This window comes from Emydura macquarii, unplaced genomic scaffold (assembly GCF_026122565.2).
Source record: "Emydura macquarii macquarii isolate MOO-44397 ecotype Brisbane River unplaced genomic scaffold, CSIRO-AGI_Emac_v2 contig_1043, whole genome shotgun sequence".
NCBI lineage: Eukaryota > Metazoa > Chordata > Testudines > Chelidae > Emydura > Emydura macquarii.
Genome location: NW_027131180.1, coordinates 17,464,854 through 17,536,942, shown reverse-complemented (window position 1 = coordinate 17,536,942; position 72,089 = coordinate 17,464,854). Strand labels below are relative to the sequence as shown.

Genomic DNA, 72,089 nt, shown 5'->3' with positions numbered 1-72,089 from the left:
AAGATCCTGGTTTGTGGCATAGCTGGACCCCCACACACACAGCGCACATTCCTCCTCCTCTTCCTCCTCACTGTTCACTGCAGGGGTCTTTCTCAGGCTCCACTGAGTTATCCATTGGGTGTGGGTAGGGTCTCTAGCAAGCATGGCATGCAGTTCGTTGTAAAAGCAGCACTGCCGCTCATCACCGTCAGTCCCTTTTCCAATCTTTTCGTAGATGTCCACATTTCTACAAGTGGTCTATAGCGCTGCATGCACGGCTTCTTCTCCCCACAGGTCCAGGAGATCCAACACCTCAAGTCTCCTCCAGGCAGGAGCACATCCAGAGTGCACAACCAGCATGGTCAGATGGGCAGTTGCACACAACAAAGGAGGGCTGTTAGTTGTGCTCTCCAAGGTGGGCAATTAGGAAAAGGCATTTCAAAAATACATAGGGGCTTTAAAGGGGTGGTGGCTCCTGGTTTCCATGACCCCAAGCAGTGGAGTTCACAGTTGTGACTACAGCAGTCACTATTGGGCATTGTGGGACAGCTGCTAGAGGAATGTTAGGTCACACAATGTCTACAATCACACTGCATTGACCCCGGCTCATTCCTATTCAGATAGGTGGTGTTGCTTATGTTGGCGAGAGATCAGCTTGAGTGTAGACATATGCACAAATAGGACGATGTAAGGTGATTTATATCAACCGAACTGTAGTGTAGGCCTGAGATTAACAAGAGTTCACACCTCTGAGGCACTGGTTGAAGCTGCCGACAAGACTCAGGCAGACATCATTGCATCCGCTTACATTCAGTTCACAGTTGGAAGGGGTTTTTTGCAACGAGGGATAGAACCTTTTTTAAAAGTTTAGAAACTGGATAATCTGATTATATCCTGCAGGTCTCATGAATACATGAAGCAGGCTGAATCTGGCTCATGGGCTGTCTGACATCTCTTCAAAACAGAGAGTCATCCCACATTTCATGGAGACATTATCGTCCTCTCCATTAAACCTATTGTCTTATTTGTAGTTCATCTGCCAGAATATACTTGGATAATTCAAAATATTGGTTAAATATGGGCCTGAGTCATAAAGGCAACATCAAGAATTGCATCCAACTCCAAATTTCCTCAAATATAGTTGGATATAGTTTGGTATGGATTCTGATTCAGCCCCCTTATAATAAGGGATTCCACTGCAAAATTCAGGTTTGGATCTGCTATTTTCCAGTGTTTAGGAGCAATTCGGAGCTAATGCTCCACTTTGGATTATTTTTAATATGATGCTAGAGTTCAGATAAGAAATGTTACATTATAATGCAATTTATTTCTGCATAGTGTTTCTCATATGAAGTATTACAGAATGAACCACAGCCATTAAACAGTCTATTAGCAAAGCAACTCACCTTGCAAAAAAGCTGTCAGGAAAAGAAAGGCACCAAGGAAACAGAATGAGAAAGGAAAGGGAGAAGAGGTGAAGGCCTATATATAACAATAATACCTATCATCCTTGAACTAATTACTCAAGATGGTCAAACAATAAAAACCTATTTTCACATTAAAAAAAAGAGAGAGAGAGAGAAACTCTGAAATTGTTTAATTTCAAAGTGCCTGAAACTGACCCTCTTTTTGTTTTAAATTTTTCCACGTTTTAAAAAATGGTTTTGTTGGTTGTTTTTAAGAGACTTTTTTAAAAATCAAGATGGTTAAAGACATTGTTCATTTGCCAAAAGTCAGGTTTTGGGTTAACAAAAGATGTTGATAACATTTTCAATAAAGTTTTGGGGAAAAAATGAATTTTTTAAAAAAGTCTCAATTTGTCCGGAGCAGAGAAATGTTAACAATTTTCATGAAAGTTTGCTTTAAAAAGAACCTTTATTGACAAGTTTTTTCATTTGAAAAATGTCGACCAACTATTAATTACTAAGAAATAAAACAATCCACAACATCTCTATAAAATAGATTACTATTATTACCATCATCCCAATTTTACACTTAGGAAACTGAGGCAGGGTTTTCTACAAGGCTGCAAAATCTAGGCTCTTGATGGAAAAGACCCGTCCTCTCTCGTAACAAGATTCTTCTTCATGATGGTCACCAGTCCCACTCCCATGGGATATAAAGCATAAGGCTTTTCCTTATGTAGGCTAACCCTATATTATTTACACCTTTAAATGCTAATGATAAATACTTCAGTTATACAAAAGAGAAGGATTTCAGCCAGTCACAAAGAGACATATCAAACATGATCTTCTTACAAATGGCACAGAAATCTTTATTGACACTATCACTGACCAGTTGGATAACAACTCCTTTTCTGAACAGGCCGTGCCCTCACACAATTGTTTTTTAAACCTGCCTTTATACAACTATTTACCTTGGTGCCACCCCCGCAATGACATAAAAAGAAAGTCAAAGAAAGCAACAGCACAGCACTTTCCAACTGGTGAGGCAAAACAAATGGGACGGGGAGAAGAGAGGGGTTTTTTTATACGCTGTGGTATGGTGAGTTTTATCTTATTCAAGTAGAATATTCACTATAAATGGATCCGAGGGCTGGCAAGTATCCTCACTACTTTAAAACTATGTTGCTCACAGAAGCCATTTACTGCTACATATATTTATCTGCCATGAATGTTATCACTCTTTGAACAGCACTTGTCTGTGACTTCATTGCCTCACTGCTTCTCAGAGGAAGCACTCGCCTACATATAAAATACTTGGAATTTTTCAGTGGAAAGAGTAATAAAAGTGTCCAAGATAGATAGAGTTTGATCTGATTATCAGACACACTAAGTTATATAAGTTCAGAAGAAAAGGACCCATTCATGCAAGCACAAACTCTTTGTCAGGACAGGAATGTTTTGAGAAGTACAGAGTTCAGTGTGTGGGTGGCTAGGTAATATTCTATATCTCCTTTGATGTAAATAGGTATCTATGACAGCTCAGCAAAAGTTGGCATTTGTCCTGTGGGAAATTCTGATATTTTGACATTTTTTTTCATCCCAATTCTACCCTTGCTCCTATCTATATGGGTTGGTTCCTTGAGTCTCTTTCCATGCCAGTCTGTCTCAAAGCAATGACTCGGCAACTCCACAGTTAATCAAATCCCTTCGTATAACATCCATCCATCTAGTTTTGGCTCTTCCAACCCTTCTTGTACCCTCCACTTCTAAGTTTAACAACTTGTTTCCTATATATTCTTCTGATCGTTTCATAGGCCCTAACCATCTCAGCCTGGATTCCCTTAGCTTTTTTATAATAGGCATCACCTTCACAGTTCGTCTAATTTGTTTGTTCTGAATATGGTCCATCCTTTTAACTGTGAGCATCCATCTTAATATTTTTCATTTCCACTGTATTCAAGATCTGCTCCTGTCTCTTCCTGAGTGCCCGTCTTTTGGTGCCACACAAAAGGCCAGGCCTAATTATCATCTTGTAGATCTTGCTTTTCAATTTGATAGGCATTCTCTTGTCACAGATCACTCCGCTCCCTTCTCTCCATCTGTTTTCATCCCAAATGTAGAACAAAAAGTTCCAAAATGTTGACACATCTGAATCAACATTTCAGTTCAGTTGTCGGTTTGACATTAAACTACAATTGCCTAAGGTGCCATGGTGCCTCATGGGAGTTTTAATTCATGTACCTCATGCCCTCTTCTTTCCATATGAGCCAGACTCCCTGGCCAGATAGCATCTCCCAGGGTGTACTATAGTTACGTGATTCCTCCACTGCACTCTTCAGTTAGAGGGGCACCACGGTGTATCCTGGGAGATACAGTCCAGTCAAGGTGTCCATCCCATAGGAAAGAATGGGAGCATAAAGCACCTAAACTACAACTCCCATGAGGCACTGCAAGCAGAGGCAGTTTAATGATGAACTGACCCAAATGAAATATTTTGTTTCAGTTTTCCCCACTGAAAATGTCAATTTTGCAGAAACATTTTTCCATCCAGAAAGAAAGACAGAAAATTCCCAATCACCTCTAGTATTTGTATCTGTTTATAGGAAAGGCAGGCATTTTTGAACAATTCAGTACACACACAAGTATTAATTCCTGCATGTATTTTTGCACGGTCAAACAATGACAAATTTACACGATAAGTGTTTTTTTTTCTTAGAGACTTTAAGTGTCCCGTTGAAATACAGCCACATTACCATAAGCAATACTTTTCAGAAACTGATCCAGTACAAGGGAGCCTTCTTCTTACCAAATTAATGAGAGTGAACAGGTCTGCATAGTCCTTATGCAAATTAGTAGCTCACAGATTAATTGGCAAGCTATCAAGACCAAGTTTTACTATAAAACCTAGGGCTGAGATTTTTCAAAGCTGAATAGGGGATTTAGCCACACAACATCCATTGAACTGTAATGGGAGTTGTGTGTCTAGACAAATTAGTAAATTTTGAAAAATCTCAGAGTTCCTCCATGTAATAGTTGGTGCCTAAATTATGGCACTCAGTACTTAAAAAGGGTTTTTTGGGCATCTACGTGCTAACTTGAGTGCCCACACTGAAACTGGGTAACCTCATTTAGGTGCCTATGTTTGAAACTTGAATCCCTGGTATTACTTGCTAAGCCTATAAACTGAACTCTCTTTATTTTTGTAAACCGATCTTAGTCACAAATCAAATATATATATTTAAAGGTGCCAAATGCCTTAGTTTGTTCATGATCTATCTTCATACTAACAAATTTATCAAATAGATCACTTTTTAGACCTAACAGTGTATAGGGTTTATCCTAGTAGCAATGCTAAATGCTCTGAACAGCTGCAATGGTTTTGGGAACAAAATAAAAACCTTGAATCCTCCCATTTTACAGAACAATAAGAATCCTTCCTTTTGCTTGACGCAGATGCTATACATCATTTTCAATGGCTGGATCTGTTATTGTCACTTATTACTTCACAGTGAAGCAAATATTTGGCTTGGCATAAATCCAGTTTTACACTCTATTACGAAATGCTAATCTATAAGTCATACTGCTGGGAAGTTACACAGAGACATTTTCCTTTTATGCATTTAGAAAGACATGTTAGAGACAGTTCTGCCTTAAATCATGGGAACAGCTGGTCAGCGAGTATAAATCAGCACAGATCCATATGGAGCTGGTTTAAAATCAACTGAGAATCTGGCCTTGTATGCTCTGAAGCAAGATTTTAAAAAGAAAAAAAAATACTCAGTGGATTTTTAGGAGCAAATCTGAACTGTGTTATGTTGTGATTTTTTTCTGCAATAAATAGTTTGTGGGCTGATGAGATATTTTCATCCCAAAGGTGAGACCTCTTAATATTGTTACAGGGTCTAAGAGATTTACTCTGGATTTGTCATCTGAGGAGTGTGCAAAGGAGAGTTGGGGAAGTTTGACAGCTAGGGAAATCAGATGTGTGGGCATGTTCACAAGGTACAAGTGAGTGTGTGTCAGGGTGTGAGTCTAGGTGTAGGAGGGTCTGGCATGTGGCGTGGCAGCTTGGAGGCACTTTTCATGGGACAATCTCCCACTTACTTTACAATTCATCCTTGGCCTTCTAGTAAACCAGACAAAACGCAATGAAGAGTGGCAGTCTAGCAGCAGCAAAGGTAGTATTAAACACAGCATGGAACAGTAGCAAATATGCTTGTTCAGGACTTGTTCTGTCAAAATGTAACCAAGACAAATGCAAACTAATTAAAATCCCAGACAACTCCCATTTAAATGATAATGATGTGTAATATGTATAGACCAAATCTCAGTCATTACTCAGTTATATTCAGACAAAATCCCCTATGAGTAAGGCTTGAGTAAGTATTTCAGGATCTGATCCATTTATATGAATTTACACTTCCATAGAGTTTTGCGTATGATGATCTCTAAGTACTTTATAAACATTTGTGAGTGTGCGTAAGGCTCAAGGTTCTGACATGATGCAGTGCCTATATATGTATTTTCTTTTTCAACAGACCACACGCCATCACAGTCCACACTCATTGTCCTCCTGCAAAACTCAACAATGGCTAGGCAGCGGGTATGCTGAGACCACTACCCATCTCCCATTGTCATCTCATTGTATTCCTGATCTGTCTGTAGCCCTCATCTTGATAGACTGTAAGCTCTTTGGGGCAGGAGCCATCTTTTTATTATGTGTTTGTACAGCACCTAACACAATGGGGCCCTGAGCCATAATTGGGGCCCCTGGTTGCTACCACATCACAAATGATGACCCCCCCACCACTATATTTATGGTCTACAGTGCATCTTTAGTTCCTTCGCCTTTCAAGCTTTTTTTTTTGGCAAAGTAAGGCCCCAGTCCAGCAAGTTCATCTACCTGCACCTATGCAGATCTCCAATGGGCTGTGTGCAGTCCAACCCCTGCATATGCCAGGAGCCTCGGTGACTTCCGTGGTGCTCTCGGTGGGTGTGAAGGCCAGCCTGCTTGCTCCTGAAAGCTGATCCATGTTGACAGATCTTAAGGTTTCAGTACGTAATGGGTAAACTACTGGTGCTGTTGATGGAAGGGTCTTCCATCTGCATGCTAGCTGGTAGACCGTCCTAGCTAACTATAGTCCCTCAGTGTCCACTGCCATGGGTGGAACTATATTATCAGGATAATACCAAGCTAATACAAAAGCAGCATATGATAGAAGGTTGCATACTTTATTGCTTCTGTAGGCCAAGCATATTGGCCACTACAGGAGTTCCTTTCATCCCTCATTGCCCTCCTCCAGACTTTCTGTATGCCACACTCCTGTCTCCTCCTTGATGACCCGTCCATGGCAACCGGACACCGTCAGGGTCTCTTTTTGACCAGACTTTCTGGCTGAAGAATGGACACCTAGTAACCCTATTTGTGACCCTCATTTTCAGTCTCTGTCACACACTGTATCACAGGTAGAGTAAATGTAACTGTAAATCAGGAGCAATTGAAATAAATGGAGTTACAGTATAAGAGGGGCAATCTAGAGTTGTCAGGTGTCTGGTTTTTGACCAGGAAGTCTGGTCGGACAGAGACCTGTGCAGTGTCTAGTCAGTACTGCTTCCCAGCATCAGAAGTCCAGTTGCCGCAGTAACCGTAATCAGCCTCTGCTGCTGGGAGGGCAGGAAGAGCAGCTGCTGCTGGAGGAGCTCAGCTGATGAAGAGAAGCTTATTCTGAGGTACTGGCTCCTGGCTCCAGCAGAAAGGAAGGTATCAGCGTTTCCCAAGGAAGGGATCCTGACAACGCATGGTGTTTGAGGAGTAGGGCCAGCGGCCGGGCTCGCTGTCTGTGACAGTCCATCCCGCCTTTTCAGCCTCACGGGGCCCCAAATTTCTCCGGACCCTCGCTCCGGGGCCTGACCCTCCTCCTGCCCCCTCCACCCCAATTTCCCCTAGCCCCTCACTCCAGGAATCCCTCCGCCCTTCTGTGCCCTGATTGGGCAGGCAGGCAGGCAGGCTCCACATCAACTTCTCCCAGCCCGGCTCTGCAGGCAGCAGCTGATTCCTGAGGGAGAGGGAAGCGAGGGATGAGGCTGGAAGGGTGGAGCGAGCGAGCGATGGAGGGGGTCTGTAGTAGTTGGTTTTGGAAAACTGGCAATCCTAGGCAAATCACACCCATAAAGCAAACTATTTCATCTGGGCTAGTGGAACAGCAGTACCACAACCTAGGTATGGAGCCACATTTGAGATGAGGTTTGGTCCCTTTGATTTTTTTCTTTTAGGGAAAAGAGAAACTAATTAGAAGAGTATATTAATACTAGGAAGAAGCCCTACATGCCCTACAAGCCCTAGGAAGAAGCATACATGGCAAACAGGGCTTTGTCTAGAGTAGGACTGAAAAGATGTGCGTGATCACGTTACCTAGCTCAGTCTAACTAACACCTTCTAAAAACGCTAGCCAGGACAAGGCAAGTTGTACATTAGCATGAGCTGAGCTTCATTAGGCTTTAAGGTAACCAGTATTTCTCATGTTAAGATACAACTTGCCTTGTCCTGCCTAGAGTTTCGGAAGGTATTAGGTAGGGCTTCTCTACATGAAAAAGCTATACTGGAATAAGTGACTACTTGTGAAGCATGTACTACAAGTCCTACTCTTTACAAAGCCCTATTCCAGAATGGCTGTTGCAGTCCACAATAACTTTTCCAGTCATTTCCCCATGGAGACAAGCCCTTTAGATCAAACTAGCTTTAAATCACACCTTTAAATCCTAGTCTAGACAAAAAGCTAGTTGTCTGGAATCTGACGTCCACTCCAGTTGTATATATGGGTTAGTAAGGTAGAGAAAATACTTTAGGGGAGATTTTCAAGAAAACAAATGGCACAGAGGCATCCAACTCTCACTGACTTTTAATGATTGTTGAGTGCCCAACTATCACTGAAAATCTCTCCCTTAAGCATTATATTGGTTTTACTTTTACATTGCCCTGGTTTGCCAGGAGTCTGCCTTGTCATGTTATGCAACCTTGACACATTCCTTCAGTGTTTTTGGAAGGAAAGAGTTTCCATTGCCATTTACATGGCTATTGGGAATGGGCAGGCTTTCTCCTGGAAGAGCTTCCTGTTAGAGACAACCTATTATTAACCAGTATATATGGAAAAGGTGTGGTGTCTCCTCACTCCACCCATCTCTGTGTCTGATATCTGCCTCAGGAATGAATCATGGTGATATCAGCACTTATACTAAGTGTTACAAATCAAAGCTTACACCCTTGCTATTTCATTAACAATTCACTATGTCACTCACTGCAGCCTAGCTGATCAAGAGGCTACAGGATGATGAGATGTCCTGTTTATGACTGTCGCTTGAGCTGTCTGTGAAGCTTTCAGTGTTATGGTAAAAAAATATAAATATGTTCCCGGATTAAAAATAGCAAAACTGTGATTTAATTAGCTACAGTTTAGCCTTGTGACGGGATACCAGTTAGACCTGGTTGAACCTGCAATTTCCATTTGGCAGAAAATTCTGACAATTCAAATTTTATTTTTTTTCCGAGTCAGAACAAGAAGCCAAAATTCCCCATGAAACAAAAATTACCCCAGATTATTGATTTGCAAATACTGAATTGTTTTGACACTAATACAAAGGAGTTAATTTAAATAGTTGAATTATAACACCTTTTTAAAAATGCTTACATATTATAAACATCAAATCAAAATGATAAAGTCAAAAGAAAGTACTCTGACATTAAGAGAAAGCTGAAGTGATTGGTTTTGACTTTCACGTCAAAATTAACCTGTTCCTGCAAAATGTTTCAATGTCAATGAAATTGCAGGATGGACAGAAAGCTGTTCTGCTGAAAATGTTTTAACCAGCTCTGTTGGGTAGATTCTAATCCCAGAATCTGGTTTTCAGAGATGCTGAACAACTACAGCTCCCATTGACTTCAGATGGCTCCAATTAGCCAGTGTGCGCTTGGCCAGACCCCCCATCTTAAGGGTTTTCCTGACCACTGGAGGAAAAAATTGATTGGCATGACAACCCTGTACCAGATCATAATGCCACTCACTCAAATGTGGCCTGGCTGCCCTTCAATCATGATGGGGGACAGCTGGAGCAAATCTGAGAAAGCAGTTGCCCCCCCCACACACACACACTTCTACCATAACCCTCAAACCACCAGAAGGCTGACCATGCCCCTTCAAAAAGTCCAACATGCCCCCCCAGAGGGACACACACACCTAGTTGAGCTCCTCTGTTTTGCCTAGGTCAGCAAGTGTCTTGTATATCACATGCTCTGTCTAGTTTAAGGAAGGTGCCCCCATACGCACAATTCCCATAGCGCAAAGGGCCCCAAATTTTTTTAATCTGGGCCTGTTTGTAGGCACTCTGCACTTCTAAAGATTAGGCCCATAATAGGAACTTAGTGATGAGATGTGCAGCTGCAGTTATACTAGCTAAGAGAAAGTTATATGGACTGTCCGTCTTCATGATCAGAAGCCACCAGCTGAGGTATAGTAACACACGATTTATAACAAATCCATGTCTCCATATGTACAGACATCATTCGTGCCAGCTATACCATTTCCATGTAGTAACGGGGACAGAATCAGAACCATCTAACGCTTGCTTCTGTAGTTGTCAGTATTTTAAGATGGGTCATATTATTGTTATGTATTATTTGTATTGCAGTAGCACCTGGGAGTCCTGCTCATGGATCAGGACCCCCCTGTGCTAAGAGTTCTAGAAACAAATATAGTCCCCACCCCAAAGAGCTTACAATCCAAGTCCTGCAGAATTCAGTTAATAAAGCACTTGTGAAAAGGGTCCATTTGTAAGGTTTTTGAAACAAAACTCTCCAGGTGCCACACTTCTCTCCTCAGATTGGCCCTGGCCCCACAGCCCCACACCTGGACTGAGGTACACACACAAAACCTTCAAGCCATTCAGAGGTTGGGTAGGCACTGTGCAAACTATTTGGATGGCTGTAGTAGGCGGGAGAAGGACTTTTATCCTCTGTCACCCAGTCATGAGAAGGCAGCGACATAATCACTATTTAGTCCACTTCAAGATGGAAAGGTGTATTATAGAGAAGGGAAATGTGCCTCTAACTGAAGTTCAAACAGGAAAAATGAACCCCTGATATTTCTAAGATAAGACAAACAGAACATAATTTAAACATTGTTGAAGTGGAGAAAAAATTGACTTAAGGGGAAAAAAATCAGGCCTTCTGTATACATGACAAGGAATGAAAAAGGGCACAAACCCAGCTTTTCCTGTTTACAGGTCACCTTTAACTATATAAACCCAATTTGTCCTCATCTTTAGCAACTGATTAGCCAGGAATTAGTATTCAAAGTGTGTTTTGAACAGTGCCAGTACTATTGACCTATTGACACGGTAATCTTATTTCACAGTGTTCAAATAGAGATGATAAATAAGTGATGTAAGTCCTGAGAGAATTGTACAGGAAATGTGTCAGTTATGCTAATTCATTATTTTCAGCTCATGAGACATTACAGAGTGAAAGCTCATCAGGAGCTTCCCATTAGAAGTGGCACCAGTGAGAATTTTCCCTCAACACTCCCTCACCTTCCTTTCCACTCATATTTCTTTCTGCTATCTCTTACACTTTTCATGCCTCCCAGTCCGCTCACATCTCTGATCCTTACTCCTTTCTCCTGTTTTCAGCTTTTCACTTCCTTTTTATCCTGCCCTGTGCACATGGAACAGTGAGTGTTCTGTTTCTTTTCCATCCCTCCACCCCGCTGCACCCCTCTTTCAAATCTGTTCTTAAAACTAGTGCTATTCAAAAGGTGAGGAAGAACGTTTGAAATAATTTCCATGTCTTTAATATTTTCAATAGACCAATTTTTAATTTTTTTGTTAGTTTTTTCTTCAAAATGGTATTGCTATTCTTACTGAGTTTTCGTAAGAAGTTCGCTCATATTTCATTTTTAAACAGGAAAGTTTCTGGAAGTGATTCGTTTAAGCTGTGAATTTTTAAAAAAATCCCACTAATCTGACCCCTCAAAAGTAACAACCTAGCAAAAGGGGGAAAAATCGTTTTGCTTTCTCCTTTTTTCATTTTGCTTCTGTGTAACCTTTGAACAGTCAGCTTACTTAGACTGATTTTAAAAAAAACCAAACAAACAAGAAAGAGTTCATATTTGAAAGTTTACTCTTTAAGATTGTAGAAGAGTGGACATGCCACTGGCACACCCCCTCATGGCTGGGCATGGCATAGCAGCTTTTTCCTTTCTAGCACCATCTACCAACAGTTGCTCAGTCTTATGGTGGGCCTTCTCTTCTCACAAGTCAGCACCCAGACAGGTTGTGTTTTAGTTCCACCCCTCACAGGGTAAAAAATCCAGTGTCCTCACATTTGGTCTTCAGCCCCAACTTTTGGCCTCATGCTCCTTACAGCCTTCTCTCTGAGGCTTTGAATAATTATTATCCCTTTATTTCAGGGGGCTTCACACTACATTCCCAGTGGCTCGGAGGGGAACCTAGGCCTACCTTCCACACGGAGTTCCAGCCCAGGGAATCTAGGACAAGCAGCCAAAAAATCTGCTTCATCATACATCTTGCCACTGCCTCTCACTGGACTTCTTCCTACCACTAGCCTTTCTTCAGACCTTTTCCCCAGCGCATTCCTAGGTTATTTGTAACAAGAAGCACCGAGTCCCAGCAGAGCTTCTTCCCCTAGTGTCAGGGTCAGCCAGAGAAGCTTGCTCCAATCCATGTCTTCCCCCAGGTTTCCACTTCCCCCTACAGGAGCCTTTCCATTCCCCTCACGTCTCGCCACATTCTATTACCAAAATAAATAAATAATCGCAGAGTTCTTCCCTCTCACCCTACGATAGCTCCTTTCTGCACCAGACTTCCTCTCTCTATAGCACCACCCAGCTCCTCCCCCACTTGGGCTTAATTTTTAATTAGACCTCGCCCATCCTCCAGGTGCAGCCAGGTGGGTTAACTAGCCTCTTCGGCCCAAAATAACCCTTTCCCCACTTGTCTGTTTGTAAACACCATGTCATCAAGATGAATAACAAACAAAACCTCAAAAACATTGCTACAAAATATTGATAACATATTGATGACAGATATTTTAAAAAGCTAACGATTGTATTTTCTTTGAAAATTCATGTAACTATTTTGAGAACATTTTTGCATAATGGAAATTGTCAAGAAATATTTCTAGATAGAAAAAAGTGCATTTTTTACTGAAGATTTTCACTGACAATTTTTGATCAGCTCAACTTAAAAACACTTATTCCATAAGCTTTCCGACATCGCTCCCCTCACTGATGGTCTCACTCCACTTTACCTTAACTGTTGCCCCATCTTCTGAATTGTTTGTGTTACACTATAAGCTATAGAATGCAGGGACTGCCAATATTCCTATATTTTTGTATTGCATCTACTGCAATATACAAATGCTTCATAATGATAAGACTAAATAATAACAGTGGTTAGTGTGGGATACCATGATAGTTCAGGGATAATGATGCATGGAGAATTGAAATAGCTCAGGAGATGCCCCATCCATTACACTAGAACGACAAGATGGGTGAGGTATAGTAATGTAGTTTATTGGACCAACTTCTGTTGGTGAGAGAGCTTTTGAGTTTACACAGCTCTTCTTCAGGTCAGACAGAGTGCTGGTGTAAGTTCAAAAGTTGTCTCTCTCAACAGAACTCGGTCTAATAAATGATATTACCTCACCTGTCCTGCCTCTCTAATATCCTGGGACCAACACAGCTACAACAACACTGCATATTACACTAGAAACCTCGGTTTTTATTTAACACAAGGAAACTGGCAGGTTTTAGTCCTGCCGTAAGGGGAGTCACACCTGCATTTCTATGTTCCTTTGTGGAAAGCAGCAGCAGTGGTCACAGTGGGTATGTCTACACAGCAACTAGACACCCGTGGCTGGCCCATGCCAGCTGACTCAGACTCGTAGGGCTCAGGCTGCGAGGCTGTGTCATTGCTGTGAAGATGTCTGGGCTCAGGCTGGAGCCCGGGCTCTAGGACCCTGTGAGGTGGGAGGGTCCCAGAGCTCAGGCTCCAGGTCAAGTCCAGAAGTCTATACAGCAATGAAACAGCCCCACAAGCCTTAGCTCCATGAGCCTGAGTCAGCTGGCAGAGGCCAGCCACGGGTTTTTCTTTGCTGTGTAGACATAGCCAGTGAATCGAAATAGAAGGAGAAGCTCACCAGATGTGGTGGTTCCATGTTATCCTGGGTGTTAATGTCATGCTCTCAAGTGACACTACATCATCTTGTGGGAGGGGACATGGCATGGGAAAGACAATAAATATAAGGGAATAAACTTACCTGAAAGGTGTCCCAGGTCCTTAAGCAGGCTAACAGCCAGTCAAACAACGTGTGTGCACAGAGCGTGTAACAAGAAAAAGCTTTGGCTCCCTAACACACTCCCCCCTATGGAGAGTTAACAGGGCAAGGGAAGTGACAGGGCCATTGTGTTTCCCTTGGATTCAGTCTAGGTGTGAAGAAGCCTATATATATCAGGATCTTCCGTTTCATCTGAAGGGGAGAGTTAGCAGTATCTCTGGCTCTTTCTTTCTCTGTCCCCCTAGAGAAAAGAGACTCAACAGGGGCACAAGTCTTTCAGTAGAAAAAGGGAGGAAGGCAGTGCTTAATTTGACATGAAATCGGTGCTAGAACTCAAGCAATTTTTTTGCATTCATAACTGATGCAGCATGCCCAGGGGTGCCGGCATCATGAACTGTTAAGCCTAGAAGTGCTGGGACTCAGCCCTGGCAAGCCCAGACACAAATTAAGCGCTGGAGGAAGGTGCAAACAATGTGAGCACCAGCTTGGACAGTTCTCCTCCCGTCAGGTGCTGGTGCTGCCACCTGGGACCTCAAACTCCCCAGCCAGGTACAGCTCCTCCTGCCGCACATACACCTGCCTGATGCTTCCTCATTTCACCAGCTAGTAGAAGCAGGAAGAGGGCTCATGCTGAGTACCCTAAAGCACAGGAGAGGGAGAACCCATGCTCCCTGTTTAATGCTCCTCGATTCCTCCTCGACATGTCTATTTAATTCCCGATCAACCTGTCTATTTTGGTGGCTGACATTGAGCCCCAGGCCCCTGCTATATGGGTCACTGGTGTGGTGATGAAAGAGCGGCTGCTCTTGGTTAGGACATCTAGTGAGCTGGGCTGCTATGAAGGCAAAGGCCCCTACAAGGTCACCGGGGGGGGGGGGCGGGGGCGGCAATCATACCTCTTTTCAACCAGCTGAAAGCTATCATGAGGTCATTGGATTAATAACTCTAGAATGCGAGGATGATTTTAAGACAGGTTTCTCTGAGGCCCTACCACCTCTTTATTGGTCAGATGATACCAGGGCTCAGGTGCCTGACAGATCATTAACACAGCAGCACGTTGCACTAAAGCCAAACCAAGGCACAAAGCTTTTGTGAGGTCATTAACTTACTAGCCATGACTTGATGGGCTGATGTTAATGCTCAGACTTCTATGAGGCCCGTTGCTTGAGTGTCCTGAACACTAGGCCCAGGCACAGGACTTTCTGAGGTTACTGGCTCCGCACCTCTAAACTGTTGCATTTATCCCAAGGCATGTGCTTCATTGATGTTACTGGCTCAGTACTTCCAGCTGACTGGGCTGATATTTAGACACAGGGGTTTTTTTGAGGTTACCTACTTGCCATTTCTAGCATGCTGGGCTGTTGTCAAGGCATATGTTTCTGTGAAGTCACTGTATCAGTGCCTCTAATCTGACGCGTCACTTACATTATGTGACCGCCAGACATCTGTGTGAGGCCTCCTGCTCAGCAGCTTTAACTTGATGGGTTCACACCATGGCTCACAGCTGGGTGAAGTGACAGGTTTGCCTCTTACACATGTGAGTAGTCCTATTAACTACAGTGAGAGTTGGATGTGAGCAAGGTTTAGCCCTGATTGTGGGACAGGTGTAATATTAGTATCCTGGTACCTTCTGACAAATCACCTGTAAATACCTCAGTATAGCACTTGTATAATCAGAATGCAAACATTTCTGTGGTTGTTCTCTCCAAGAAGAATGAATGGGATTTACATTTGTTGATGCTTCTGAAATACCTTTCTAGTTATGTTTCTTTATGCGTTAGTTTGCTATAGAAAGATGGTATTAAAATATCTCAATGTCATGTTTCCTGTAAGGAAATGTTCAATGCACATCAGCAGGGATGTGAAAAGACTTACCATCAGGACGACAACAACTGGAGCGAGCAATAGTACGATTCAGTTGGTGGCATCCTTGCAGTTGGGCCAGATGCCCATGAGTTCAAATTGTAGAAGGTTGAGAGTTCAAATTCTGTTCCAACATTTGGAATTGCACTCCATATTGACTGTGAAGTTCAAGGATGACGGCTGCACTGTTAGCTATCCTGTTTAACTCTCCCTATTTAAATAACTTCAGAAGGGAAGTTAAATAGAGGAAATTTTTGCTCTTCACTGGTGACTGTAATCAACTTTGCTTCCTTCTAATTTAGGACAGAGTGGCCTCAGTGACTAGGAGACAATCTCTCACTTACATTTATATAGATCATTTAAATTAAAGTATATCTAGCATTAACTAACGGTTAACAGCCTTAATATGAGCAGTCTGGGGCCACTTACTGTGTCTTTGAACTATGGAACACCACATCATAGATTCAAGATTGTTACAGGAAAATTGGGATTTGTTTTCAGCCTAGGTGGCTGTCCTAGAGACATGGCCTAAAATTTTCTGAAACTGTAGGGAATAAATCTGATGTTCTTGTTACCTTTCCACCTATCACTGAAATAAATTCTAATGTCCAATGTTGTGTGTAAGATGTTGCTGAGAATATAATGCTTTGCCACATCAATATCAAATGCAGTAACAATAAAACTGCAACTAATTTTGTCAATACACACGAGAGTGTCTGCACAAATCTGGGAAATAGGGTAATTAGAGAATCATAGAAAGGTAGGGTTGGAAGAGATCTCGAGAGATCATCTGGTCCAGCCCTCTGCACAGAGGCAGGACCAAGTAGACCTAGACCATCCCTGACAGGTGTTTGTCTAACCTGCTCTTAAAAACCTCCAGGGAGAGGGATTCCACCACTTCTGGAAGACTATTTAACAATCCCTTAGAGTTAAAAAGTTTTTCCTAACATCCAACTTAAATCTCCTTTGCCGCAAATTAAGTCCATTACTTCTTGTCCTACCTTCAGTGGACATGGAGACCAATTGATCAACATTCTCTTCATACCAGCCCTCAATATATTTGAAGATTATCATCCTTCTTTCCTCAGGACTAAACATGTCCAATTTCTTTAACCTTTCCTCAGAGGCCAAGTATTCTAAATGTTTTATCATTTTTGTTGCTCTCCTCTGGACTCAGTCCAGTTTGTCCATGTGTTTCCTAGAGTATGCCACACAGAAGTGGGCATAGGACACCAGCTGAGGTCTCAACAGTGCTGAGTAGAGCAGGACAAAAAATTCCACATTTTCTAAATCGAGAAAGCCTTAGGAATTATATCTTGTATAATACAATTTTATATTCTGGAGAACACAGCAAGATCTGTGAGATGACACAAAATCCTTAGAAGCGACTTGATTTTCCACACCTGCAGATTTCTCTTGTCCCAGCACATTTCTTTATAAAGCTTTTTCGAAGTACCCAGAGAATCAAAAATGCTATATGAAAGCAAATTCAGGCCCCCCCCCATACTGCAGTTAAAACCATGTCTGTGAACCTGAGTACAACAGTTGCCTTCCAATCTGGTTACAAATAAAGTTCCAATCTGTAGTACAGGCTGGATCCTAAATGTGTTTCTTAACAAGGCTAAACTTCTTAGTCTACCCAGGATGGTTCTCCTTTGTAGTGTAGACAAACCTTAACTGAGACTTCACAGCAAGCCAAACTCTTGGCCTACAACTTTAGCACAATTCAGGGACATGATTACGATCTCCTCTACTTTGCAAAATAGAAAAGTATTCCATGTCACGTGACCTCCCGTTTTTAACGACATCCTCCTGACTTGATTATACTTGTAAATGGGCCATAAGACAACCATAATGTAACAGTGTTCTGTTAGATCATGTCAGAGGTTCCTTTTACTGTTACAAAAGCAAATATGTAACACATCAAGCATTTCCTGTTCAGCAAGTCATTTTTCCATGACCTCTGGGGTCCCTGTCTTTTACTGAACTATCAATAAAGCCATGCCATTCAGCCCTGACTTTCAGCCTATATCTGCCTACATATTTTTTCTTAACAAAACAAACTAAATTAAATGCCTTTGTATCACAAGAGACATTCCTATCTTTCAGGTGCTTACTGATTTAAAAAAGAAATTTACACTATTTTGAGAAATCAAGAGACCAGTCAACATATGCACAAGCCTAGCTTAATATTATGAGCAGCTAGAATCAAAAAGTGAATTAAAAAGGTTCTGCCATTGTAATATTTATGTGGCCAACAAAAAGAACTTGTTCTCCCTCCAATGCACATTTCTAACACATATTAACATTCATCAGCATTACATCTGCACATCAAGGGGAGAGGGCTTCTCAAATGAGGAAGCAGTATCAGCCAAGTAAAGAAGTTCAAGGGGGGAAATGTTAATTTATAAGCCCCAAATGGAATTTTTGCATACAGGCACTAATTCAGCATGGTAGTTAAGCACATACCAAAGTTTAAACATGAGTAGTCTCATTGGTTTCTATGGGACTACTCACATTATCACGTTTGAATACTTTGCTGAATTGGAGCCTTGATTTATTGTTAGATAGATCTGGATGTATTTTGTAAAATCAGAGAAGTCAGAAATGGGAAAAAATCCTTTAGGTCGCCTAGTCCAGCCCCCAGCCAACATGTCTGTTCCCTACAGAACAGTTTTGAGACTATGGACCATTCTATTTTTATATGTTCCAAAAGAATAGACGAACTTTCAATGCCAGAGACGGTCCCTTGAATTATGAGTTGAGGCACAGTGGTGAGTAGATTGCACCACCGCTGCCCATGCTATGCTATGTACAGAGGGCTTTAGATCCAGCTTCTTAAAGTTATTTAGGCTCCTACCATCCATTGAAATTAATGAGAGATAGATGCCTAAATACCTTTGCAATCTGGGCTTTAGTGTCCAGAGCAGTCAGTCTAATGCTTCCACAAACACTAAATTCACACACACACGCACGCATTTTGAAAAATTATCTCAGATAACGCATCTTTCTTCATAAAACACACGCAGTACAGCAACTACTAGCGAAAGGAGACAGTCAGTGAAGAAACGCAGCAATGAAAACAACGTTTTTGCCAAGAACGTCAGGAACACAAGTGGAGAGTTGATTTTAGGCCGCTGAGTTGCCAGGTTGCGGTCATCGGTGATGGAGTCATGCTGAATTTACACAGACAAGAACTGTGTTAGAAGAACATTAAAGCTGTGATAGATAAACTTGTAATGCCAGAGCGAGAGACTAAACCAATAAAAATAAAAGAAGGGCAGCACGAGAGGAGTAGATGAGAAACCAATTATAAAAATTGATTAGACAAAGATGAGAACAGCCGTAGGTTGAAGCAAAGCTGGAAGGCACAAAGTAAAGTGCTGCTTTACCTATTGCAGTTGCTGAGCAGAGAGGATGAAGGAGTAGTGGGTGGAAGCTAACAAGTAGTTCGTCAAAAACTTCAGTCTGGTTGTTGTATGAGCCCATGAATAATGCATTTAGGTGACTGCACAAACAGCAGAATACTTTGTTGCCATAGTGCCACAATAGTTCTTTTCCAGTCTGTTCTCCTGTCATTCTGACTTCCCTCCTGTTTGCTTCTTACATATACCCCCAAAGGATATAAGTTCCCCTTAAATGGACTAAGCCCCCAAATTAATTGTCTGTACTCAGAGACAGGCTACCCGCCCGTGGCTTGTTTTTCCTGGGTGCTGCTTCCCTGCCTGGAGGAAAACCTGTTTTTCACTTTTGCTATTTTTCACCTTTCAGACTTTGCTACAGACTTTAAACCATATTTTCAATGTTTATAGACATAACTCCTTACAAAGAATCTGTACATACAGTTCACAATGATATTAAGGACCAGAGTGACCCTGACTTTCATTTGAGACCTCATATGACATTCTTTGGTGAACCAGGATGTACATCCCAGAATCAAGATATTCCTGTAACCCCCTTGCCAGATGGCATTCAAAGGGTCTTGGGTCACACCATTATGATTGTCTAGTCTGACCTCTACATAACACAGACCATAGAACCTTCCCCAGGAATTCCTACATCAAGCCCACAACTTCTGTTTGAGCTCTGGCATATCTTGTTCTCACCATTAAAAGTGTGCACCTTGTTTCTAGTCTGAATTTGTCTAGCTTCAGCCAGATGCATGTAATCATCCTTTACTAAAGCCTGTGTCATCTCAGCTGCTGGCCTTTCCCAGGAAGGGTTTGAAGGAATGACTCAGTCAGTACAGGCTGTGGGAACTGGAAATAATTTATTTTTGTTTCTTGCATCACACCTCAGAGTTTGACTGCAACGTGGTCACCACCAAGACATCCCTGCTCACCAGATTCATAGATTCTAAGGCCAGAAGGCACCATTGTGATCATCTAGTCTGTCCTCCTGCATAACACAGGTCACAGGACTTCCCTGAATTAATTCCTGTTTGAACTAGAGCGTGTCTTTTAAAAAACATCCAGTCTTGATTAGAACATTCCTAGTGAGGGGGTACGATTGCTGCTTGGCCTGCTTTTTTAATAGCCTGGATGAAGGGCAAGGGGTTACAAGAAGCTGAAGGTACACCATAGCTGAGGGATTTTTTTTTTAATTCTTTAATAATTACGTATTTAAAAAGTGAAAATTATATTGTCCCTGATGGTTTTTTTAACCTGATGGTTCCAAAACTCAGCTACGTTACTATAGCCAAAATCCCCAAGAAATAAAGGGGAGTTTGTACAGGCAACTGACTTAGAACCCAATCCTGCTCAAATTCCCACTGACTTCAGTAAGAGAAGGACAGAGCCCATCATCTCATAAGGCAGGCTTAAAAAGTGGTGCTAAACATTCAAAGAACCACCACAGGACTCTGACATGTTAATCAGGTCATCCCCACCCCTATCACCCGTTCCCCTTCCCCACTCCTTCCCACCCTGCTCTAACGCACAGGGTCCCCTCCCACATACAGCCCATCTGAAAACAGGCATCTCTGGAAAATACAAATGGCAAGCACCTGTTATTATTTAGTTTGTGGCAGAACCTACATTGTGCTTGGGACTTTTTGAACACAGCCAAAGACAGTTCCTGCTCCAAGGAGCACAGGAACAAGAAAGACCAAGGCGTATGAGTGGGTGAGGGAAAGGACCAGGGTTTGGTTTTGTGCAATACATAAACTGCATGCATAGTTGACGTGCACGAGCTTGTTTCCTTAAGTGTGATGAATAACCTGACCGCAGGATGCTGTCACACATCAAAGAACACAGCAGGCTACCGGAGAATCAGAAAATCAAACCCTTCATGGAAACGCTGGCTATTTTTTAAGTGTGTGGCTTTCCCCGGTGTTGTTTCCATCACTTTCTGTTGACTGAGCAGCTTCAGTTTCAGCTTGAGGACACGAACTGAAGCGGCACAGGAGACCTTCTAGGGAGCTATCTTCCTTGGCACGTGCACCCACACACATCCACTCCTTTGCTGCCTGGGAGTGGATGGGGCTTGCCACTACCACTCCCCATGTTGAGGCTTGCCTGGAACACTCCCCACGTGGGACAAACATGCAGCTACACTCAAGACTGCAGACAACAGGCTTACAGTCGTTTATGGTTGCTCAGATGCCACGGATAGGATTGAGTGGGGCATGCATTATACATGTACTAGGTATACATAAGGATTCAAATCAAGAGCCTCAGCTAGTGTAAATTGGCATAGCTCCATTGAGAGCAGTGGTCCAGCTGGCAAAGGGGATTTCCTCTTCCATCATGGTCTCTGATTAATTTTGTTACCATGAAATGTTGTATTTAGCAGAGGGTCCAAATGTGCCTCTTTAGCAGAAAGTCAGGGAATCAAACAGAACTTTTAAAACAGCAGCAGGCAGGCAAAGATCTGATTTGTGACTATTTATAAAGTGAGCGCAGAACATTTAAGGTAAATGGTACATAGAATTTAACCAATGTTCTTACAGAACTTTAGAAAATAAACATCAGAATTCTAACTTGTTTTTCTCATGTCAGATAGTAGCATCCTCCTTCTGCCTACTGCGCCTGTAGTACTGTGTACATTCCAAAACACCTGTCTTTTCAGCATATACTCTCTCTTCAAAGCCTCTTCTGTATACATATCTTTTCCATGAGTCAAATTCTGTTCTTAGATACATACCTGAGGCTCCCTCTAACCCTCCAAGTCAGACGTTGACCTTTCACTAAGAAGTAAACTTGAAAGAAAAGATTGGAACAATCAGAAACAAATCAACCTTCAAAACAACAAAAATAAATTAATAACATTTTTTAAAAATCTGAAGCACAAATTCTACCGTGCCAAGAGCTTTTACCCTCAAAAGGGAGATGTGCCAGAGACTGCTCTAGGAACTTCATTTATTGCTCTTGATTTTACAGAGAAACACTCAAGCCCAGATCCTCAAAGGTATTTTGATGCAGAGTATAGTATGTAAATTCCTTTGAGTATCTGGGCCTCATGTAGTATAATGTTGGGCAACAGTCTAAAACCCTAAGGTAAGATAAAAGGGGACATGATAGAGGTTATATACTTTCTCTATACCAGCCACTATTTTACATCTTAATTATCCTCTCTCATAATAATAAAACAAATAAAAATAAAAGGACAAAAGGAAATATTTTTAATACAATGGATAATTAAATGGTGGAACTCACAGCTACAAGCTGTTATTGGTGCCAATAGCATAGTAGGATTCTTAAAAGGATCCAGCATTTATAGAGACAATGAAAACATCCACAGTGACTGAATGGGATGAGGAAGAGAGACAAGGCGAGGGAGGTAATATCTTTTATTGGACCAACTTCTATTGGTGAGAGAGATAAGCTTTTGAGTCACACAGAGCTCTTCTTCAAGAAAACATTCTTGAGGAAGACATTGTTTTTTTCATACCCCTGAGCAACAAAAGTTTTGCCGGCATAACTTAAGTGCTAGTGTAGACAAGGCCCCAGATCTGAAGAAGAGCTCTGTGTAAGCTTGTCTCTCTCAGCATCAGAAGCTGGTCCAATAAAAGATATTACCTCACTCCCTTTGTCTCTCTAACTGGAAATTAATATTCAGTGTCCATTATATACAGGGAGTGACCAGACCATCCCTATGAACTCTTAAAAGAATCAAAGTGAAGAAATGGCAACATTTAACAGTATAATATATTCAACAAGAACTAAAGCCATGTCCCCATGGCTCTGGTTGTGTTACCTCACCCTACCCCACCCTGTCCATGTCCCTATTAACTGTTTGCAAATAATAGCATGTATGCCAGAATTCTATACAGGATCAAACAGAAGTTCTATTCTTACCTCTGTGAATTTTAAAGACCTGTTGTAAACCTCTGAAAGCTTCCTCATTAGAGACAATACTCCTAATCTAGCATTGCTGTAGAAAACATTATTTACACCATGTCTATACTACAAAATTAAGTCAACCTAACTTAAGTCGGCATACAGCCATCTCAGTAAGTACATTGCCTGTGCATGTCTATGCTTTGCTCTTTGGGTCAGCAGTGAACGTCCTTTCTGGGAGCACTTATATCAATTGTACTGTCAGTGTGGGGCATTGTGGGATGGCTCCTGAAAGCTAGTAATAGTAAACGTAAGCAACACAATATCTACACTGGCCTATGCTGACCTAACTACATTGACCTTGACTTTAGGCCACTCATGGAGGTGGTGTTACTGAGTCAGCGTAGCAAGGCAGTTACGTCGGTGGGAGTGAAATTCAAGTGTAAACACATCCACAGCTAGGTTGACATAAGCTGCCTTACATCGACTTAGCTGTGTTGTGTAGATCAGGCCTTAGACAATTTTCTGGGTGGTACAAGGAAAATGGGGAGAAGCTGGTTAATAAAACACCCAGCCTTTACACTCATGTACAAAGAGCAAGGAACAAACCAGTGCCACATGCTAGGATAGTGATGGGTGAACCTCAAAAGGTACAAAGTCTAGATATTTAAAAGCAAGCAACTATCCCTGAAATGCAGGGATTTTCCAGCTGCCTAGCAAGTCTGGGTCTATCTCCAGAAGAAACACAGCCAAAATCTATTGCACCAAAGGGTGAGACAACAGTGATTTTCCATGAGCTGGGAAAAATGTGAGTTAATGCAGGAGTCAATCGCTCAGAGATGACGCCTATAGGAATCAGGCCTTGCCCTGACTAAAGGTTGAAAGATAGAAAGGTGGAGGAGGAAGGATGGCCTTGTGATTAAGACGTTACAATGGGACTCTGGAGATATGGGTTCAGATGCTGGCTCTGCCATCAACTTCCTGTATGACCTTGGTCATTTAGGCTCAGATCCTCAAAGGTATTTAGGCACCTAACTTTCCATTGATTTAGGAGATAGGTGCCTAACTATCTTTAGGCTATCAGCCTTAATCTCTAAGCCTCAATTCCCATCTCCATAATAGGGATAATCATACTCCCTTTCTCACACCCTTTTTCTAGATTGTAAATTTTTCAGAGCAGGAATAGTCTCTTCCTAGAGTGACCAGATGTCCAGATTTTATAGGGACAGTCCCGATATTTGGGGCTTTTTCTTATATAGGCACCTATTACTTCCAACCCCAGTCCCGATTTTTCACACTTGCTATCTGGTCACCCTAATTCATATTTGCATGTGTCGTGATTAGCATAATGGAGAGAAGTGGACTAGGTGCTACCGTGATATAAATAATAATAGAAAGCAGGAGAGCCTAGCTTTGGGAGCTCCAAAGATGATAAATAGTTAAGACAGTTAAAACAAAGCAGGTCCATTACTTTTCTTCTGAGCCTTTGTATTTCGGAAGGCTTTTGTTTAAAAATATTTGCTTTGTCAAAGACGACCACCTAACTCATTAACGGAAGAAATGCTTCACCAGAACGCAAGCACATTTCACAAAACTTATTCCTCAACATTCTTCTCCATAAACACACCTGGCCAAGAGACCATTAATTACCTAGACAACCAAAGAGAGGCTCAATGGAAAGAAAAGGAGAGGAACATGCGTGCTCCAAGCCCACCACAGCAGCAAAAGTTGATTATGTGCCATAAACCCATAGCTGTTGAATTATTTTGCTTTGCCAAATTAACTGGTAACTAACCAGACACACCCCTGATTAACAAATAGGGAGAAAAATTGGGGAGTTTTTTAAGTTAAGAAATTGCTTTTCATAGCTAATGGGGAGGAGGGAGAAATGAACTGAGAAAAAAGTGGCAACGTCTGAAAATATACTCCCAATGCAAAAACTAAACCCTGCTGGAAAACATGTTATAAAAACCAGAAGTAACTGCTGACCCTCCTGTTTTAAAAGGCAGGGTTGTTTACTATTACTCACAGCCACCTGTTGTACAGTACATGCCAGTACAAGTCAGATATATTGCCAGCATTAGCTTGCCACTCAAGTCAAAGGGTGTGTGCGAGGAAGTATGGTCTTGTGGTGACAGCACAAAGCTTGGCATTGGGAGTTCTGGGTTCTGCCTCAGACTTGTGCATGTGACTCTGGGCACCTCATTTCACCGCCCTGCCTTCAGGAAATTTCCTCACCTGTAAAAAAGTCTAGTAATAGGTCCCTACCCCAGGGGGGCACGTGGAACCTCTGCGCTTTTAAATGTTGTAAAGCTCTTTGCTTTGGAAGGTGCCATGGAAGCTTGTACCTTTTTAGAGAAAATATACCCATAAAAAGGAGACTGAAGATCACCCCCGCACAGAGGGCCAGTGCAAGACTTGGGTGTTTAAGCAGTGCATGGGCATTTGTGCTGGGATGAATTTCACCCATGAAGACCAATGCAATGAGAAATGTTCGCACTATCTCACGAACAACAACAACAGAAGTAGAAAGGAGCAGGCCAGAAGGACTGGGAAGGCTTGGAGATTGGTAATGGAATACGGAAGATTTTGCTAGTAGGTCACTGTTCAGATCTGGACCAGGTCAGGGAGAGACAGAAGATCATTATCATCTGATGGCTGTGTGGTGGGCTACCAACGCAACTGGCATTCATGGTATTCCTGCTGGCCTCTTACCAAAGAGGCCAAGCATGCTCAGCTACGAGCTCACCCCGAGTAAAGATCCCTCCAGCTCTTGGTTGAGACATATTGGAGGGGTGTGGAAACTTGCACTGTTGTGTGACTAAACAAAGGACTTCTGTCTCAAGGAGTGTCTTGCACTTTCCATAAGTACTAAAGCCGCTTAGTAAATCAATGACAGAAAAAGGGCAACGCAGGGCTATATTGAGCATGATGGGGACTGTTACATCATTTGAAAAGCAGAATCAAATGGAAAGCTACTATGGAACAAAAGGTCTTATACATACCTAGGGAAGCTGATGGTCAGGTTAAGTCAACCTGAAGCCTTTTAGTCAGCTTCCTTGTCCAGGCTGTCACACAGGCGTCTGCTGATTTGATAAAAATATTTTAAATTGTAATACAAACATGCAGTTTTCTGGAATTTTTTTTTAACAGCACGCAAAGTCTACATTATTACGTCACTTTAGCCCTCCACATTCCCCAGGCATGCAAATCTAAATGATCATGCGGTAAATATCTGAGACCTGCTACATCTTATACATTTGGGAATCGTTTCTGTAACCAACATCTGTGCCAAATGCTTAGTGGAATTGCTAGATATGTTACTATCACCAACTGCACTGGGAGCCTTTGGCAAATACAAAATAATGGGAAACCAAAGCCTAACTTCCACCACTAAGGTTCTGACAATACAGTCACCATGTTACATGACAAACACTTAACTGTCATTTGTCAATCCTCTTGTGAAGCAACTATATTATATAAAATCATATCCAACATTTATAATGTACCAGGCTTGGCCTTTTAAATAAGTGAAGGAAGGCAGCCCTAGGACTGAGTTTCAAATCAAAGCATGCACTGTCAGGATTAAATTCCACTGACTATTTCTTCGGTGTAATGTAAATTGACCAGGTGACATTGTAGGAATAGGAGTAACTTGTTTGTTAGGTAAATTCCTCCTCTTTTGTTCTAGATCTGATTCTGCAGCCCTTATCCACCCCAGAAGCACTTAGTCACATGGGTAATCTCAGTGAATGCACTTGAATAATGTGAGGGTTAGCCAGTCAGGCTTTCTGTTAAAAAAAAAAAAAAAGGTACACAAACAGCCAAATTGTGCCTGTCAGAGACTGGCCTGCACTGAGGCAGCATGAAGTCATGCTGACTCAGGGAGAGCTTGGGGAGGAAGTGCGCCTCAGGAAATAAAAATCTCTCCCTGAGCAACTAGTGAGTGTCCTATAGAATTAGCACTGCCTCTGCTGTTAATACCCCAGCCTGCTGCACACAGACTGATGCAGAAGAGTAGGAAGGGCCAAGCCCTTTCAGGTGACATGTGCTCCTTGGAGTGCACCAAGGTAGTAGTCCCTGCAATTGTGAATGGTCCTTGTGTGGGCTTCTTGTGTCCTTCCCTCCCCTTGCATCCTTGCCATGGCCAGGGACAATCTTGCAAAGTCTGTCCTCGGGGGAAAACAGACATTCACACTTGAAACATTTCTTTCCCTAGCAATGGCCCTGAGTCGTGACACTGGGATATTCCAAGTTAGATCCAAAAGTTCAAAGGTGTTTGGGTTCGGGTTTCTGGTTTAGGCCATTAACAGAGATAAACCCATATTGCAGTTTCAGTTTGGATCTGCATATTCCCAAAATTTGGAGGTACTGTCCAAGGGAAGGAGCTGAAGATTTGGTTCAGGCCTTTTTCTAGTTTTTTCCCAGGGAAATAACACTGCTCAGATTCAGCAGAGTGAAGCTGGGAACTAATGAAACCTGACTTGAAAAGAGTGTTGAGTATAGTTTCTTGTTGCCAACATTTGTAATTTTAAACACAAGTCATGGGATATTTGGTGTTTTTCTTAAAGCATCATCTCCTGGAGTCAGGTGATTACATGCAGCTCTCAGCTTTAATTTTTTTTTTTTAAAGGCTCTAGCCCTCATAGTTGCAGAAAAAAGCTTGAAAACACGAACCCCTAAAAGTTCAAAAACCAGAAAGCAACTAAAAAGAACCTAAGATGTATTCTTTGTAAAATCTTCTTTTTTAAGAGCTTGGAGTTGGGTGGTACTGTTCTCTACAAAGCTGAATGGAGGATTTTACGGCCTGCATATGAATGTGGTGCTCCTGTCATGAGGAGCTACTAGCTCTGGCTGGAGCCGTCTGTACTGCTGGCAGCAGCTATACAAATACCTTGCTGCTGAACTTTGCAGGGCTGAACAGCACCAGCTTCCCTACCCAGCTCTTCCAATCCTGCCCTGCAACACGGCTGCTAATTCAGGCTCCAGCCTCACTTGTTCAGAGGCAGCCAATTATGCTGGACTGTTGAATTACTACCAGCGCACAACAAGTTAGGATCTGCCGTGTGCTCCATTATCTGTTGAAACAACTTCCTGTGTTATGGTCTATTTAATCAGTGGGAGCGCTGGGTTGTGGTTCTTTTTCTGGCTTAGTTCTGCAGTAGGAGTGGCAGAGCTATTGTTCCATGCCTTGCCACCGGCCTGAGGTTAAAGCATGTCCCCAAAAGAGCTGGATCACCCGGAACTGGAATGTCACCACGCAGTGACATTTGAAATGTGGCATTGCCCGTCTAAAGCACTTGGAGGCCCAATGAAAGAGCTAATGCATGTGCAGTGCAGATGCTCCAGCAGCTGAGATGCAGGGAAGTGGAGTGCTATTTACTCCCATTTGGGACGAGCCACAGCAGAGCCCCACCCTCCCTTGAACACTGGCCACAGCTATTTATATAGATGAGGACACTGCACACCCCTTTCTTTTTGGGTGCACAGTCCACTTGCAGACAAACCAATCACCCAAAAGTAAAATAAAAACTGGGATTATTTTCTTACTGTATACACTCAGTGCTGAATATTTTTCTTAGTCAAAGAAAACAATGGACTTCTTTAAAAAATGTGAAGTGATTTCCATAGAAAAGGAGATTCAGCCTCTTGCTGCAGATAAGAGCTCTGCACGACAGTAGGGGAAGTGGACAAGAGCCCTCCGGTTCTGTAGCAAGTGAGCCAGAGAGCAGGGGGTGAGATGCACCAGGGTGCATCAAAGAGGGCATCCCCCCTCAGGGGGCTTTGGCGTCAGAAAATGTGAGGGAGTGAAGAGATTCTGCCTGGAAAAGGTCCTAAATTGGCGAAATTACTCCTCACAGGGGTCAAAGAACCATAAAATGAGGAAAAGCATCTCTTTGTGGAAGGACCTTAGGGTCTTACATTGGAGACGTATATGCTACTGATCCTTGAGCAAAGGTCTCCCTCTCTTAAATCTGGAAAATATACGCTTAGAGGGAAAGGCGGCTCTCCAGCAGACTTTCCTAGAGTCTTCGATTTTAGGGCCAGAAGAGATCATTAAGATCTAGTCTGACCTCTTCAATAAAACAGGCCAGAGAACTTCACCAGTGATTCTTTCATCAAGCCCATGACTTCTGACTGAGCTAGACGAAGGCTTTTTGAAAGTCATCTAGTCCTGATTTAAAGACTTCTTGTGCCAGAGAACCTGCCACTTCCTAAGAAAGCTGCTCTTTTGCCTCACGCCAGCCACCATCCTGTCTCTGGCTGGGTGGAGAGAGTTCACCTGCAACCTCCCAACAATCTCTGCCACAGGTAGTACAAGTCACCTCAGGCGTGTCTTGTTTGTCTTGTAACCATGTTGTGCAGAATCAAGATGATGCAAGAAAGGCAAATGAATGGAAGGGCTGAGATTTGCCTGTGGGGATGTTAGCAATAAATCCACATTCTTTTCTATTACCACAGAGGAACCTAAGCATGTTTGAACTGCAAGCCTGCTGCTTCCTTTTGAGGCCTGTAGAAACAAGGTTCAACAGCTTCTTGCTTTATGCAGAAGCTAAAACAAAACTATCAGCGACCAAGAACAAACCAAACAGGCCTGGATTGTGGATGGTCAGAGGCCAGAGGAGGTTCTTAGGTACTAGGCCTGCTAGAATTCCCCCATACACAGAGGAAGTACACACCCTGCATAAGGGTGACCAGATGGCAAGCGTGAAAAATCAGGATGGGGGGTAATAAAGTGCCTATATAAGAAAAAGCCCAAAACATCAGGACTGTCCCTACAAAATCAGGACATCGGGTCACCCTAGTCTGCATCCTTTCTTAGGATAATGCAGCAGACTTCACCTAGCCTTAACCCGATCTCCTTCCCACCCCCTTTGGAGAGTGGGCAGAAAGCAACTGTGCTTCACAGCCTGCAGAGAATGCTATTGCCAGGTCCTTGCATGGGCTGAAAGAAGTGGAGGGAAATGTGCCTTATACCATTCTCCCCCTGCCTCCTCCCCACATAACATCCCAGACACAACCCACTCCTAAATAAAAATAATTTTCATCATTCACAAGTTTGCATCAATGCCAATAACTGAGCCTACCTCTGTAGTGCTTGATTCATTGCGACTTGAACCCAGCCTCTTGTGTGTGTGCAGCTTTCGTACCCATGCATAACCCTGGGTATGCACTTTATATAATGAGGGATTGATGATATTTCACAGGCATGTACAGAAGAGGGCATTCCACGTGCAAACTGCATTCGTTCACAAAACCATCATCCATGAAAAGTTACAAATGTACAAGTGGGGCTCTTTTTAAAAAAAAAAAAAAAAATCAGGCGCACTGCCTGTGAAAGAAAACTGTTTCTGAAAAGCTAAGGCTTGTATTCTCCAATCAGTACATATTCCAACATCAGCAAGATTTCAAATCAGTACCTGGATGAATCTTTTTCTTGCTACCTCTTGGAAACGAGGCTACAGTCGCATTGTGGCCTGAGGATACATGGAACCAGGTGACCAGTCCATGCATTGAAGACATAAGGATCACCTTTGCCATTAGTGCTATCGTACGAAGTGGAGTTGCATGCAGATAATGTTGTGTTTCTAAAGTTGAAGGCCTGAATTCTTTTGACAATTCTGCCATCTTCCAGAGATTTAGCTGGTTCTCAGCAGAGAGCCCTCAGGTAATCCTTGATTCCAGAGTCCAACTTTATTGACTTTCAAACTACAGGTCAAACCTGATCTATTTGCTCAGGTTTTTGGGGACCCAGAGGGTTGAGTGGGCAGAGCCTCCATTTTGAAAGACTATGTGGATTGAGGTTTCAGACCTTAAGTTAAACAAAAGTGTTTTTAAAACAGAGAAGTTTAACGTGGTGCAAAACTTTAGAAAGTTTTATTTTCATTTTTAAAGAAGTTTTATTTTTGATTTGCTTAGTAATTCCTTTAAGCTAAGCCAAAATACACCCCTCTTAAACCAAGAGGAGAGTGTTCACACAACTTTTAGCATTGGTTTATTAGACCAGTACAACTTTCTTCTGTGGACACAGCATAATAGGAATATTGGACAATCTGGATTAATTTTATGAGTCTTTAAAGATCAGGACCAAGGTTTTAGACACCAGAGATTTTGTGCAACTTTAGATGCCCAACTGGACAACTTTAAAGGGCCTGATTTTCAGAGGGCAGGTAATTGGCAATTTCTGAAAATCAGGTCCCTTCCAGGCATCACATTTGATATCCAAAAAAATCAATAGTGCAAGCACACTCAGGGCTTTGGAGATGCACATTGTACTAGCTGAAAGGTCAAAGGAGTCCCTGTTCATCTTAGCTCAACTTCTGCCTCATACTTCATTAATGTACACGGAGCAGCATTTCTATATGGCAGTATGTCACCTTTACAAACTTTCCCATCATTTTTAAACCTTTGCTGAAGAACTAATTTTGTCCCTCATGAATGGCTTCCGTGCTCAGCCTCACCCTACTCTTATGCAAGGTGTAGCCAATGCCTCTTATTGCAAAAGGCGGCATGGAAAAGGTTCGTGACTATGTGGCCTTGTGGTGTTCAATTAGAAGCTGATGCATGATTATTAATCTGTTTGGAAAGAATGTACTGCCAAGGCAGAGGTAGACGACTTGTTGTAAGGAGTTACGTTAGTGTGCCTTCCCCTCCACTGCAACTTCTGGTGTTTGTGGATATCAGCCTTATAGGTACCTTCCACACTTTGCACTAAGTAGCTCAGATACAATAGGTTACAGAATTCCTTTTCTTTGTGGTGAAAAAAAATGAATCAATAGTTTGGGGATATATTGCAAGACAAAGGATGTTGTCCAGACAGTTAGGAAAACTATTCCCAAAAGACAGATCAGGTAACCCTCAGGGTCACTGCTGATGGGAACTAGATTGCTGAGTAGGTTAATACCTAGCTTTTCAAGTCTAACTTGAAATTTAATTCAAATTTCAGGTAAAAGCAAGTTTGAAGGGACCACTCCCATTCCTAGTGGACCTTAGCAACTATGACAAGAATTACAAATCCCAAAATGTAGCATGATCAACACTGTTGAAACGGATTAGAATAGGAGTAGGGTGCTGGTGATTAGGGCTGAGGCAAGTTACAATGAACCCAGAAACTTTTCTGTTAAAAGAATGTTCATACTTTTACATTTTCCATGAGAATATATGTGTATATTTTACAGGGAACACAATGATGGGATTCAGAATAATGAAGATATCAATAGGTGCATCTCTCTCAGGAGAGATTATGAGGAGCAGAACAGTTAAAACCAGGTTTATTTTAAAGCCAGTTTCTTCTAAAGCAGATGCTGGAAAAGTTCATTCTGAGGACTCCATGCTTTTAAGTGTGGCAGAGATTTAAAGGCTGCATTGTGTACATCACCAGTGTACTGGGGAATAAATATTATGCATTGGCATCGAGTACATAGCTACACTCTAATACAACCAGCATAGGCAGCCACTGAAGTATCCCATCCAAGCAGGTGATTTTCAAAAAAACGCTAAGCACCCAGGAGTTCCAGATCTAAGTCCTATGTATAGATTTCAGAGCCTAACTTCAGGTTTAAATCGTGGTGTTAGGTCTTTCTTCATACTGGTGCATTCTGTAGAGCAGCTGAGAGTCAAACACAGCTGAATACTTATTTGGAATGGTTTCTATTTATCTGATGACTCTGTGAAATGTTTTACTATACAGCAAATGCATGCACATTCATACAGAACGTCATTCTCCAGACGGTCATGTGGCACCTTTTATGAGCAAAAATTCAATCTAAAATTTAAGTGAAGAAAGCTAATAAGAAAGACGACTGTCTAGCCTTACATTTGTTTTAATTAATTCCTCAGATTTTTAAACTGAAGACAGTTTGCTTTAACTGCACGATGTAGTCCAGCAATTTTTTTCTAATAACTACAGCGAACTTTGCCTAAAGTAGAAGAATTTACATACAATAGATATAGAACATTATATTTTATTGATAAACAGATCACATTTGAAAAGAGTGAACATTAAGAGGTGTATTAAAACATACCCAGCCTAAACAGTCAATATTTTCTGCAGTAGAAAATGTGTACAACTGGTAGAAATACTATATACACAGTATATTTATATGGACTATTCATCATACAGTTCATTCATTTAGGACACACACTGTGCCACTATACACGTGGTTCTATTAGATACCTAATCTAAAACAAACTGTTTGTGAAGAGTTCTATAATGTTATTAGAATATAACATTTGACTACAGTTTATCGTGAATTAATTTCAGCCAAAAAAACCAAAATATTTAGTTGTTTCTAGTTTCACATTAACACACACTAACAGATCCTTATTTCACAACTGACTAGTAACAAAAAAAATTCATATATTTTACTGATCTTACACTATATACAAGTTACTATTGTATATTAAAAATGAACTTGTGTTTTACTCTACTAGCCAGTATGAAAATTCTTCCAGTTCTTATACCATATGCATTGACTGAAGATTCTCTCGACCATTCTGAGTAAACAAACGTGTGGCCTTGTAGTCAACATCTCTCTATTACAATGAAAGAAGTACAGCATTTCCATATTCTGTACATTTTGTACCTTCTGAAACGGAAATTATGACACTCAGCCACATGGCGCAGATTGAAGTGCATCTATCCTAAAACACTATTTTAAATAAATAGCGTATATTTTGCCAACAATGCTCATTTTGAATTGATTTGTGTACTGTCAATGCCTCCATGGTAACAAGTCTTTTGTTGTTGGGTTTTTTTGGGAGGGCTGTGTGAGGAGGGTTAATATAAAACACACCAAAGTATGGATTATATGAATAATCCAGTCATCTGAAATAAGATGCTTGTCCCACCATGTGTCTGAAGAAATCAGACGATGGATGATAATACTTAATAATGTGGGTATGACACACTGAAAAATTAAGGCACTATTTAAACCCTCTCTAATTAACCCTCACAACATCCCTGTGAGATTAGTTATATAAGTATTTTCATCTCCACCATACAGCTTGGGAAGAAAACAAAATGCCTTGCCCACGACGTAGAATGGCAGACCTAGAATCGGTACTCAGGAGTTCCTGGCTCTTGGTCCTACACTCAGTTCATTAGGCCATGCTGACTCTCTAAAATGCAGCTTCTGATTGGCTGGAATTTCAGACTTACTGCAGACTTAGTAGAAAAAGCAGCTCACTGCACAATTCCAGGAGAATCCCCAAAGAGTCACAATCCAGTAAAAATCTCAAGATTCAGAATTTGTTCATCTAAGTCTCGCTTAGAAGCGTGACAACAGAGCTATTCCCAGTTTGCTTAGCCAGCTGTAGTGGAGTCTGAAACTTGAGGCTTTGCAAGTCAACAAGGGCCCCATGTTTCAATAGAATCTCAACTGTTTTCACATGCCCACCTCTTGCTGCCAGATGAAGCGCTGTCAGCCCTTCTTCATCAGCATCATTCACGTTTTCCGAATTGACAAGTTCCTCTACTACTTCAGAGTGTCCGTTTTCAGCAGCAAGATGGAGCGCTGTCCTGTTCAAAGGGCCTCTAGCCAGAACATCAGTCATTTCATCTAGCAACAGTTTGGTAGTTGCTAGATGTCCGTTGCGAGATGCTAAATGAAGTGCAGTATATCCCTCTGCTGTTGCTGCATCTATGTCTGCGCCACGATTGAGAAGCAGCCTCGAAGTGCTAGTATGGCCAGTTTCAGCAGCTATGTGGAGAGCCGTTTGCAGAAGTACGTTCTGTATGTTGACATTGGACTGCAGTTCTATGAGAATGCGGGCAACTCTGTAATGCCCTCTTTGGGCTGCCAGGTGCAATGGGGTCCTTCCATCCACTGTCTGTGCATTCACATTGACACCCGGCTGTTTTGCCAGAAGCTTTACAATGGAGAGATGACCTTGCCAGGCAGCATAGTGCAGTGGCACCCAGCCATCCTTTCCTTTGATATCCACGTTGACACTTCTTCTCAACAGGATCCGCACTATATGCTCTTGTCCGTGCTGGCAGGCTATGTGAATGGGGGCTCTTCCTTCAAAATCCACTTCATTCAGCGATGCATTCTTATCAAGCAGCATTCGGGTACTGAACTCATCCCCATTCTGTGCCGCAAAGTGAAGAGCAGTCCATTGATCCTCATCTTTGGCATTCACATTGATTTTCCGGGCCAGAATAAGCTCCACAATGCTTTTCATTCTCTTCTCTATGGCCACATGGAGAGGGGTGGACCCTTTCTTGTTAGTCAGGTTGGGGTTGGCATTATACAGAAGGAGCCACTTGACACATTCTTCTTGACCTGCTTCAACAGCCAAGTGTAAAAGGCTGGAGCTTCCATCTAAGACAAGATCAACATCCTGGGGCTGGAGAATCTTCATCAACTTGCTAGTGTCTCCAGATAGAATTGCCTCGGCCAGTTTTCTCTTCTGAATATCTGTTGTGCCAATATCTGGGTGGGGAAAGACAGACAGACATCAAAATTCTTTACAACCAAGAACTTCATTTTCATGACTGAAACACCGATGTGCGCCAACAGTGAATAAAGGCATTATCTTTCCTTACCTAGAAATTAAGCTATAGTTTAATGCACACCTCTTTGCAGTATATTTGGGACAGTTTTAAATCTGATTTGGAATGTGTGCTAACCCTATTCTGGTCTTCTCTCATGAAAATAGGAAGGAAAGCATGGTGGGCTGGGGGGAGAGGAAAAAAACCATTCTGCATGTGATCTCTCTTCACCCTTGCAATTATCATCTCTTGGTTTAATTCAGGACTAAAATACTGTATTTAGGAGCACTAGCTTGAAAGCGGAAAAATCTGTTATAGTTCTCATCTTGTCTGTATTGAACCAACTGTATGAAACTAGACTACGATTTTCAAAAAAGGAGCCAACTATAGGCCCCTAAAGTCTATATTTAAGCAACTAAACAAGTTACTTGATTTTCTGTAGTAAATAAGTCACCAGACATCTCTCACTAAGCCTATACTTAGGCACCCATTTTTGAAAAAAAAAAAAAAAACCTTGCCTTGGTTTCAAATCGCGTAATGCTTTCCTATTTCAGCCTGAAGGCTTAGCCAGCATTTAGATGAACAAATTAACAGTGCTAAGAGCAAAACAGAGTAAATACTCTAATTTATGAAACAGTGATGTTAATAAAGACAACACTCTCCCTCCCCATCTGGTCTCCCATGGCTCATTCTGACAAAATCACCAACACTTACCACTTCCAGAATTCTCTCGCTCAAATGACAGTGACAGGGAACCTCTAGAAGAAAAGGCTGAATCCACAGATGAAATCCCTGAAAGCCTCTTGTCACTGGAAGCAAGTTTGGATTCAGAAGAGCTACGACTGAGTTCTTCAGGGCCTTCCATAGTCTGTGAAATTCCCGAATCCAGCTGGGACAGCAACTCTGAGAGGCTATAATCCTTAGCAGATACTGGAGTGGGTTCATGTTTTGGCTGGGATAATGCAGGCATTTCCTTCAAAAGAAAGAAACACGAGTTTTAAAAGTGCCTGAATTTCACTTTTCAGTGGGGGAAAATTAACAGCATGAAATCAAAACTTATTCATTTGCAGGAATCTTTAAATACCGTTAAATAAAAACAAAATTAAAACCGTGTCCGGAAGACTTCACGTACTATAAAACCCTGTCATAGTTTTCTCAGTATTATACATACAGGGAGCCTTCAAATCTCTTCTGTTTCTTCCTCTGCAACATTTTTAGTAACAGACTTTTTTCTCCTCTCCAGATTGAAAGAGAATTAGCTATCAGGCCCTCACCATCTCAGCTACCTTAGCCACCTCCTCTCTGGCTCTCCTCACGCTCACATTGTGTCTCCTCACCCAACTTCAGTCTACCTAAGAGGCATGCACTGATACTTTTCTTGCCCAGTCTGTCCTGGTTTAGCCCCCTTTTAAGCCCCTTTGATTTTTTTGGGGGGGGTAGGGGAGACAAAGTTCGAAGCCATCACTGACTTGCATCATACTGCCCTCCCAACCACACCTGCCTTGTTTCTGGTCACATCACTTTCATGGTTTCACTAACGTTCCCAATCTCGCCCTCCTCATTATCACCTTCTCCCACAGCAGATTTTGTGCTTCCTTCCAAGTCCATCCCAATGCATGGAACATCCTTCCTGATCAGCAAGTCTGCGATTCCTGTTTGCATTCAGATTCCTCACTGAGAGCCACTTCCACCACAACACCTACAAGAAGTTACCCAACTAACAGCCACTAGTGGAGGGGCACTGGGAGAATGCCAATGGTACTACAAGGGGTTTAGGTCAGAGAGCACTTGACTTTTGTACCTGATTTCACTTCTGGCAACAATTTAAGATTTGTTTAGAGCGTGTTGCATATTAACTTTCCACTAAATGTGGGAACAATAAATACCTCCAAATGGGGTTCTTGGGATTTTCTGGTGTTCAGGTCCTGAGTTATCATTTCCTTTGTTTCATCATCTGGCCTTTCACAGAGGTCCTCTGTTTCGGAGGTGATTTCTTTGAAAGAGGCAAGAAAGATTTAATAGCCAAATCAGCAGTTATTTGTTTGAGATGCATTTAATGCTAGTGAAAGGTACTCGGTCAACAGGACTGGAGATTTAAGTTTTTTTCTTCCCCCACAGAACACACATCATGGAGAGCAGCAATGCAAGTTTTCCCCCACACTACCCACTATAAATGTGCTATTACCTAATACAGTCTTAGCTACGCGCCCGTGTCTTGATGGACACTGAATTATGGCTTTATCCAAATGCCAATGGCCAAGTAGCCACTAGAAACTGAACAGAGCCCAACAACTCATTACACATAAGCTAATGATCAGCTGTCAGAGGGTAACAAATCTGTCGGTACCTGCTTGCTCCAGATTCAGATATGTGACTGAGAAGTGGAAGTCTCCTTATCCTCAGGGCTTGTCTACATTTGAAATGCTACAGCAGCACAGCTGCAGCACTTCAGCATAGACACTACCTACACCGACAGGAGGGGCTCTCCTGTCAGCACAGGTCCATGCGAGTTGAGAGTTGGTAGCTAGCTCAGTGGAATAATTCTTCCATTGACCAGCACTGTCTACACCAGGGGTTAGGTTGGTTTAACCACATCACTCAGGGGTGTGGATTTTTCACATCCCTGAACATTATAGCTAGGATGACCTAACTTTTTAGGTCTAGACCAGGCCTCAGTCATCAATCAGTCCTCTACTTAATCGGGCAGGGGGAGGGAAAGGAAAGGGAGGGAGAAGAAATCACACGCTTTAGCAATTAGCATTAAAAAAATCTGGAGGAGAAGATTACTTATGTGTTTACAGCTGGAGCACTTGTGTTTGTTTTTGGATATGCTGAAGGCTTTTTTTTTTTTTTTTAAATTAAACTGCCAGAAACATGTAACAGCTGTAGCAAAACCAATCCCATTCGTTGGTTTATAACATCAGGCATCATGGCTCAGGGCATCCAATGCTCTCCCTCACCATATCAAATTCAATCTTGGCCAGGATATGTGCTTTAGGAAGTGAACCTATGCACACACTCCTCAGGCAATGGCTACAAGGATTGCCTGGTTTAGTACATGTCTACGTCTTACTTCTGAGAGGTTTACACAACATTTCTTCATGGTCAGACTTGTCCTCATATAATCCCTTCCCCACAAGTGAATAAGCTTCCTCTAGCCTTGTCTTCACTGAACAATATACTCAATGCATTTTGTCTCCATCATTACATTTACAGGATTTAGTCCTCAACATTGAAATGATTCACAGGACAGATAGGTAAATTGCATTATCAGGAAAGGTTACCTTGAAATGTTGGCCGTTTGCTAGGGTTATCTTGCCAGCACTTTTGCATCAGTTTGATCAAGTTATTACATGAGCGAGGTCTGGATTTGGAAACCACAGGTAGCTCTGGGCGGTGGCCTTTAACAACTTTTACCATAATATGTAAAATGTTGTTTTCCTCTGCAAAGTGAGGGCAGACAAATTGAAACAGGTTAGTAAAATAATGGGATTCTTTTCCTTGAACGTTATATGAAAGTTCAATTGCTTCAGCTGAAACTTGGGTTCTCTGCATTTGGTATATTTCTATCATGGTATAAAAACAATGAAATTTGAACTTAAAACCTAATTGCTAGAGAATAAGTTGAAGTAGCTAACCAGGTTTGCTTTCAGAACAGGTAGAGATACTAATGTCACAATGACAGTGCTATGGTTCTATCTCCTATGTCAGGTCACTTTACAAAACCTCAAGTTGGAGAGAAATACTGATCTGTGTTACTGTACTTTGGACTTGCCCATCTACAGTAATAAAAGAGAAAGGGACCTGTTCTCTTACTTTGGGTGCCTCAGCTTTTCACGTAAGTTAATAATTGGACCACATAGTAATCGCTATAGCAGTTCAGCCTCCACCCAGACATATGTTAAAGATAAGCAAATAGGGACAGGGAAGGGGGCAGGAATAAACAAGATCTTATACTTCAGGAAATGGATGGCAGGGTGGAGAGAGTAACCTGCCCAAACAAGTTTGTTATAGATTTGAGAGGCTAATCAACAGGTAAGCTGGCATACTTTGCATCTCAGTACCTTTGTTATGGGGTGGTTGTTTTTTTTTTTTTTTATTAAAGTAAGAACTTGAGCCTCTATCAAAAACTTTTTTGCAGAAAAGCAGCCTTTAACTCAAAAAAGAATTAGACAGGAGGGCCGGCAGGGAATCTAACATTTGAGGTCAAGCTTTATAAATATGGCACAACATGGGCAGCCTGGATAACTTAGGACACGTCTCATTTTCAAGAGACTTGGGCAAGTAGGAATTTATGCTCCAGTCACATTTGAGAATTTTCCCCAGGCTGATGTGAAATAATCAGTTTAATTCACTAACTATTGTTAGCCCCTCTGTTTAACAAGTCATTTAGTCGTACATGGGAAACAAGTTTTGATGAGAAGTTGATGTATCCAAAACATTTAAGGCTGCTTTGTTTAAAAAAATAAATTGTGTATGCTGTTAGCTTCCAGTTACCATCCTACTGCAGCTTGACCAAATCATGAGCAAAAAGTTAGTTATCTAGTAAATAAGCAATATAGCATTCACCATTTTCTAACATACTAAAAAAGGTACAATAAGAATCAGAAAACATTGAGCCATATAGAATTGCTTACATGAATGTATATAGTTATGGTGTATCCTCTTAGGTAGCACAAAGACATACCAAATCTGGTGTAAAGACTCTATTTAGTTGTAAAACAACATGTTTTAATGGTAATATCAACCAAGGAGAATGCACCTTTCTTTAGAAAATAACTGAAGTACAAATGGAAAAAAGTTGATTAAAATCAATTTAAAATCACTGATTTCAATCAATCCACCCTGATTTCTTGACAACTGGCTTCCAAGAAATACCAATAGCAAAGCCAAGGATCCATTTAAAATACACTGGACCATGCGCTACTCTAGAACTGTACGCAGTCTCCCATTGATACCATTGGGTCACAGACTGAGGGAGGCTTCATGAGCTTTCAAAATACAGAAGGGAAGTTGGACTTCTTTATAACCATACTTGAAATGTGTGAGCTCAAAACCTTATAGTTAGGAACCAGCACACTGATATGCTGTAGAAATTGAGGTGGTCAGTCAAGACACCAGATAAATCACTCAATCTGGGATATGCACACAGGAGGAGCAAAGAGTCCTGTTTCTGTTATGTACATCTGAAATACAAACCTTATGAATAAAATAGCATTGGCTTACCTGCAAAAGGCTTTTTCTGTGTGAGAACTCCCCAAATCACTATAGAAAAACTGCAAATAGATACAATGTTTGTTAATACTAGGGAAGAAAACTATTTTTATGAGGTGAACTTCTAATTTTATTTACATCATCAATCCAGTGCTCTTGAGTCTTTGAAGTGTGCTTCAGCCATTGTACAGAAGACCCCTATGTGATTAGATGTATTTATAGGCTGGGCCAAGAACCACGCCTTAATGACAGCTAAAATGAAATTATGGATTTTATGGGGAGGACTAGCAGTGTCCAGGCATTAGTGAGTGACCGGAGAGAGTCAGAGTCACGGTTACATTTGCTATTAGTTTACACCACATCACCATGTGTGCCAAAGCTAAGGAACTCAGAAAGCACTGCAGTAGGGAATTTCTAAGAAAGTTGCTAAGTAAACTGAAAGATTCAAACTGAAGCCATCCCATAGTTTGTCTTCCCTTAGTTTATTTGCAGCTAATATTCTGGCTCTCTTAATATTCCGGTTTTCTAAACACACTTCAAGCAAACTGAAGATAACACACAAGGGATAAAATCCTGTCCCCACTGAAGTCAGTCGTGACACACTCATTCACTTTAAAAGGACAGGAATCTAAGGGTTCATCCACACTGCAAAGACAACCTGCTGCAGCGAGTCTCAGGGCCCAGGTCTAAAGACTCAGGCTATGGCGCTAAAAATAGCAATGGTGACATTTCTGCTCGGACTGGTGCTTGGAGGGATGGAGGGGGAGGGGAGATGGGGGGCTGGGAGGGAGGGTCTAAGAGCCAGAGCTCCAGCCCAGATAGAAATATCTACATTGCTACTTTTAGCCCTGTATCATGAGCCTGTCTGTAGACCTGTGCTCTGAGACTCACTGCAAAGGGGGGGGGGGGATTTGTTTCTTTGTTTTTTGCTTATGCAACTTAGCATGCCCTAAGAGCATGTAGAAATGCTTGCCAACCTAGTTACTAACAAATCAGCATAAGGTTTACACAGTTAATCAGAGTTCTGAAGTAGTTTCCACAATACTGAAGTCAGAAGATCAACCTATCAGTTTATGATACAATTATAAACTTTAGGATAATTCTAGATTTAATACCGCACTGTACAGTTTGTAAACAATGCTTCACTTGAGAATGGATTAAAACAAAATAAAATAAGACCAACACAAGCAACTAGTCACCAGAGCCTCAATCCTGCAAAGACATCAGTGGGTCTATTCTTACTCTTAAAGTGAAGCATACAAGTCTCTGCAGGGTCAGGGCCTAACCCAGGGGTTTTATTTATTTTTTAATTGTGCTTTGTTTGATATTTTAGACAGAATTATAACATCTTAATTGTAAAAATGAGCTTTATTTCAAGACGTGAATCATTTAACAAAGGGTTTTTGATACTTCTCAGTAAGTATCTGTAGAGCTATGCACTGACCTGTACACATCATGTTTAGTGTCAAAGTATCTGTTTTTCTCTTTTATACGTTCTGGAGGCAGATATGCAATAGTACCACACAGACCATCTATGCTGAGATCATGGGAATGTGAAAGTCCATTGCACTTCGCTAATCCAAAATCAGAAATCTGCAAAAGTAGAAAAAAGTCATACACCCAACAATTAAACTTCAGATGATTTAGCCTAAACTTTTCTTGAATGAGTTACAATTTATTGGGTTTTCCTGTCATAGACCTACATTACAGTGAATTGTCATGTGGAAACATCAAGCTAGTAAACTCTGGAAATACTAAGATATGGTAGACTTTTAAAAAAAAAAATATTTCCAGTCAAGCCAATAAAAAAAGCAAAGTAGTTTCTCTAAGAAGAAGAAAAGATATTATTAGCCCATAAACTAAAAATGGGACACTACTTTTTCAGTTAGCCCATTACAAACGTTTACACTTATAACTACCTCAGTAAGGCTACTTCACATGATTCAGACTGGCAAAGTTTGGCCAACATAGTCCACAAATTAATATAACTATCACTTTTTCCTTCCAAGCACTGTCAAACTAGAGAGTTCTGAACATGTATGTTTCAGAGAAACTGTTTCTGGGCTTTGAGCAAGTTAATCACAAAAGCTATTTGGAGAATGGTTATGAGGAATCATCCATGTTATAGTCACTTGTTAGTCCATGTAGACAGTTGAATGTTCAGAGGAAGACAAAGTAATGTTAAAAAAAAAAAAGTAGGAATTTTTAAAAAAAATTTTGACAAGCAATATATACAGCAAATTGGAGAGATGCAGTGGAGCCAGCTGAAGAGAAAAGAACAAGTGACAGCAAGTTCTTTTTAAAAGGAGACACACCTCCGATTTAATTTGAAGCATCAAACAGATATGCATTAATTTGCCCAAGGTACAACACAGTCATAAAGCAAATATGACTAGATAAAGAATTTTCTCTTGTACTACTACTTGATGGTTTTTCCACAGCTATTCTAGGGAAGATTCTAGAGTCCTAGGTGAGATTTTCAAATGAGATTGAGCATGAGTCCCACTGGTTTTCAATGGGACTTGTGCTCCGAAGTGACTTTTTATACTTTGGAAACGTCTCACCCACTGTATACATCAGTGTTCAAACGTTCCCTTTTGTGTAATGCACAGATCTTCCAGTAACTCGTTCATGTAACATTTCTGATCTTTATAGCATCTCCCTTGAGAAAATTCTATACGGTTATATCACTTATTGATTTGAGGCATGTTAAAAATTATTAACTACAGTTTGTGGCAGATTCTGACTTATAGTTTGGGGCTTCCCCCACCCCTGGATACATGTGATAACCATTTTTATGGGGTCAGTCATCATTAGAGACTCAGAACCCAGAGAGACTTCAGTTTCTCAGAACATTGGTTCTCCCTAACTTATTCTCATCAACTTTCGAAACATTCCTTTACCATAAGGATTAAGAAAAAACTTTTCATAGAGCAAGGAATCAGACAGGCATTCTTACTGTACTGGAGGGGTAATTTTTAATATCCATAATGGTGTAATGGATAAGTATGATCCTAACCTATTTAGAGCCAATAGGACGGTGGAATCAAGCTTAATACCTAGGAAGATGCAGAGCAGGCAGAACAGGGAAGAGAGAAACTGGTAGGCAATGCTCAAAATCATGTTGAGTGTTAGAGGTGCTGAGCACTTGCAGCTACAATTAACGGCAAAAGGAGTTTTGGGTGCTCAGTGCTTCTGAAAAATACGGCCCTAAAATGTCTGTTTAATCAATGATCTTACTATTGCAAGTCTGAACTGATCTGGTACCCGTACTGTATGACTAACAGCATGCAAGGTAGTGGATTGTGCACGTCCCGTGAGATTTACATGCCATGTGAGCATTTGTTCATAATGGAAGCAATGTACCACCTTAACATAAACAATGTAAGGCGTTAGTGTTCCGCTGAAGTGAAATATAAACAGCATATATGCAAAAGTTCCTACATTCAGAACAGTTCCTCACTCACCTTTTCTTTATAGATCTTTAAGACAGACAAGTTAGTGATTCACAAAACTACAAGATGGTTCTAAGACCTTTTAACAAAAGGAAGGGGGAAGAAAAAGGTAACATTGGAACTGAACAGTACACTCAGTGGGTTTGTTCAGTTTGTGTTTTGTAAACACACTAGCATGAATATACAAAGGACAGAGCCACATGCATACAGATGAAAAGAAAATCCAACAGCTAAGTTCCACCCTGAATGTGCTAACATACTGCGAAGAGCACTGAAAATTAAACTACTGTATCTCAGGGCTGCAACACCTAACCCAAACAAGCATTTTCTGGAGGGAGCTTTTGTGGGATTAAATTAGATCTTTGAAGTAAGTTTTCAACACCATGTGTGGCATTTAGTCATACAGTTCCTATTAACATCAATAAGAAACATACTGAAGGTGGAAAATGTAATAATTTAATGTAGGTTTTTCCCTTTAATTAGCTTGTTAGAGTTGTCCCCAAACACACCTATTAAATTATGCAAAATGGCATGATGTTAAATGTAGTGATTCAGGGTTTGGCATGTGTGTGTGTTCTTGGAATAGATATCTTCTAACTAGCAAATGCATACAATTACAGTCATCTGAAAACTCCCAAAGGTATTTGAGGGTGACATCATTGGTAGAGGAACCCTTAACCTTATTCCTTAGAATAGTAATTTACTTTCATATGGAGCCTTTCATTTCAATGTGATTCATGAGCTTACATAATAAAAGCACAGTTAAAATTGCTGCCACTTCTGGGGTGGAGGACAGCATTCTATACAGTGCATGTACATTGAGATGAGGGGAAGTTGAGAAATGTTTTCCTGCTTTCATAGGATCTTTCATATTCAGAGTGTTTACAGGGCCTCTTCTTTAACGTTTCATACCAGAACAGTCGTATGGACAATGATGGGGAAAGAGTAGCTAAAGTATTTGTAAGTGCATTTCTGTACCTATATCAGAATAGCAGGTGTTACCTGAACTTGTGGACACCAAATCATGTCTTTCCCACAGGTTGCAGTTAGTTCACAGAGCTTTGACCCAGCCTTTTTGGCTTGTTCAGATCACACATTTCTATTCGGATTATCAATATAATGTGCTTAGAATACGTTTCAGAATATTGATCTGGTCAAACAGGATTTCAAAAGCTATGTTTAATGGCCATTCTGGAGAAACTGATTCTCAAAAGGAGACATATGTCAAATTACTACGACTCATTATATTTGCAGGTCATGATCCGAGCTGTCAGCTATTTCATAACAGTACTGGGGTCTGAATTCTGGGAACTAATAGTGAGTTTAAATTGTGCTTTTGCACACAATTTTGTGTGTTATACAAGTCAGAACTGTGGAAGGCACTTTGTGCTTTTTGCCTCTAATATCATGTGTGTTCTTTTTCTGGGAGTAAAATCAAAAGCATTTAGCCATCAATTGGGATTCATTGCATCACACTCTATGATAGAGTTCATAAACAGGTTAGGTAACATAAAACAAGATTAAAAATTAATCTGTTGGCATATCTGGTGTTTATTTCATTGTCAGATATCAACACACCTGGAGAGTTAGAAAGATGCTATGTTTTTCTTTGTTGAATTTGGAAATAGACCAGTGTTTAAGCTTGCATTGTGTGGGTGCAGTGATCTGTGGTTTTAGCTTCAAAAAGATTAACTTTAATTTTCTTGATGTTGTATCACATGATAGAGTCAAACCAAATTGCAACATTAACTAATACACCCATACAGCTTGCATTTAAACTTACTGTCCTCAGTTTATTTAAAGCCTTTGATAAAACAGAAATATTTCTTAATTTTATTAAGCTGATTAATTTTAAAAGAATCCCAGTTTCTCAGAGGGCATCCTTTAAACAATTCCCTGAAATTTTAAAAAAAATATTCAAATAGTTTTTCTGTTCCTCAGTGAATGTTTATAAGGATCTTTTCAACAAAAGGGAAACCAACAAAAGGAAAAAAAACAGTGAAACTCACTATACAGAAAGTAAACTGAAGAACAGAAAAAAAAAAAAACTGTTCTAACTTTTCAATTTTAGTAATTTCAGGCATTTCCAGACAGAAATACATCTTTCAACTTGACTGTGCTATTTTTAAAAGTGCTAACTCTAATATTTACATTTACTTCTTTGATGGAACAAAATTAGCAAGTGATGGGAAAGTGGCAGATGCAATACATTTAGATTTTACTAAAGCCTTTGATACAATGTTTCACAAAGCCTCACTCCTAACTGTTTAGATTGTATCATTAGCATTCCTAAGCAAGTGTATTGTGTTGGAGTGGAAGTCCTGAAGGCAACATCTAGATAGACAACTGTCCTTAGATTAGGGCCTATATGTACTGGCAAATTCAGCGGCAGTCGATGGGAGAGATGCCAGCTACGTATAGTATAGTAGCTAGCGTCTCTCCCTTCAACTTCCTGAAGTACGTTCTGCGCGCCATCTCCACTATGCTGCACCGATGGGAAATGCATACCTGTCGACGCAGCGCTACGCTTTCTGTGGAGGTGGTTTTACTAAGTTGACTTCTGGATCGATTGAGCAGGTTTTCACTTCCGCTCAATCGATCCAGATAAATCGATCTGACGGTGGTGACACATCCTGGTCTTATTAGAGATCTTTGAAGAGATCTGAATAGAGAGTGAAGAGTATATTAATTCAACCTGTTTAAGCTGAAAGAAGTTGTAAATACCGGTCAGCGTAGAAAAACCAGAAGGATCTAGAGAGATCCAAAATTGAAGCAGGAAGCAACAAAACGAAGTTAGCCTGGAGAAAAGCAAACTAATACATCCAGGAAAAGTGATCCAAAATGGATATTTAATGGAAGGAGAAATCTGGAAAGCAGTAATGCTGAAAGAGACCTAGGAGTGGTAGCTGCCTGAAAATTATAGTGAGTACTGCAGTACAAGAGGCCAATGCACTTTATGGATTAACAGGAAGAGGCATCAGATCAAGGAATTAGAACTCTCTCAAATGGCTCTTTATGACAGCATCTGAGATATGCACTTGTTTCAGGACACCTAATTAGCAGAAAGATCCTGGCAAACCACAGGGAATTCAGAGAAGAGATATTTCAAGCCCTCCAAGGCCTAAGATTGTCAAGAAAGATTGCAAGAGCTAATCAGGTCTAGCTTGGCTACGTGAGAATTTGAGACAAACAGTCTATATTTGAAGGGGGCAAACACTAAGCAGAGAGGAATTATTTAGGTTGGTAGAAGTAGGCTTAACAAGCAGTAATGGGTCAGAATTACGAAAAGGTAAATGCAGACTGAATATCAGGAAAAGATTCTTGATAGTGAAGCCTATTAAGATGTGGAATCAGCTTCCCAATAGAAGTATTGGAAAGACCCATTGCTTGGGACTGAACAAGACACTAGAAAAAAAATATATAGGAAAACAGTTCTGCATGAGCAGAGAACTGAACTAGATCTACTTGGTCTTTTCCATCTTTAACATCCAGGATACTTGTAAAATATCTGCATGAACTCTAAAAAATGCTTAGCAAAGCCTTACTGTAAATACATTATTCAAAGATGACAAGCCAAGACATCACCTCGAAGTCTCTGAAATATATTTCTTATATTCATTCATTTCCGGCTTTTCGCCACCGGTGGTTTTCGCCACCCTGTTAATTATTCCTCAATAATAAAATTAAACAAAAATACCATTCAACACCTCAGAGACAACTTGGTGGTACAAAGGCATCCACTTGATGACTAATGCAACAGTGCTTCACAGGAGTCAGTATGATCCCCGCATCGGATTTTTAGAATAAATATTGTGCTTGTAAAAAAAGAAAGGTGTGGTCTTTATTTTAAGGTGTGGAAGGACACAGGAGCATTTCCAATTTACTGTATTCGGAAGCTGTTTTGTTTGTTTCCTGGCTCGAGGACACATACTTTGTAAAGAACCTTTTCCCATCCCCAGAACACAAATCTACTCTTCTTCTGCAGTCTGTAACAGTTTGTTCACTCATTTTAGGATTTCACCAGGAACCATCACCGGCTAGTTATACTGCCATTTAGAAGGAAAAGCATTTGAATCACAGGCTTCATTAGCCTTTCAGCAAGAAAAATGCATATTAAGTCAGACTGCAGGGTCTGTGGCCACAACCACACTTAAAATACAGAAGTGGCACAGCTCCTGCAGCTGTAGCATTTTAAGTGTAGACACTCACTGCAGTGAAGGGAGGGGTTCTCCTGTTGCTGAGTTAAGTCACCTCCCTGAGAGGCGGTAGCTAGGTCAAAAGAAGAATTCGGTCTACACTTACTGATAGGGTGACCACCCATCCCTAATTGGGTGGGACAGTCCAGGGTTGCCACTCTATGCCTGCCCGAGGCTATGGAGCGGCACTAGCCTCTTCCCGGTAGGGGTGGGGAGGGGCAGGCTGAGGTGGGCCTTAGCCGTCCCCTTGCCACAAAGTCCCACCCCCTGCTCCTCCTCTTCTCTCAGGCCCTGCTCCTGACCCAGTGGGCCAGAAGCTGGAACTGGACAATAATAAGAGCCGCCCAATGAGTCGAGGCCGCTGTTGGGAGACCCCGACCCTCCACCTGCCCTGGGCAGTGCACCCCAGGGGGTGGGGACACAGACAGGGGCTGCTCCTGAACATCCCGGCCCCCTGCCCAGGGCAGGAGGAGGGTCTGGGGTTCCCCACAGCAGCCTGGGCTCCCTGTCAGCTCTTACCACAGCCCAGATCCAGTTTTTGGCCTGGCCAGGGGGCTGGGCTCCTGCATGTGTCTCATTCTTGCATTTTGAAAAGGTGCCCACCCTTTCGTACTATGCAGCCTTTTAGTATCCTAACATGGAGAGGAAAAAATACAAAAAAAAAAACCAAATAAAAAAAAAACCAAAAAACAAAAAAAACCCACAACCCAAAAACACACCCAACCATCTTTTCAGACTGATTACAGGTGAGCCAAGAATTTGGGATTCAATAAACATATGCAATGGAGAACTTTAGACTTTATGCTTAAATAAATAAATATTTGGAGATGACCTCCAAGCATTTAACAGATATGCAGAGCTTGCTTTGAACAGCCATGTGTAGTCCTTTATGTTAGTGTCCAAGCACCAGTAAGCCACTATATTGCAATCTAGATCTCGGCGAGAAGCACCCAAGAAGTAGGCCACCCAAAGGTTTAGCCACTAGTGAGATGTTTAAACCTTGCTTAAAATCTGAGGCCACATCTACAGTCAAAATGCTTTGCAAGCACGGGGCTACTAGTGTAGTCACAATTTATACTGGAAAAACTGCGCTTTTGCCAGCATAGCTTATTCCACCACCCTTCAGCTAGACAATCTCTACTGGTAAAAGCACAGTTTGGTGGTATAATTGCATCTACACTAGGGGCTTTTGCTGGCACAGCTATGTTGGTCAGGAATCACATCTCTTCATACCCCTGACCAAAACAGCTCTGCTGGCAGAAGTCTGTAGGGTAGATCTGGACGGACTTACCTAAAAACATGTTTATTATAGCTCTGACCCTCCCACCCCACCAGTCAGGTGGTTTGTTTTGTTTTCTTTAATCTGACAATTGTTAAATGTTGCAAACAAAATCAAAGCCTGACTCTTGTAGTTCAAATGATTTTCAGAGGAGATGTACAATCACAACCATTCTTGAAGTTATTGGGAGCAAATAGTGTTCCACACCTGAAGCATATACAGAGCTGGCTCAGTGCACCACTCCTATTAGCAGCATACATACAAAGACCTTCTTGGGTCAGGAAGAGCAAGGAGCTATGCATGACTTGCCTTTTAAAATACTTTGTACTACAATTATTGATTTGCCATTTCAGAGTTGGGTTCATTCCAAGGTAAAGCAATTCAAAAGGTGCTGACAGACTAGATTCCTAGAACAAGCTGTTTATCAATGGGGGGTGGGAGGGAAGGTCACCCCTTTGATACAAGATACACCTGATCACCACAACCACCACCAAACCAGTGGGCTAAATCCTGCACCTTTGAAGATAAGAGTTTTGCCACCAACTTCAACAGGGTGAGGCTCAAAACTAGAAAACAAGCCCTGAGCTCAAATTCCAGACATCAGGAAAGCCCTCATTCTTAGCAGAGTGGCTGATGGCACTAGAAAATCCACCTCAAATGGCCATTATTTTGCTGATGAGTGAGAAACTGAGCCCAAGAAGAATTTCTGAACACTGAGCTCACAAAACACTCTGAGTGACCGTTATGATGAGCGTAGTTAGCTAGGGGAGGTCCACTTGTTACAGTATCAACCCCCAGCAAACCAATGGGGAAAAAAACAAACAAACAAAAACAAAGCACCTCCAGGAATTCATCCCTGCAAGTTCCAGTTCGAGGCCTGCTATCATGGACTAGATTCAGACATGCATAGAGAAGCCAAGCAGCAGGGCCCCAGATGGAATAAGGCAGCCAAGTGGGGGCTGTGAAAGATCTTGGAACATGCACCAATGACTTAGAGGTCATCCCCTAGAGGCCACATCCCATTTCCCTCCCTGTTTACTACTGCCTTATCTCCCATCACAGGAGGGAGCTATTTGATAGAAGCCTAAAGGCCATAGTGCTTTCTGCTAAACTTTGACCCTCCTGCTACTTTTCTCAATTGATCTAACCCTAGATCTGCTACTCTGTCTCTTCTTCAGAGGGAGACCTGATAGCCTGTACCTAGCCAATGGTGGAACATTTCAGAATGCAGGGGGGAAGGAAATGATTACTAACTAAACCCAAAAAGCAAGTTTCACGTAGTACAAATCAAGCTTACAAGTACTTTTCAACCCTCTGGGCACAGTTTTGCTCTCCCATACCTGTACAACTCCCTTTGAAATAAACATGAGTTATGCCAAGATATCAGACAGAAGTGAGACCTAAATATTATCTCAAAAGGCACTACCCAAGGCATACCTTCACATGATAATGAGCATCAAGCAGAATGTTTGCAGGCTTGAGGTCCAGATGGAGCAGTGGTGGGGACATGCAGTGCAGGAAGTTCATACCCACAGCTGTCTCATGGATGATTCGGAAGCGTAGCTCCCATGGCAATGGTTCTGAGGCCAGGAGCTTTTCCAGTGATCCTGTCTCCATATATTCCATGACCAAGCCAACAGGTTCTTTACAGATGCCATAAACAGGAAGAATGTAACGAAACTTTGCCATTTCCATCTTCTTGGCTTCTTCCAATAGCTCCAGGCGCTCCCTAGATGAAAGGGAACATATTATAAAAGGTCCAGTGGTCATTCACAACACACACACACACACACACACACACAAAGTTACTTTGTTCTGACAAAGGCCTTTGTGCATTAGCTCACAGTATGGAATAACGCATTTAATAATCCCTACTTAGCTGAGCTTCAGATGACGTCCAACATCCACAGTTAGTGTTAAGTCTATTTGTCCACTACATACATGCACAGTTCTTGCTTTTAACAGAGCAAATGTAATGCTTGGATTTACCATAGACTTAACTCTCTTGGCTATTAAAATCATTAGCTTTTTGTTAACCATAAGACAAGCTAATTTCTAATTGTGATAGGACAGTATTGCTCAGATTGTCTTGGTACACATAGGTAACTACAGCTAGTATTAGGTCTCAGGACAAAAGCCTCAAACTGGTTCCTTAGGGAGGAGAGTTTTTCCAATTAAATGGATATCATGAACGTCCCCTTTTCCAACATGGATTAAGTTCAGTCTGTTGCTATAGTCCCCCTGCTCTAGCCAGCACTAAAAATGCTGATCTTCATTTTAAGTTAGCAAGCCCAGCTGGGGTAAGTATCTAATGCATCCAAACTTGTCACAACACTGGGCAACAGAAGTAATGCACACCCATGGATTATTTACAAGTCACGTGTAGTCTGACCCTGAGAGACACTCCTATTAAAGTCAATGAGAGTTGAGGTCATTCACTAGCTCCCATTCAAGACCCTGCACTGCAAGCAATAAGGCAGAAGACTTGGTGCTGATTTCACAATCTAGTCATTCATATATTTGTGTTTACCTAAAGTCAGTGACCAAATCTGACAATACAAGGGTCCCCTTTCTAAGTTTTATATGAGAGAGAGAAGCAGAATTAGAGAGAGTCACCTGTGAGAGAGGAACAGAACACAAAATTAATGAGATTAGAACATACTGTGCTCGCGGGTAACAATAAAACCAGGTTGCTTCTGTTTCCCAAGCAACAAAACAAAGAGGTATAAAAGTCAGTAATACTGAAGCTCATTCCATGCAAACCCTTGTAACAGACAACGAGCTATCCAAGTTGGAGGATTTTAGCTAGTGTGACCAGATAGCAAGTGAGAAAAATAGGACAGGGGATGGAGGGTAATAGGCACCTATATAAGAAAAAGCCCCAAATATCAGGACTGTCCCTAAAAAACTCAGGACATCTGCTCACCTAATTTTAGCTGCACTAAGGGGTGAAAGTTTGAATGCAGCAATTTCTAAATGAAACATCTTATGTAGTTAAAACCTTTGTGAAGTATTTTAGAAGAGTCATGAAAAAACCAAACATGCAAGAAGAGATAAAACTTCTGCATTTTGGTTTTTCAGCATGGCAGATTTGAAGCACTAATTTTCCCTTCAAATGCAATGAAAATGTGGACTTACTCATAAAAAACTGTTTAAAAACCACAAGTGTTCACCAAAAACGTTAAAATGCATACCTTTTCTCTCACTTCTACTAATTCCTGTGTGGTTCGTCACTTCAGTCAATTAGAGCCAACCATTCTGAGAAATGCTACGGGTGAGACCCCGAGCTGGTGCAGCTCAGCAAAGCTCTGTTGACTTGAAACGAACAATACCAGTTCACATGATCCAAGGATTCGGTCCTAAACGTGCTGCATCTTTTATGAAGCTGTTATATAGAAAGCCAGGTTCTAGCACATTTGATTTAGCTACTATTCAGTATTTACCCACTGATTTTATGAATCAACTTCATAACAAAAAAAATTAAAGAGGTGGTGTTTTAAGTAGCTCTCCAACATATCACAGCCTGAGCATTTGCCTAAGTGAGCCATCCGATGACACTCTTTGTCCAACTTTCTCAGTGCAAATCGGGGCTCCAGATCACAATTGAAAGCCGGGTTACACGGCTCTCAGACTGCACGACCCAAGCTAGATAAACATTAGCTACAAAATTAAATATCAACAATGCTTCTGATTAACAGATTCCAGCCATCAACAGCCATACTAAGCCTCAAGCTCTAGCACTTTTCAACTGAAGATCTTAACATTTTATCTTGAACTCTTTCTCCATGCTCTGGGGCAGGAAAAAATTCCATTGGGTCGTTCATGTGAAATGTAAGTGAATCAACATTAGTCATTAAAATTAAAAATGCAACTGCTAACTAAAAATTCTGTCTAGCAGAAGTAACAATCTGGTGCAGTACTGCTGAGTGATGAGTGACTCACAGTTAGCAGGAAGAAGCAACTAACCGAATAGACAAGTTTTTAGACCTTGAATCCTACCTTATTTTTTTAAGAGGGAGAAAAAAAGGTTTTTTGGAGAAGGAAGGAAAAGCAGGAGTGTGGGGAGGGGAAAGGAAACCTCTCCTCTCTTATCCATGTTGGCTCTTGTTGCTGCCTACAGCAATTTTCCTTTGAAATAATTGCCTTTGTAGACAAGCACCAAGGCTGCTCTTTGGCATGCCAGATAGGGAGCTCCCATGAACAGAACAGCCAACTCCTTGCCCTCAAGCCATATACATAGCCAGCATAATTCATCAGGCTTCAGCTATCTTTGGAGCCTCATTGTAAGATCTGTCTGAACACTGCAAGGTGGAATTAGCAAGAATCCAGCAGCTACTTAACCCTGTAAAATGGAGCCACTGACTTAGACACATTCACAAATACGGGGTTTCTTGGTTACAAAAGGGGTCTGAAGTTTTAGCAAGATCAAAGATTGCTGCCTTGGAGGGGAGGTGGAAGACAGAATCTCCCTGAATAGGTCATGCTCCAATGTTTTTTTTGTTTGTTTTTTACAGTGACTAATGATTTTGGGTGCCCAATTTGAGAAGTTCTAAAGCAGTGATAGTCAATTTTTTTTTTTTTTTTTTTTTTGCCAAGGTCCAAATTTCTTAGTCAAAGTTTAGTCTAGGTCCAGACTCCAGAGAAACATTTTTCACACAAGATGATTTTGCGGTTCAGTCAAAAGCGTCTGGCAATCCACATTTAGCCCGTGGTCAGCCTATTGACTATCCCTGCCCTAAAGGATTTTCAGAGGCCAACTGCTCAGCATTTTTGGAAAATAAAGTGCCTAAAAAGGTATCTCCATGCACTCAAAAATCAATAGTCAGTTTGAAAATCTTGGATAGTGTTTATAGTTAGTCTATTGACCCCAACAAGTTATTTTCAATAACAGTAGTCAAAATGCGAGATCTTTAGCTAGTCCTCCTTTCTGCAAGTGCAAAATTTGACAGGCATTCAAAATACCATCTTCGGAGTTCTTAATGTGCCTATCACCTGGATATCTAGGTGCTAATACTATCACACTGTATACATAACTGGAGTTAAAATTTTTACACAGATCAAGGGTTTGTTTTCTTATACATGCTCTTAGTTATTCAACTAGACATTCAGTAGAAGTTATTCTCCGCTGTCACCAGCAACAACACTTTTAAATGCATCTATGTGAAAAACCAGAAGGTTAGAATATCTATTCTGATTTATTTATTCAAAGGGCACAAGACTATTCCCAATGTATTGCTCCATCAGCTACAATGTTCTACATTACAACCTGAGAGATCAATCATTATCCTACCCTAATGATCTTCTCAGTGTTGTGTATTGCTTTATCTCACCACATGCTGGGCACTAGTGGAATGGAATAAGAAATGAGCTTCTATCTAGCATATGACTCACATAATTCCAGTTAACATATATATCATAGTACTGCTCAAAATTGTATGTTTTTATTAAGCATTCTGTTACTATGACTACCCCAGCAGAATGCACTGTTTCAGGAGAGTATACTAGCAGATGGGCTAGCTTCAGCTAATTAGATAAATATACATACTATTTAAAGGGTTACTTCAACAACTTGGACTTTTGACATACCTAAAAAGGTTGTTTCTGATTTGCCTAAAGGTCTTTTTTCAAGATATCAATTAAAGAGATCAACTCTGATATCACTTCATTCTTTGAATTTTACTTTTTTTACAACCCAGTCCAAAAGGAATGAGGCTGTGTCAAATGCCTCCTCTATCACAATACAGACCCTCCCTCAGAAACCCAGGAGACAGACTCAGGTGTTAATTGACATATGCCAAGCACAAGGCTGATCAAACACAGAAGTGATCTTCAGTGATTTGAAGCAACTTGATAACCCATTGTTCTGTTCTGTAAGTCCCCCTCCCAGTCTTCTTATAAAGACAACCTTGATTAATTCCCTTGTATTGTAGTCAGAATGAAGGCCACTTGAGAACATCTATATTGGCATGTATCTTCTTTTTTATGCCCTAAGGATTGTACTCTGTGAAGACAAATACAATTTTAAATTGACAAAGTAATCCTTGCAGTTATGCATTTCCTGAGAGGAGTCTAAAAAAAGTTAACTATTACTCCAGACACAGATAGGGATCCCGAGGGAAGTCAAACAATCAAGAGGATTAATCTCTGGACAATCTATGTGAGCAAAACAGCCGGAAAGCTCACCGGCAAGGAGAGACCCATTGCCAAAGAACTCCGCCCCGCAACTTTCTAGCAAGGAATACAAGTAATATCGGAACAAACTCATGGCTGAGCAGTGACCCAGGAACAGGACAATTACCTAGCAGCTTGTCAAGTCTGGATTTTACATACTAATCCTTTCAACTGTGTCATGCCACAGTACTCAATTCTGACATAGCTGTCTTCTGCTGTTTCGTTTAAAGCGTCGCTGCCAATTTTCAGCAGCACAATGTTTTGAAAGACACTTATGGAGGAATATATGGTATTATTAACATCATATTGACCCTCAAAACAGAATGTGGGCAAGGTAGATAATCCAATGTTTTTATTGGGCTACCACATATTTGCAGTCCAAAAGATTCCTTCATTCACGTTAGCATAGTTATCAATCCCATCTGCACTGCCAGACTCAAACACTCTTCCGGCTTTGTAATTAAATCCCCCAATTTAGTGGCTGTTAAAGATGGAAAATTGAACCTTTTATAGGCAGTGCAAAAACACTAGCGACATTTAGGTTCTTTCCAACTCTTCTCAAGGAGTGCTACATGAATATTAAACTTCTACCCACACATTCAGAGATTGACAGAATGGAACTTTGCTCGCCTTTACATCCAAAAATAACAATAAAGCATCCTTTACCAGTATTATGCTTCCTGGTACTATGAGCCCAGGTCCCACTGCGGATGTGTGTTTAACCAAAAAAAGGTTTATTTTCCCCAGAAACCACCACAAAGAGTCAAGTACCAATACTTCCAGTCAAGAGTCCCTTTGCATGACACAGCTTCTAGTGGGAATGAGATACTTTCAATTATAACTACATATAAAAACTTCTGGATTTCTCCTTGCGAGTTTGTTCCTCTTTGCTTTTGATATCCCCATATAAAAGCCATTCTAGCCAGAGGGCTAATACAACTTGCTTCATCCACCACTAGTCCTTCAGCTTAGGCTGCTCTACCTCTTTCTGGAGCTCTTGCATGGGCTTCCATTGATCCTCTTCCCTCTTTATAGAAGAAAGTCAAAATAGGCCCAATTCTACCCCCAGATACATATGTATATCTCCCATTAAAGTTTCTAGGAATGTAATTTGGCTCAATATCCCCAAGGTAACTTGGCTTTAAAGGAAAAATTCTCTTGGCTGGGCACTCTGTCCTCATTAAACCCCACGTAGCTCAAGAGAATTACCAACCAAGTGCTACCACCAGAATTTGTCTACAGAAATGCAGCAAAGACAGAGATGTTCCTAAGAAGACCACCACGTTTCATTACTACAGAACCACTATTTTAATTTGGTACCAAGCCAGTTAAAATAATTCTATATTAATCATTCTATATTTCAGACATTTCCCGGAGCTTTTCCAAGTTTGTTATATTTAAGATTCCAAGAAGAGGACTAGACCAGTTATTCACAGCTGTTAATCCCTAGATTACTCAGACTAGTTTGAACTAGCCTAAAATCGGTAACTGAAGAGTTAGTATTATATTGTGTTGTCTCCCCCAAATCTCAACACCAAATTTTTGAGCAGTACAACTGCTTAGAAAAGCATCTGAAGGAAATCCATTAATTTACTGACAATGTTATGTCTACAAACTACTGAAGGAGATTTGGTGGCATGCTGTGAGATTCCTAGGGACAGGCAAATTAAATGCAACTTTTAAAAACAAATTAAGCTTCCAAAACCTAAGGCCGCCATAAACATTTCTACAATTTATTGAAGAAAACTTGCATTGTAGGTTGAGGTTTTAAAAAACACTTTCCTCTGCAATGTTTTATATTATTTTAGCACCCAGGAGCCTTAGTCATGGACCAGAGGCCCAGTGTGGTAGGCACTTTACAAACAAATGACACTGCCTGCCCTAATGGGCTTACAATTCAAGCAGAAGAGCTTGACTTCATGTACACTAGCTCAGCTGTACCAGTGGAGCTGCAGTGCTTCAGTGAAGACAGTCCTCCACTACGGGAGAGCTTCTCCCATTGCCGTAGCTAATCCACCTCCCTGAGAGGCGGTTGTCAATGGGAGAAGTTCTCCCATTGCCGTAGCTAATCCACCTCCCTGAGAGGCGGTAGCTATGTCAATGGGAGAAGTTCTCCCATTGCCATAGCTAATCCACCTCCCTGAGAGGCGGTAGCTATGTCAATGGGAGAAGTTCTCCCATCGACATAGCACTGTCTGCACAGGGAGTTAGGTCAGTATAAATGAGTCGCTCGGGGTGTGGATTTTTCACACCCCGAGCAATGTAGTTATACCGATTTAGGTCTGTCGTGTAGACCTGGCCTAAGTGACAACATACAATTAGATAGCCAGACAAATGGGAGAGGGAGAACAAGAAAACAATGAGGCCGTATTGGTCAGCATGATAGGCTGTGATCTCGGCACACCAACAGCCTAACTGTTCGGTTTTTTTGTAGGCATCACAGCAAAATGTTGGAACACTGCAGCACTGATAACCTGCAAATGAAACTGACTTCATTTATTTTCACTTCATAATATGCAAAGAAACAGTGAGAAACAAAAATGAATATCCAGTGAAATAATCTAAAAAGATCTTAACAGTAATGGCGGAGATTTTAAAATCTGACTATGAAACACATCAGCTTTGAAAGTCTCAACCAATATACACACAACTTTTGTTTACAACATATTTTACAAGTTCAGAGGGTCTCTAATCATTTAACTACTTTGAAATCACTGGATGAAAGATATTTGCCAATTGTAAAGTGTAGTATTCAATATGAAGACCTACTTCGTGAAAACTCATACAAAGTTAAGTAGTTATATCCCTATATCAAACCAATTTTTTTTATTGTTTCAGATTCTAAAATCTAATATTGGAAGACTGCTTCTCTCCAAAATTCCTGAGTGCCTGGGGAGAATAAAAGCAGCAGAAGGTTGAGTAAAAGAAAGTGACAACCCTTTAGCCTAATCAAATATTGAAAACAAAAGAGGTCTAGCAAATTTGCTAATTCTAAAGAGTTGTTTTAACTTCAATTGAACACAAACAATAGAAGCCTAAGCAATTGTTTGAGTACACCTAATGAAGAGTCAAGTCAGAAATTTACCCTTTAAGTTGTAAGTAAGTTTTTTGGTGCTATCTTTTATTCAATCTGCAACTTTTGGGCCTTTTTCTATTTTATTCTTATTCTGACCCAACACAATTACCACATCTAGATCATTACCTTTCCCTATTTTATAGGATCCTCCAATTCATCTACACTGTTGAAACAAAAATTAAAATCTACTGTACAGACTGCAAAACAAACTGTAGGGTTTTTTGAAGGTTCAGGGGACACGGACATGCACACTAGCCACAATGGGAAACTACAGCTCTGTAACTATGTCTCCAGAGGTAGATAACCTTGTAGTGCAGAGGCCTATAAACATTTTCAATCCTGGGACCAGCTAATCCCCGACCATGCTAGGAATCATTGCAAGGAAACCACATGGTGGGGAGAGCATGGGCATTCACCCAACACAGAGTTACCCACTTCTTGTCCCCTCTGTCCAGGCCGATCCTGAGCCTACAGTCTTCTGCAGTTCCTAGGAAGGGAGAAACGGTGCTATGGAGGTGGCTGACTACCATTCTCAAGAGAGGAGAGTTCCTTGCATGGAGGGTTGACACCATACATGGATCATGGGGGCACAATCTGGCCCATGGTTATGGCCTAAAACAGTTGTAACCCTCCACCTCCACCTAAGTGTCCTATGCCATGTTACACCCTTATCTACAGATGAACCACTTTTACTGAACCAATTTGTTCCCCAGTGAGGGCATGAAACAGCCATGACAAAAGGAAACAAAATGGTACACAAGAGACAGCTGACCCTACCTGGAAGATGGGGGTCTGTCTTCTCTTGCCAAGGAATATACTGTCCTCTTTCCTCTTTCTCAAGGGAGGTGGCCCGCTAAACACAGGCCCCATTCCTGCAGACTTGTGCTTACCAGTAGCCCCAGTGAAGTCAAGCCTCATTAAGCAGAATTAATGCTTAACAGCAGCTCTCAGAAGTGGCTGTAGTAGCACAGTGCACAGCTATAACAAAACAGCACCTGAGGTCCCATCTGGACTGGGAAGTCAACAATGCAAAGGGACTGGGTTACAACACAGTAATCACCTTACCCACTTAAAACATGGTTTTGGTCTTGAATCTGGATGGGAACAGATTCCACAGTAACCATGCCCCTATCCTACCCTACCCATGTTGCAATCAAGTCCCGCAACACAGTGGGTTTTACTGGTAATCGGGTCTTAAGAAGCTCCACCTCACGTCCTGAGTTCTCCTTCATTTGCATTTTGAATGGAAAGTGCCAGGGAGAGCACTTCTTTTGACCTCTTGAGCAGCAGCAGGTGGAGTATATTAGCAGCACAAGCCAGTACATGCCTGATTAAGGCAGGGCAGAATCCTTTGGAAATGGCTCCCAGTTAATGGATGAGAGACATACTGAAGTTGAGCTAACAATGTTTCCAGCCTGCCTCAAGTAGCTAAGCAGCATAGCCAGGGCTTGAAGGAGGGCCAGCCCAGAATGCAGTAGCACAGTACGCAACAGACAAACACTGTTGGCCTGGCTCTCATTTAAGTATGACAAAGGACACATATACACAGAGCAAGTTTAGCAATTGGGGGTATGTCTCCACTGTGTTTAATCACAGCCGAGACAGACACTGTTGGCACACTAGGTTATAATATAGGCCCCTGTCCTATTTGTTGGCCACACTAACTATATTCGAAGAAAGTTTTTAAAAAGTAAGCGTTCTGGCCCATAGCTCTGGCCTAAATCACTTTTCATTTACAGCGGTAGGGAAAAGAGTGTGATTATCAAGTCTGGCCACAGCAGCATTTAAATTGTGCTTAAACAGAAGTATGGTTATTTATCCTGGGTAGCCTGGGTAAAAAATTTAAGCTTTTGAGCCTTCCCCCCTGAATTGAACAACATTAAGAGTCAAATAGGGTCTTGTTAATTCCTCTTATTTCCACTACTAGGTTACATACTGTACCTGCCAAGTCACAAATTATGCTCTCGCCCATAGCAATAATTATTATATACAGGAGAAGAGTCCTTGATATTTATTATAATAAGCCTGAAGCATGCAACAGAGGAATTCTGTAATGAAGCCAGCCTCACGCAGGAGGGGGACAGCTCTCAGACCTATTGAAATGGGTCTTCAGGTTTAAAGGTCCAATCTGCATCCCATACTCTGAAGTCAAAGTGACTGATTTCTCCCACTGGGTGTTCACCCAAGTTGGGAGCTCACGACTGGATCATCTTTAACGTACAAAGGGTATAGCGTGCAAGCATTCCGCACAGACCACTACTTTCCCAGTCACATGCTTCAAATGCCTGTGCAAAAAGGGACAGTTCATGTCAAAGCATGTCAAAGGCTGAATCTCAGGGTGAACATCACCAGTCTAGATCAGTCAGTTTCCCCAATCTACAGCCACACAATAGCTCTTGTTTCAAGGAGACTCATCCCACAACGGTCTTTACTTCTGATAAACACACTCAAACCTTAGCAATAGTGACCAAGAGATCCAACTAAGAATTACTAAATAGCAATATTGTCAACTCTTGATTTTAATGACATCTCATCATTTGTTTTTTCTTAAAGTCCCAGCCCTGCAGTTGTGATTATAGGAGAATCTCAGCTTTCATTAAAAAAAGTTGAGACCTCATGGTTATGGAGAAAAGCTTGAAAACATGACAGGAGTATAATTTAAGGGCTCCATGACCAAAACAAAACATCCCAGTTTTTCTCATCTCATGATTTTTAAGCTAATCATAGGATATGTTGGTGCCTGACTCAGGATTTCTGTCTGCTGTGGAGTTGTAGCTGTGTCAGTCCCAGGATATTAGAGAGACAATGTGGGTGAGGTAATATCTTTTATTGGACCAACTTCTGTTGGTGAGAGAGACATAGCTGTTACCCCATCCACCTTGTGGCAGGATTTCTGAACATCGGAGGGTGACAATAATGCAGCAGTTCCTAGGAAGCTTTCTGCACTACATGTTCAGCGTAATGAAGTCTTAGCAGTAAGACCCTACTGCAGCACTTCACTAGGGTAGGTTTAGAAGCAAATTTTAAAACCTACACATCTTCTGCAGCAGAATGTTGTGAATAATGAACGTGAACTGCAACGATGATCTGGATTTGTGGGTCGCCATCCCCAGACATAGCTGTCCAAACAGACCTCTTTCTGAATTACACACAGCCCTCACTCCTCCCGAGCACAGACAACCCCTTCCTGCCAAAAAACCACCCCACCTCTCTCAAGTGCCCTGCTGAAGGAGAGAGAAGTACAGCACTGCATGATACCTACGCTTTTTGTTTCTAGCATCTGTAGTTGTTGCTAAAACATTTTGCTTATTAAATCAAGTTGCACTTGCCTGTTGGAGAGTATTGTTGCAATTTAACTACAGTATTTACACTCTTGCCTGACCCTATGACTTTGTAAAGCTATCACTGTAAGCATGCAGTACACTACTTACTGCACGATGCCAAGAACTTACTGCAACAAATAAGAAACCCACAGATAACAGGATGGTGTGGCATTCACTTGCAAATCACTTTGCATGGCTAATAAGACATTTCATCGGAGATCGTAAAATGGGAAGCTAGTCAGTTGGAAGAAATGAGTTCGATACCTTCAAGGACTACACTTGCACCTACAATCCCTGGCTGTTTGTGATTTTACAGTCATGTTTTGTTTTACCCCGTGGTTGTCTCTCCCCGTGGTTGTCTCTGTCCCTTCACACGCTATCAGGAGAAATTGACCAAAGACAGAGGAAACAGTGGATTGAACTATGTATGAAGGGCTTTGCAAAATGCACAGAGCAAACAACCTCAAAAGACAGAGATTAGAGGGGAAATATTTCTCTCTTTCAATCCCACCCGTTTTGGTGTTACTTCTAACAACGCAGACTTTGAAAGCTTTAGACAGAAGTGGGAATTGGAAGCTGTCGCTCCCCTTTAAAGGGAAGGAAGTAACTGCGCGCACACTTTGTTTGCAGACTCGCATGTCAAAATCTCTAACGTGCAAATGTCAGCAGCCGAGTCCGCTCGCTTTGCGTGTGTCAGTGCAGAGATGCTGCACTAATCAACTGGCTTCATTTGCTGCCACACGGAGAACAACATCTTGTAAAGCGAAGTATCAGGAGCCACTCACTCCCTTACCACCGTCAGCTTCGAGCTCCAGGTGCAACGGGCTAACCCCAAACGCACTTCCGTTTTGCAGTGCACGGGGGGAATGAAGGACATGCTCTGGAGACCACCCCCACCAACCCAGACGTTGTCCTTAAAAAGCCCTTCTGCTATTTTGCACCGTCCAACTGCCAGCCGCTGAATTGCAACGCCTGTAAGGCTGTGCTCTGCAGTCCCTACAGCACTACCAGGGACAGTGAAAGGAGCTGCATCTCTTTTTAAAGTCGCCTTTAAAAGCCCAGCAGATAAATCGGTGATTCTGTCTTGTCTGGGGCTAAGCCCTTTGCATTAGGCACCGCGAATGCTCAGGTCAATCTCTTTCCGAGAGCACGCTGCGGGGCGCTCAGCTGTCAGCTCCATTCCGATCTCACACAGCCGCCTCACCCGCACTGCTGCAGACACACACACACCAGGAGAAGCACGCACAGGACACGCGCTGTAACCGGGGCGGAGCGGGGCAGGCACTTACTTTTCGTCCACATGAAGGCTCGGGGAGCACTTGATGGCTAGCCATGTTTTCCAGTGCACATGTCGCACTTTGTAAACCTGCCCAAATCCACCCGAGCCGATCTTCTCCCAGCTAACAAATTCACCGGAATCGAAGGTTTTCAGCAGCCCCATTTCCCAGGGGGAGCTGCTTTCCTTTTCCATGGTGGCCTCGTATTCCGCCCAGGCTCGTTTCTCCAGCCTCTTGAGAATGTTACTGACAGCCTGCTTCCCTCTTCCCTCTCTCCCCGTCCCCACTGGTTTGCTGCTCTGCCGTGCCCCGTTCCCAAGCCATCCCTCCCCAGGTGACTCAGGTGTATCATTAACAGCACAGTTACATCACTTCCTGAGCTCACTGCTGGGCTATCTCTGTAATCCGAGCAGACACAACACTTCCAATCAGACAGGCAATTCCAAATCAGGGCGTAGTTACGGGCTTTCACAGGACGAAGGTTGTAAACCTGTATTATGGAGAAAGTATTTAACTAGAACAAAACAGATTTCCTTGTCTAACTTACACACAAAGTATTCAAACTTAATAAAACTTGGTTAATGTTCATTCTTTATGCTGCATGGCTCACTGCAAATCTCCTGGTCAATTTCGCTTTTTTTTTTTTATAGCCAGTTTCTAGAAGTTTCACTTGCTAGGCACTAGCACCCTGCTGTAATGTTTGGATTGCAGATATTGCAAGGAATAGCTTTCCTCCCCACCCCGCACGGATTTTATGGCCAGAAAGGATCGCTGTGGTCATCTAATCTAGCCTACTGCATAAATACAGGGGTTGCCAGCTCTGGTGATTTTATTGCCAGTCATAATACTGGTTGTTTATCTTAAAGCCCCAGTTCCCGAAGTCAGGTGGTTACATGAGAACCTCATGTTGAAAATAAGTTAGTTTAAAATATTTTAAACCTCATGGTTTAAAATCAGTTAGTTTGTAACCCTCTTGGTGCAGGAGAAAAGTTTGAAAATGTGACCCCTGAACACTCAAACCAGAAGAAAATAAAAACAATATTTTTAAATCTCCTTATTTTTAAGACAATTTCATGATTTGGGAAGTGTGACACATGATTTTTGCATCATTCAGGTTGGCAGTACTCTAACAGAGACCATAGGATGTCACCCAGGAAATTTCATTTGGCCCTTATTCTGCAAAGCCCTCCATGCTGCCACAGCTAACCAGCCATGAGCAATAATTTGTTGAATTGGGTGTTTTAACCTTTTTCAACTTGATTTAAACAAAACAAAACAAAACACAACAACAACAACAGCGCCCACCACTTTATTTCACTGGTGTTAGGTTTCATTAAAGCTTATTTTTACAAAGTGTCAATTTTGGCCAAATTTGACTTGACAATGTCAGGTGAGAATGTTTAATGTTTTAAATTGCCAAGGACAATTCAGCAGAATTATATTAGATACTTTATCGTTCTTAAGATACCTCATCCGTCATGTACCAAAACAGAACAGTTGTCCTTGGCATCTTTGTGAGTACATTTTCTATGACCAACAGTCATTTTAATAAAACTGTGGATTTGGTTCAGCTGAGTTCTGACAAAAAATAAATCTAGAAGCACATACAAATATGTAGTTTTAATCATAAGGGGACAAATCCTGAAGTCCTTGCTCATGATCTTATCCTCCAAAGACTCTGAGGAGTATCACTGACTTCAACAGGCATAAAGTTAAGCCTTCACAGAGTCTGTGGCCCCGATCCTGCAAAGGCAAATCTGATTGAAGTCAATGGAAGTTTTGCCAGAGTAGTAAAAATGGGAACCAGACAATAGCTGTATCCTTTGAGCATGGTCTAGGGGAGGGGTGCCAGGTGCCCAGTGACCCCACACTGGAGTCAATCACTCAGGCCAGGTCTACACTAAAAACTTATATTGGTATAACTACATCACTTGGGGGTGTGAAAAATCCACTCCCCCGAATGACGTAGTTATACCAATCTAACCCACAAGGTAGACAGCGCTATGTTGATGGGAGAAGGTCTCCCATTGGCGTACTCGCATCTTCACTAAAGCGCTACAGCTTTTTAAGTGTAGACCTGTCCTCAGTCAGTCTCTGGGTTTTCCTGAGGGCAGAGATAGCTCAGCTCCCCATATTTTTCTCCTAAGCACAAGAGTTGGGGTAGGAGGCAGGGCCATGCTCTATCAAGCTGGGGAGAGTGTGCTACATCCCCTGGAGCGGAGTACAGCAGAGGGCGTGTTCTCATTGTTTGCTTAGTCACAGAAGACAAAGGTCCAGATCTGCAAAGGGACTTCAGTGTTGCAACACTGAGTGGGAGGACAAGGCAGCAGCCTCCGGTATAACCTTTAGCCCAGTGTGACGCTGGGTAGAATATGAATGCTGGTTATGTAATGTCAATATTGAAAAATTACAATAATTCATATGAGATATGCCACATCAGATACCATTGGAAAGGCTATAACTCACTCAGATTGATAAAAACAACGAGAGTCCTTTGGCACTTTAAAGACTAACAAATTTAATTTCTGCAGGCATAAACTTTCGTGGGCTGTAATTCACTTCATCAGATTAAGCACATTTATACATATGTGTCTATTTTGTATTGTAAGTTCTAAATATGTATGGCATATTTGTATGTCAACTTGTGCTGTGTTTCTGGGTGACACCCCAGATAGGATGGCAGGCTGGCAGCTAAGCCTGTTTAATGGCCCATCAAGGGAACTCACAGTTACAAAGAATCCAGTGAAAGAACCCAGGGGCTGCACCTTATGAGTCACCAGGACATGTAGGAACATGCCTATGGACAGGGGACTCTGAGGCTTTTCCAGGCCATGTGCTGTGTGGCTGTGTTTGGAACAAGCCACATGGCAAAGGGACATAAAAGGCAGCTGCGCCATCCCCATCTGGTCTTACTCTTCATTCCTGCTTCCCACCTCTTGATCAACTCATCTGCAACTGAAGCTGTGAAATGAGTGAGACATATCCAAGTACTGGATGCACTCCAGAGGATCTGTACAAGCCTGCAAACGCCACAATTCTGCTGAGAGTCTGATATATATGGACTTTAATGTCACTTGTATGTATCTGATTGCTTTGACCATTTAACATCTCTCTTATTACTTGTTTCTTTCCTTTATAATAAACCTTTAGTTTTAGTTACTAAAGGATTGGCTGGTAGTGTGGCATTTTGGGTAAGGTCCAAACTTACATTGATCTGGCAATGTGGCTGACCCTTTGGGGTCAGGAGAACATTTCGGTAAAGGAAATAGAGTTTTAAATAATTTCTCTCTTTACTGGACCTCATTGCTGTCTGGGAGCCAGAGACTGAAATGCAGTAAGGGGGCTGGCTGTGTATTTTTTTTGGTTTTGCTTCTTGGTAACCAGTATGGGGAATCAGAAGCACTGTTTGCAACTGGCTGGGGAATCTAACTGCAGTGTCACCCAGCAGTGCTGGGAGAATCTGCTCTTCTTTTGCAGCCTACCCTGCCTTGGCATTTTGTAGGTGGGCTACCCTAGGACAGGACACACCCACTGGTTGGTGTATTCACTGGGGATATAGGAGATCCTGGTTCAGTTCCTCCTCCTGCTTGATAAGAAGGGCATTGAATAAGGCTCTCCCATTGTCAGCTGTGTGCCTAACCACTGGACTATAGAGTGTCACTCTGCCTCTGCCCCACTTAAAGTGGAATGGCTTCCACAAGAGAGACTGAGACCTCCCGGTTCAGAATATTCCATCGTCCAGTGGCTGGGGCACTCACCTGAGAGGTAGGGAACCCTGTTCAAATCCCTTCTCATCAGAGCGGAGTTGAACTGGTGTCTCCCACATCCGAAGTGAGTTCACTAACCACTGGGCTAATGATTATGGGTGGGAGGAAGGGGGCTTGACTCCTACCCCCAGCTATGTTGTGTGGAGTTAGGCATGCTCTGAAGCACATCTACTGGATAGAGCCCCACAAGCAAGATGAGGAACACCGGTCTTCCCCTGGTTTGAGGATTGTAGTGGGATGTAGACAGGAGATTGAGCATCTGTACTGCTGCCTCAGGCAGGCTTCCACATGTCCGAGGCAGAAATGTAGGTGACTAGAGAACTGGTACAGCAGAAATGTAGATGCCTCGGTGGCAGCCAAGCAGGAGTTTTGTGGATCGAAGTGGTGCCTAAATCTGGGCCTTAGGCGCCTAAGTGCCTTTGCAGATCTCATCCAAACTGCTTCTTAGTGCTCTCATTAAGCTTGTTCAACTCAACACCATCCCCAGGTAGGGCTGTGGCAAAAAGCTACCAATAGCCCCAACTCAAGGCCTCGGAATCCGGCTAGTGCTTGAGTTATTCTTAAAAATGTCCTGCTTTGCTTGAAGTTACAGAAGCAAAGGTCTAGTCTCCAGTGACAGTAGAGGGGAGTTACATCAGTGACTCCCCCTCCATAAGAGTAAGTGTGTGTATCTCCAGATCCAGCAGGGATTATCTTGCAACCTGATTGGCAGAGGGGCCAAATCCTGTAGTCTCTACTCAAGCAACGGTCTCAGTGAACTCACTGGGAGTATACGTGTTTTGCTGGAGCAAGGGCTAATACTGTAGGATTTGACCCAATGGGATGAAGAAGAAAAGAGGCAGTAGTTTTAATCCAAGACAAGGATTATCTGAGATAGTGGGGTGGGGAAGAAGGGAGGCAAGCCACAACCTTTGTTAATATAGATTCTCTTTATGGTGGTGCTCCGTTCTTGAAAAATATAAAGATCACGATGCAGGCAACAATCAAAGTGCAAATATCATCGAATAAAGGTGCAGTTGCCCTGAACTGTGACATAGAGACTGTGAGGCTAAAGTCACAGCATTTAAAGTTAAGCATGTGCAGGACAGGTACTTAGAGCTCTGAAGTATATTGAGCAGCATGTTTAAGTCAAGATTTATACTCCATAATGTTACTAGTGAGCGATCTGTAGGGATCCTAATTTTCCCTGATAAAAACCCCCCAAAATTCTCCAATAAACACACACAAAACCCCATGTTTTTCCACGATTAAAATGAAATGCTGAACTTTAGTTCCCCTAGACGTAACACATATAGGTATCAGTTGAACATAATGTTTTATTGATATACAGTAGAACTCCACTTATCTGAGCCTACATTATCCAGTTGAGAGCCAGAGGCCCAGCTACTCGGGGTTGACAGCCAGACCAGCAGCCGCTGTCAACCCAGGGCAGCTGGTGGTTGGGTTAATATGGAGAACAGGATAATAGGGACTTGAATAAACTGGGTGCTACCACATATGTCCCCCATGTAAAAACTAAAAGTCTCTGTAAAAATGCAAATTCCGTATTTTTCCATGTCAAATGGATTTCTGAGATCCCTAGCAATCGCATTATAAATTAGCAAGGGAAATTCTTCTACTTTATTCATTACACATTCATATTTCACTATATCCAAAAACAAAAGTGATCCAACACTATTCTCCTTCAACTGACTTATTCCCTTGGTGGTTTTATCTTTAGGGTCATAATGGACTAGTTAGGTGTACACTATTCTTTCTTCCTAAATAAAAGCCACAGTAGGCAACTTTGCCCTGGTTTCTGGGTGGGGTACAGATAATGGTGTGTGTCAAGTGAAGGTTTCAAACAAGAGCACAGAGATTCTACTTTTTGCCCCCCCACAGGAGCATTTTAGTCTTATGGCCAATTTCATACATAGAGTGTAAATATTTGCCCATCTTAAATAAGAATGATATCATTTAACAAACACTTCACATGCCATTTTGCTGATAGGAAAGGGTACCCTTACCGCCTACGTAATGCATAGGAACCGTTTGGCCTTAGGGTCCTGGAATTTTCCAGAATGCCAAACAAATGAATTCTTGGGGGCGGGACATAGGTCCACTATCTCTAAAGTAGCAGTAGAACTACCTCACTGCAGTCTGGCCATGGTTCTACGGCTCAGAAAGCCATCCCTTACAACATCCAGCAAGCTGATACCTCCAAATCGTGCCTTTCTGGTAATGGTCCTGGGAGATAGGCCAAGTGTTCCAAACAGGTTTGGATCTTTCAGGTAACCTGTTGAATTTCCATTCATTGTAAGGCGCTAGGGCATTCAGCAGACTGGTAATGAGCAGAAGCATTTTAAATCAAAGGTGCAAGAAAATCCTGGGAACTTGATTTGGGCACTTTTTGCCATCTTTAATGTTTTCCACATAAGCTTTTCTTCCAAATAAAAAAAAAAAAAAAAAAAAAAAGTTAATGAATCTATAACATTCCAGGAATGTCACTCTGAAGCCTAAAAAATGTCTGCTGAGTCAGTGTGATGTGATGGAAACTGCTAAAAGTGCAGTGGAGAGCTCTTTTTGTTCAGATCACCAGGTTGATTTGGCACTGGGTTTCACGCTGTTACCATCCAGTTAAGTTCTCAGCCATTTTGACTTTATGAATTACACCTGTGCTGTGTACAGCTCTAAGAAGGTGTGTATCTATGCAATGCCGGGAGTCCTAGGCCACTTGTTATATGAGCAGTAACTCAACCCATCACCACCCTTACTCCACAGCTAATTTGGAAGCTAGTTTCACTAGTTGCATGAGGGAGACTGCGCAGATAGTGATTTTCTTGGCCCAACAGCCACAGTTTTGCAGAACTGCCTGCACAGACAGCAATACCAGCAGCACACAAGGTAACTCAAAACATGCATAGCCCCTCACCACAGCACACATGCCTCATTTTCTACCCACACGAAACAACCAGCACACCATAGTTGCCGCCCCCCCCCAATCACTCTGAAGCCTACCCAGTATATTGAGTTCAGTGCGATACAGTGAAAGCTACTACCAACGTGCCTGAGAGCTCTTTTTATTTAGAATCCCCCAAGTTCAAATCATCACTGGGATTCATAGTCTGTTACCATTCAGGTGCTCAATTCTCAGCCATTTTGCCTGTACAAGTTACACCTGTGCGGCAGCACAAGCTTTCAGTGACTAGTTCATAAGTGAATGAGTATTTCAGCATTGTACCAGGGCGACAGCACTAGAGACAAGAGCAGTTACCCACAGAAAATGGCACAGCACAGGCAGCAGCACTGTAAACAAGCACTACCAGGGCATATCAAACAGCCATCTCGAACAACTTCTTTAAAATTCCCTCAGAAACTGCTTCAGCTCTCTTATAAACTGCTTGAAGTTCCCTACCCAGGCTAGGTGTTTCGGGTCAGCTCATTTAGCAAGCCAATGAGAGTCCAGGCCCCCTGCAGGCAGCTCTGTCACTTCCTTTTCTCTCTCATACCTCCCCCGAGGTAATGAGTACTGATTTTTTTTTTTTAATTGCTCTCTTTTTCTGATCTTTGATATACAGAAGTGTCTTTGTCAGCAAAGGAGAAATAAGATGACTGATTATCTGACTAGAATGGAGAAATAGTGAAAATGACCATACAACATGCTAAGTGCACAACATAAACAAGTTGGAGAGAAAAAGAGAAAACTGTTGTATTCACTAAGTTCCTGATCTTGCAGCCACTTATAAATGTGCTTAGTTTTAGTACTGTGATTTAAGTTAAGTACATGCCTATGTCTTTGCAGGATTGGACCCTAATTTCTTTCAGTGCTAGTCATCTCAAAGGTTACTTATAACTATAGCAGGTATAGTATTTTCACACAAGAATGTGTTTTTTCAAGCTGATGTCCCTGTAATAACTATAGGTATCAACTGAAGAAAAAACTTTATTCCTGGCGATGATGCATGAGCATAAATTTGCCAGATTGGCAACTAGACCTTGAGGTATGTTTAACTCGCACAAACAGTACTTATTCAGCACATTATCTTAGATTTCCCTGACCCAGGCAGGACTCATTTGTTGTCACACAGAAAAATGGATTTTGAAAAGTTTCTCCACTCCAGTGTATTTCTGCATCCTCCAGTTTCTCCACCTTCCCCCTCATCCAATATTTGCTGTGGCTATTGCAAGGCAATCTCACTCCCTCAGGTGTGTTCCATTGTAACTGACTTGCAACATTTCCAAGTCATGCCCTAGCACAAGATTTTGTACTGCACTTCAACCTTTTCTTTCAGGATGATTCTCCTTTAAATATTACTCATTATACATGGAATAAAACAAGCTGAAGTTTCTATGATTTGCAGCTCTGTCCTAAGCGTGGAAGAGCTGTGATGTTGTGCTGCTATATTGCATAACGACAACAGATAATGTATTAGTGTGGACTATAAGAAGATCACATAGTACCATGTTATGGACAATTTGGGCAAAATTTTCAAAAGTAGTCTCAGATTTTGGGTGCCCAACTTCCGCCTTGGGCCTGTTTTTCATACAAGCGGAGTACACACATTTCCAGCAAACACATATGCACATGCTCAGCTTTCCACATACCTAACAGTCGATTAAATTAAAGTCAGTTAAAGATTTTAAGTGGACCACTCACCCATGTGTAAAGATAAGCAAGTGCATCTTTACAGGTTCAGGGAGAGAGTTTATGGAAGCTGTCTGTGTTCAGCATCCTGAAAACTAAGGCTATGTCTACAATAGAAACCTTATCAGGGCACAGCTATATGGCTGCGTTAAGGTATCCCATGTGGCAGTTCTATGCCAACAGGAGAGAGCTCTCCTGTTGGCATAAACCACCCACAAAGAGCATCGGTAGCTATGTTGGAAGAAGAGTGCTCCCGCCGACATGGCGTTGTCCACACCACACTGCTTCTGTCGATAAAATTTATGTCGGGTTGTATTTTTTCACACCCCAACTG

General features: G+C 41.7%; 1 protein-coding gene across 1 annotated transcript; it reads right to left on the bottom strand.

Annotated features, from left to right (window-relative positions):
* Positions 1-32,828: 32,828 nt before the first annotated feature.
* RIPK4 (receptor interacting serine/threonine kinase 4) lies at positions 32,829-63,669 on the bottom strand. Its single transcript, XM_067545212.1, has 8 exons — positions 63,377-63,669; positions 50,955-51,246; positions 42,032-42,180; positions 40,600-40,649; positions 38,658-38,816; positions 37,260-37,366; positions 36,088-36,346; positions 32,829-35,314 (listed from the first exon to the last, which is right to left on the bottom strand). The coding sequence occupies exons 1-8, from the start codon at positions 63,556-63,558 to the stop codon at positions 34,137-34,139; spliced, it is 2,376 nt and encodes a 791-aa protein (XP_067401313.1). The 5' UTR covers positions 63,559-63,669; the 3' UTR covers positions 32,829-34,136.
* Positions 63,670-72,089: the final 8,420 nt, after the last annotated feature.

Bases quoted from the DNA above. Each gene is read 5' to 3' on its own strand.
- RIPK4 (XM_067545212.1), bottom strand. From the start codon at position 63,558: ATGGAAAAGGAAAGCAGCTCCCCCTGGGAAATGGGGCTGCTGAAAACC. The intron at 42,181-50,954 runs GTATGCCTTGGG...CTACTTTTGCAG, and splicing joins ATGCTCATTATCATGTGAAG to ATTTCTGATTTTGGATTAGC. The intron at 40,650-42,031 runs GTCAGTGCATAG...ATCTATTTGCAG, and splicing joins ACTAAACATGATGTGTACAG to TTTTTCTATAGTGATTTGGG.